General features: G+C 37.4%; 3 protein-coding genes and 3 pseudogenes across 3 annotated transcripts; 2 read left to right on the top strand and 4 right to left on the bottom strand.

The window, feature by feature from the left end:
* Positions 1–22650: 22650 nt before the first annotated feature.
* On the bottom strand, positions 22651–33882 carry LOC146888716 (uncharacterized). Its single transcript, XM_085665927.1, has 3 exons — positions 33771–33882; positions 33537–33680; positions 22651–23258 (listed from the first exon to the last, which is right to left on the bottom strand). Exons 1-3 carry the CDS (start codon positions 33880–33882, stop codon positions 22651–22653), a joined length of 864 nt encoding a protein of 287 aa, XP_085522053.1.
* Positions 33883–39081: 5199 nt separating this feature from the next.
* LOC146888715 (uncharacterized) lies at positions 39082–39885 on the bottom strand (annotated as a pseudogene).
* A 5673-nt stretch (positions 39886–45558) lies between these two features.
* Positions 45559–50402, top strand: LOC114164520 (uncharacterized). Its single transcript, XM_085667178.1, has 12 exons — positions 45559–46690; positions 47286–47389; positions 47485–48102; positions 48184–48309; positions 48395–48924; positions 49009–49090; positions 49163–49252; positions 49329–49451; positions 49533–49661; positions 49756–49859; positions 49943–50033; positions 50123–50402. The coding sequence occupies exons 5-12, from the start codon at positions 48440–48442 to the stop codon at positions 50225–50227; spliced, it is 1209 nt and encodes a 402-aa protein (XP_085523304.1). The 5' UTR covers positions 45559–46690; positions 47286–47389; positions 47485–48102; positions 48184–48309; positions 48395–48439; the 3' UTR covers positions 50228–50402.
* On the bottom strand, positions 45612–46142 carry LOC114164529 (uncharacterized; annotated as a pseudogene).
* A 1947-nt stretch (positions 50403–52349) lies between the features above and the next one.
* Positions 52350–56348, bottom strand: LOC114188399 (protein FAR1-RELATED SEQUENCE 5-like; annotated as a pseudogene).
* A 520-nt stretch (positions 56349–56868) lies between these two features.
* On the top strand, positions 56869–57680 carry LOC114188391 (uncharacterized). Its single transcript, XM_028076980.1, has 4 exons — positions 56869–57112; positions 57195–57331; positions 57411–57512; positions 57609–57680. Exons 1-4 carry the CDS (start codon positions 56869–56871, stop codon positions 57678–57680), a joined length of 555 nt encoding a protein of 184 aa, XP_027932781.1.
* Positions 57681–72089: the final 14409 nt, after the last annotated feature.

Here is a 72089-nt window from a genome sequence, read left to right as displayed (position 1 = left end):
TAATGGAAGCTCCTAAATCTAACATAGCATTATCAAACTTAGTACTTCCTATAATGCAGGGAACAGAAAAAATACCTGGATCCTTACACTTTTGCGGCATTCTGACTACAGGCTTCTTAATTAAGCTAGAGACGTTTCTTCCCATGTTCACTACCTCTTTGTCCATAATACGCCTTTTATGTGTACATAATTCTTTGAGAAACTTGGCGTATTTAGGAATTTGTCTCACAGCATCCAACAAAGGAATGTTTATCTCCACTTTCTTGAAAGTATTCAGGATTTCTTTGTCTAACTCCTCCATCTTTTTAGTTTTTGGTTTCAAAAGGTTTGGATAGGGAGGAGGAGGAGAATAAGGAGAAGGATTTTCAGAGGAAGTATTAGGGGATACCAACCTGGAGTTATCACTGGGTGCAGGTATTTCAGATGTTGCTTGTGTTGCTTCATCTGATCTTCCTCTTTCATCATTAGGTACAACTTCATTGTCCTTATCTTCATCTTCTTGGGCATCCCCAAGACCTTGTATTTGCTTACCCGATCTTAAAGTAATAGCACTTACATTTCTCGGGTTGATTACAGTTTGTGCAGGCAAATTGCTTGAGCCTTGTTGAGACTTCATCTGATTTAACTCATTTGCCATTTGTCCAATCTGGTTCTGCAAGTTTTGATTGGTTGCTTCCATCGTCTGTTTCAACTCATTGATTTGTCCTTTCATCATGTCAGCCATCATTTTCATCATTGCTTCCATGTTTGAATCACCAGAGGTTGCCGCTGGTTGTGGTTGTTGCCTCTGTTGAGGTGGAACATAGACTTGTTGGTGTTGAGGCTGTTGATTTCCCCATTTCTGGCTAGGATATTCCTTCCAATCTGGGTTGTACTTGTTGGAGGACAAATCATGGTTGTATTGCTGCCGAGGTGGTCTATTATTGCCATAGATGTTTGCAGCATATGCTTGAGGTTGTTCATTGTCTAACGTCCCTGTCTCTTTTAACATAGAACAAGCCTCTGTAGGATGATTAGTAGAAGCACAAATTCCACATAAAGTAGAAGGGATAGGCTTTTTCTGTAAGTCTGTCAAGGTCCTTACCATGGCTGCCATGTCATCCAACTTCCCTTCTAATTTCTTGTGATCTGCAACATATGAAGCTTCTACTCCATGGGTTTCCTTCAATAGAGTTATAGAATTACTCCTTGTGGAAAATTGTTGATGGTTCGACGCCATAGTTTCAATCAATTGTCTTGCATTTGTTGGCGTTTTGTCCACCAATGACCCTCCACTTGCAGCATCTATCATTTGTCTATCCATGATACTCAATCCCTCATAAAAGTATTGAATGAGGAGATGCTCGTTTATTTGGTGATGAGGACAGGAAGCACATAACTTCTTGAATCTTTCCCAATACTCGTGAAGACTTTCTCTTTCTTGTTACCTTATCCCATAAATATCTTTGCGAATAGCAGCAACTCTAGATGCTGGAAAAAACTTTTCCAGAAATAATCTTTTCAGAGTCTCCCAAGTATTGATGGATCCTGGCGGAAGGCAGTATAACCAATTCTTAGCGGCATCTTGCAGTGAGAATGGAAAAGCCTTAAGCTTGATATGTTCCTCTGTCACTGTTGTAGGTCTCATGGATGAACAAACAACATGAAATTCCTTCAAATGATGGTACGGGTCTTCTCCTGCTAATCCATGGAATTTGGGTAAAAGATGGATTAACCCAGACTTAAGCTCACATTCTCCATCTGGATATTGGATGCACATGTTTTGTGTAATTGCTCCATCCGGTGAAGCCAACTCTCTTATTGTTCTTTCTTCCATTCTATCTTCTTGAAATTCTGGTTCAGGTGATGGATCAGAAGATATGTTAATCACCGGAGGTGATTCTAGTGGTACACTTTCAGTGGTAGGTTCAGATGATGATGGTGCTCCTTCAGTAGAACACCTGAGTTCAAGTCTCCTACGTGATTTACGCAAGTTCCTTTCAAGTTCTGAATCAAGTTGATAAAATTGACCCGGATTGGCCCGAGTCATGCACTATGCAAGTCCACCTGAAAGTGTTTCCCTGTGTTTTTTTTTTCTTCCTATTCTTGTTTTGGAGAAAGATTTCAAGAAAGAAATGAGTTAAGATGTCGTTGGGTCTACTCCCAAGAAAGAGAGGTGCATCACAGTGGACAACTTAAATACCAAGTCTTTCCTAGACAGAGTTTTCCAAACTAGTCTCAAAAATTTCTTAAAAGAAATTCTTAATCAAAACAAAAATAGAACTTTGCTTGGAATATATTAACAGAAAACTAGATACTACAAAATAACAAACTATATCAAACGTATATGCGTAAAATAAATAAAAAATAAAAATAAAAAATAAAAATAAAATAAAATAAATAAATAAATAAATAAAAACAGAATCAAAATAAAAGAAATACTAACCGTATTCCCCGGCAACGGCGCCAAATTTGATATCGCTGTCGTTAGGCGATCAAATTACCACTACTTTAGCAACTTCAGTATTGCCAGTTTGTAGTGAAGAAAATAGTTAGGGTTAAGATAACCCTGAGTCGTCTCACAACGAATACGGAATTGATCTCAAATATTTGATTCTCAAAAATGCAATTAAAACTAGCAACTATAAAAATAGGGGGTTTTGATATGCAAAGAAAATGACACGGAAGATTGTAAACACAGGAATAGTAAATAGGTCAATTCCACTGCTTTTTCTAAATAAGATTCTTCATTGGTTATCTAGAGATTATTGTTAAATTAATTATTGTTGTTGATTTACAAATAAATCAATGTAAAGACTCAATTCATTTGTTGGCATCCTCACTTTTAATCAAAGTACAGTCTCAATTAAAAGTGAGAATTGTTAGATTATCCATAGTAAATTCAATCAAAGTACAGTCTCAATTAATTTTACTATGCCTAATCATGTCTATTCCTTTGTTTCTTTACCAAATAGAAAACTTAATTAATCAAAGTAAAGTCTTGACTAATTTTAGTTAAAGTAATTACCTCTAATCAAATTAAAGTCTCAATTATTGGCAAAAACTTATTTAATCAAATGAAAATTTCTAAACAAAATCAAAGTAAAGTCTTAATTTAATTTAAAAACCTTTTAACTCATATGATTAGCATGTATGTAGATTTAAAATCATTATTTTCTATTCGATTAAGAAGCAAAGGACATAGATAAACAAAAACCACAACAATAATCAAAATAACAAAACATATAAATTTATCTAACCTCAGAATCCATTTAAGAAATTACAGTGGAATCAACCCTAAAAGCTTAGCCCTCCATGGCTTTGATGGAATACATGATGATATGAAGGAAAGAAAATAAAAGAAAGAATGAGAGATGTGGTGGAGATGGTATCTGCCAAAACCAGAGAGTTCTAAGTGTCTAAGCTGTAAGCTGTAAAAATTGTAAGTCTCCTCTTCTGCTCCCTTAAGTCTCTTTATATAGGCTTCCACTGGACTTTGGGCTTTATCTGTCAGTTGCTAAAATCTTTTATTTTTATTTAATTAATTAGCAACTTAATTTCTGTCCAATTTCCAATTCTGCCTCTCTCATTTAAGCATTTTTACAAAATTGACCAGAATTTGACCAGAGTTTGACCAGTTTGACCAGAGTTTACCAAAGCTGACCAGTTTTGACCATTTCAGTGTCCATTGAGAGACTGCCACGTGTCAGCTCTTCCAAATCAGATTTCTCTCTCCTTCCTTAGGGTTTGTTCCTCCTTTGACGGCTGAAAACGTGATGGTGGCAGCGGCAAAGCTCGCGGTGGTTGCAGGTGCGTGGCTGTTGGTTCCGGCGAAGTGTTGCAGGTTTGTGGCTGCTTCGATCTGCGGCGGTGACTGCGGAAATGGAGTAGGTGCAATGGTGCTGAAGTTGGCAGCGAGAAGATGGAGATTGCAGGTGCGGTGTATCTTCTTTTCCGATCTGGTGCGCGCTGGTGTAGGGATGAAGCGCGACCGTGACTGGTGGTGACGGAACTGGTTCGCGCAGATGTAGGTGCAGGCGCTGGTGGCTCGCGGTGGTCGGACATCTTGGTTGCAGGTCTGCGGTGCTCGCGAGAAGATGGTGTTGCGCGATGGTTATGGAACGCGAGATGCGTTTCTGGCGAGTTTTAGTGGTGGCCATGGTGGTTGCGCGTCGCTGCGCAGGTTGGTAGTGGCCGGCGATGGCTGAGGCGAGATGGTGGTGTGGTGGCCGGTGAGATTGGCGGCGGCGGCTGTGTGGAGGGTGGAAGGAAAATTAGGGTTAGGATTTCATGTGTGAGATGGAGGAGATGATGACGTGGCAAGATCTGAGTGGTCAATTTGGTGAGTGAAGGATTATGACACGTGGCAGCTTATGGTTGGCTAATTTTAAAAGGTGAGGATTGCCACATGGCATGATCTGGTTGAGTGGATTTTAAGTGGTACGAGGGGTGCAACTTAGTGAAAACTGGGGGTGCAGAACAGGTTTTTGTGGTCCACTTGAGGGAGGAGTGTGCAAATAAAATCTGGGGGTGCATTTAGCTCCTGATTTATTCTTTTTCAGAATTTCTTGATTTTGGACTTATTTTGTAACTTTGAATATTTCAAAATCACATTATTAATTAACCAAAAATAAATTCCAGCTGCATTAACAAACGTTAAAATATCCAATAATATTTTATGCAACTAAAATCAATTTTTACGCCACTTTTACCAAACTTACTCAATAAATCCAATAATCACAAATCCTAATTAAATCAATCTTTAAGCACAGAAAATTCAATTAAATCCCCAAATTTAAATATTAAATGAGGGCAAAAATTTGAACTCATCAGAAGATCTAATTGATAAGCCTTATTGTTGATCTTCTTTATGATTTGGAATGAACCATCACCACAAAGACTAAGTGATGTGGCCCCAACAAGGCTCATAGCATTGGGCCAATGCTTAGGCCCATTTCTTTTAAATTTCTTTAAATTTCTTTTTTTAATTAAATAAATAATTGTTTTTGGGCCTTATACCTTTATTGGGCCATTCTTTTTGTGCTACCTTTAATTGTCTTGATTGTCTATGTGTCAGGATTATTTTCAAAACCAACATCGTTGATATGGAAGAGCATGTGTGGAGCAGACCTTCATTTGTCAACGTATTGGGCCAAAAAGCCCAATTTCTTCACGCTAGGTCTGGTGCTGGAGCATGAAGCAAGCAATTGGGCTTCAACTCAAATAAGCCCATTGCCACCAACACACGACAACGCATATACCATTTCCCAGTCTTCTAAAAATGCATCACGCGAACCCTATCATGTTTCTCTTCTTTGTTAGGGTTTCGTGTTCTTTGCAAACACCATCACATCAGCGTTGGTTTCTTTCACGCGTATCTCTTCCCAATAGCTAGGGTTACCGTCTGTTCCTTCACGTGCATAGTTCTGTTCACGCCTTCCATCTTTGCCGTTAGGATTTGTGTTAGATGTCACCCATTTTTCTTCTCCTCCATTTTCTTTTACCGGCTGCCTTCATCTATAAAAGGCAAGTCATTTCTTTGTAATGTTTAGTTGAGATGAATGTTAAAATTTGGTTGAGAACACTCCCCTTTCGGCTCTGCTGAAACTCTAAACCCTAGATTAGGTTTTTACCTCTTCAGGTTGCCCAAGCCAGTGAGAAGCCAAAGAGAACTGAGCGTAAACACCATAACTAAGTCTTCCGTTGTGTTTTCCCTTGCCTTCCGAGAGTTTCAATCGGTGGAACGTCGATTGGAGAGCCTTTCGGGCAAGTATCGCGATGGAGGAGCCTCATCAAGTGGTATTCAAAGCCACTCGGTTCTTGGAGGTCTTCAAAGCTAAGTATTCTTCGTCTTATCTCTGATTTTTCTTTATCTATTTTTTTCCGTCTTGTTCACAATATGCTTGAGTTTGGAGTTTGATTTTGTTGCTTCATTGTGATTGAATCTGTGCTAAAATTTTTCTAGTTGATATTGATTCAAAATCCTTGTTCTGATTGCCTTGGATCAATACTGATTAATGCACTATCATAAGCCCTCTAATTTTTCCATTCAATGTATGTCATAGTTAGGTTTTATTTCAATTTTTTTACCTAGCTTTCATGTTTTAAAATCCTTGTTTTGTCTTAGTTTTTGTTTAATTCGTTTTATATGTCCTTAATTCTATAGATGTTGTCCCTATTTTGTGTGTGTTCAGTGTTGCATCTCTTTCAGTCACTATTTCATTCGCATAAGTAGGTTCATGTGTTTTGTGGAGTTCCTTAATTGCTATTAGATCATTAGCAATTTTTCTACAGTGCATTTTCCACTAATTCGTGTTTGATTTGTGCTCTTCATGTTTTATTCATGCTTTCTAATGTTGTTCCAATTTCATTTATCATGTTTTTCACTGCTTCGTCTTTGATTTTGTTCAGTTTTGGTGTTTCTTTTTGCACCTGCGTCTATTAGTTTTGAATTTGCATCTATTGCTGTTCTGGAAATTTAATTTATGGCCAAGGATTGTGTTGACAAAACTGAAGTGTTCCATTGAACTAATCATATATCTGACTTTGTTCAGATTGTTCAAATGGACATTCAATATTGATTAAATTAGTGCATAGGCAGTGCTAGTCATTCCTTCTTTCAGTGTCAGTTGCCTTCAAAGTTGTTCTGCGAAATTGAATGTCAATACTTGTTCTTTGCTTTGTTGACTGCATTACATTATGTGGAGTATATCCGACTGTATACATATGTTGAATTTGCATTTTGCAGTTCCATTGCCATTTCCTGAGTCATGTTTAGTAATTGATAATTTCTTTTTGGTACTATTATTGGCCTAGTACTTTTGATTGAGTTTGAGCATTGCATCAGTCTATTTGATCATTCACAGGTTTTAATGTTTCTTTCTACAATTCTGATTTGCTCTGATAGACTTATATCCAGATTTTGCACCTATTGCTTGGTCATCGGAATCTGAATTCAACACTGCAATTCGTGTCTATTTGCTTTGAATGCCAGTACTTTGTTTTCATTTTTGTCCAGTGCTGGTTTAGTTTGTCTATATCTCTCAAATGTTGCATATCTTACTTGGCCATGTGTGTAGACTTGCTTGCCTTTGAATCTGCCTTCTTTCCATTATGTTATTACAAGTTGCATAAGTTGGCATTATTGTAATTCTCCTTGTTTTGTGACTAAATTGTGGAGTGAACATTTGATTCATAGTGAAACATTGTGTTTATGCATATCAGTTGCCTTGAAACAATCTCTTTTCATTTCTGTTTCACTAAGTTTGTATGTTATCAGATTCATAGATTGACTATTTCATTCAAATCTGTTGCTTGCGTTGTGATGCCAAGTTGTGCTGACTACAATGTCGGATAATACTCTGGTTGCTTTTGGTTGCATCACCATATTAGTTCTCATTAATTGAATTTTCCTCTGATATTTGTTCTGGACTGGCCGAGTCTCTTCTGTTGTCCTGTATGAGTCTGTTTCAAACTTTTTTTTAGTTGGATTACTTGTTCTTTGTCATATGCATTTGTTCATTGATATGGTGGTAGAAAATTAACCATTGTGTGAGATGTTCTTCAAGATTTTGAGAACTGAAAAGAAGAGTCATTGAAAAAAAAAAAAGAAAACATGATGGAAAAAAAAGCATCTAAAAGAGCATGTAGAAAAACAAAACAAAAGTCTGGATTGACTCTGCAAATATTGTTTGTTTCAGCAGCATGAAAATAATGTTGCATAATTCACACATATACTACTATCATCTTCAATTTCAATTTGCATGTGCTCTTGATTCAACTTGTTTGAGTCTTGTTTGCTTTTAGTTTTGTTCATCTTATTCTAGACCTACTCTTTAGGTTCCTTTTGTGTTCCTTCTTTATTTGTTAGCTTGTTTTCTTCCTTGTTTTTATTGGCTCTCCATTGAGTTTGTCATTAAATCCATCCTTTGATGTTGTCCTTGCCTCAAATTTGAACTTTTATTGTTTTCTGCTTTTTACTCTCAAAAGTGGCTGACTGCTCATTTGCTCTTGGTTCATTTGGCTTTAAACTCACTGTTTTTGGTAGCCTTGTAAGTGATAACCTTTCTGCAAGGTGCAACTGTGGTGAGTAAAAACAAATTAAGTGGCCACCGAGAGGAAAAATGAGTGAGCTGGGACCTTCAAGGAGGAGTGCAAACACTTGAGGGTGACACATTTTCGAGGTTGGCCTAGAGAGACATAGATTAGCCTAGTTCTTTTATTTTTCTGATTATTTCTGTTTTGTATCACGACTTGTGGGTGTATTTTTCGTTTGCAGTTTCTTTTATTTCATTTGGCTTAGGTGGGAAAATGCTTTAGAGCAATCCCATCCTTTTATTTTTGTAATAGTTTTTAAACGTGTAGCGTGAGATTCATGGGGTTCCAAAGGCCACTTGTATCGTCACTTAGGTTTCTCGTCTAGTTTATGTTTTCCTGTTTGTTCAGTTTCTGTCTTTATGTTTTCTTGTCCAGGTTTTGCTTCTGTTTGATATGCATGTTGCGTTTATGTTTTACGTCACCGTGATATCTAAGTGCAATGTGTTTAACACCTAGTTGACCTTCTTTTGGTCTTTAGGGTTTTCATCTATTCACACACTTTGTCAAATTGTTTTTCACACACTCTGTTTTCATTTGTATTTTTATTGAGAATTTTTGTGAAAGAAATTTAGAGATCTCTGGCTAGGAAAGGCTTGGTTTTTAAGCTTGTCCATGAGACTCACCTCGCTTTCCTGGGAGTATCTCTAGAAATATTTTCCATTATTTTCTCTTTAGAAAGTCATCAACTTCTTTGTGAAAAATTGTTTTACCAAAAATGTTTCAAAATGAGTTTTTCTTCTTCTAGTCGTATGCATGTAGATAGGCATAGTAGTGTGCATTTAGGTAGGCATAGTAGTCATGAGTTGCATCATACCATTCATAGTGACATTCCATTCTTTGGGGAGGATATAAAACCAATATCATTTAGAGATTGGATGTAGGATACAAAGAAATTGGTGCAACCAATGTTTAGTTAATACAGTCATATAGACATTCTTAGGCATGTTACATCTAGGTTTGTAGGATGTGCATATGAGTGGTGGCAAGAGCGGGAGTATAGAGTGAAATAGGGGAGAAAATCATGCATCAATATATTTTATGAATTAAAAACATGCATATGGAAATATTTCATTCCCCCTTCATTTAGGATCACAAAAGAGCAGTAAGCTAAGATAGAAGACTTCATTGACATAGGGGATGCATTCATCCAAAACATTGCTAAATTTTCTAGACTAGAAAAGGATTTTAAGCACAATATGGACTTGCTCTTGAGTGCACAAAGAAAGAGAGAAAAATATAAGAGAGAGCAAGCAAAACTTGAAAAGCTTCGAGAGTATGAAAAGAAGAGAGAAAAAGAATAGTTTGTGAAGCTTTGTGCTTAAAGAGAACAAGAGGAACAAGAGGAACAAGAGATAAAAGAAAGGAAGAAACGAGATGTGGAAGAAAAGGCTAGAGAGGAGAGTCTAAGAAAAGCCAAAGGAGCGAATGAGAGAAACGAATTAGAGGAAAGAGAGAAAATAAGACACAAAAGTGAGCTTATTCGTATGTGTTTTAACTTGAATCCAACTCTCGTTTTCCTTTCATGAGCTTGAGAAATGAACCTTCACATCTAGATAACTTGCTATCTTAATGTCCGGTGGGAATTTTCAAAAAGCTTTCTTAAACAACTTCACCATATTTATAACTCTAAAAGAAAACAAGATAATCCTTTATCATTTGGTATCTAGAGCCTAGGTTATCTTGAATATGGTGTTTTTCTTTTGCTAACCTTTGTTTTGGTGGCTTGTTTGGCTTGGAGACCTCTCGGCCTTGTTGTGTTCAAGATGGTGTGCACAGAATTTTTCCACTTCACTTGAGGTTAAAGTATCCAAAAACTCTCTCTCTTTATATATGTTGCTTGGTGAAGTGAAAACATGAAATTTGGTGCTTATTTTTCCTTTAGACGAGAGCTTACTAAGTTGTTACCATGCCAAAATTTTTCTTCACATGTTGAAAGTCTTCTTAAAATGTTCCTAGCTACTTTTGAGTATCTTGTCAGATGCTTCTTTGAGTTTTCTTATTCTTGTTTCTAAGTATTTGAGCTATTGCATGAGATTTATGCCTTGTGTTGTTGTATGCTCCTTGAAATTGATTTTGACCTAATTTTTAAGGAACTGAGTGTGCAAGACACCCTAAAATATCCTTCTCATCATCTTAAGTACCTAGTTTTGAAAAGAAAAAGTATTTTTCATGACAAAAATCAGTTTGGCCGAGAGCTAATGTGTTGTTTGGTAAATCCATTTGGCAATTTTTACTAGGTGTTATGCTACCAAATTTTATACTTGGATTTTTGGGTGATATTGGAAATTAGTTCCATGCTTTAACTTGGTTATGATATTTCTTGGTGTATGCATAATTTGAGGTATAATCTTGGCTTGTTCAAATGCTTTCCATAGAGTCTTTAAAAGTGTTTTTCATTGCTTAAGTCTTGTTCAAGTTTTGTCTTTAAAACAAATTTCCTTAGAAGTTAAACTTTCTTGTTTTGAGTTTTGCTTGCTTGTCTTTAGGTAATCTTATTTTGTCTTAGCTGTTTTCATTTCCTTGTTTTCCTAGAGTGTTGTGGCCGAGCCACTTGTTTTGCTTTTGAAAGGTTTTCATCAATTTTAAGGTGTTTTCACTTGTTTTGAAGGATTTTCAGTGCTAGCGTTACTTGTGTGCTTTGGGAGTGTGACCAAAAACACTTGGGTGCTTGTGAAGACCACACTTGGTCTCGGGTTTGGCTTTGTTTTCATTGTTTAACATCTTTCTTGTCTCGGTTTTTGGTGAGTTTTGGTGTAGGAACATGAATATGGATCCAATCTTGGAGGTAGAAGAGGAGGAAGAATCGACTTCTGTAACGTCCCATTTAATTAATAAACGTAATTAAAGAAACGCCACACACAAATGACACTATATAGCAGTCTTGGGGTCCTTAACCCAACCCCTACAAACTAGGCACACCACGATGTCAAAAGATTATAGTTGAAAAGTCTAATCCATACTGATAGAGAAAGTAAAGCATAACGTGATACATGGGACAAAGCCCTAAGGGAAAAACCAAGATCCAGCCCATGCAAATCGTGCAGCGGAACCATCACCTCCCTGTTGTCCGTGGTTGTTCCTCGCATCTGCTCACACCAACAAGTTGGTGATCATCGCAAAAGAGAGTACCATACGACAAAACACACAACAACAAAAGTAGGGTTAGCTAAAGCACAAGAGATTTCATTCATCAAGTCCGATATAATTTCATAGTATCCTACACTCACTTCAACCAAGCATGTTATGACTCATCAGGCAATACACTACGACTCGACTTGACTCATCCGGATACATATAACTTTGTCGGATTCAGCGGATGCTTGCACTTGTGGTGGATACCTCTGCTCACCCCCGAGCTATGTGTTGCAAGTGTTTCAATGAATAAATTTCCCTCACCACAAGGTTAGCCCTTAATGAATTTCAGACCTCCTGCTACTCTCACCACAGGAGTCAGTCCGCTCTAGGTGAGACTAACTGACCCCTTAGAATGTCAGGATGCAATCCTTACCTTGAATCCTTACCTAGTTATACATATGGGGCACTACCATGGACACCCACTAATAGGGGCCATGGAATTACGTCCCGACCACTGAAGCGCAACCCCGAAGGTCTCACCTAGAGACCCCAAGGAATTACATGCTGACACAGACCAACATTCATAAATCAACAATACGAGAACATTAAATCATGTTTATAATTTCATACCAACCCCTGGGATTAATTCCTCATACGTATCACATTTTGAATCCATACCACTGGTCGTCACCACCCCATTAGTCTAGGGCCTCATCTCATATCAATACCATGTTACTTTAGTTCCAATCCACTCATTCATTTCACATACCAAGTTCCCATAATACCCATCATTCACCATTCATGAATCATGTCACGCATACATAGCAATCCATTAGGCATATATCCATACATATGTACATGTATCTCATCATAGCAATCATACCCAAACAATTCCAATCATCCGAGAGTAAACACACAACCAAACACAGCATTGTCTTGCCCAACCCCTCACTCAGGCTGAAGGGTCTCGCTCAGGCGAGACATTCTCGCTCAAGCGAGTCCCCTTCGCTTAGGCGAGGGCTAAACAAAACACCAAGAAAGCAATGCGGGATCTCGCTTAGGTGAGACCCCTCTCGCCTGGGTGAGATGCTCGCTCACTCAAAATAAAGAGCGGCTCGCCTGGGCGACCTTTCGCATAATAGGGTTTGGGCGAGTCCCTGTTCATCTCGCCTAGGCGAGACTGGCTCGCTTGGGCGAGATTAGCAGGTCTCGCCGCTGTGTTCCTGCAATAGTGATTCACGCCAGCCCATCCCACATATATTCACACATTCACAGCTTATCACAACATCATACCAGCCCCATAACTTCGAAATGATAATTCATAACAAAACAAAAACGAAACGTGAGAGTGAGCTAGAGCTTCCCTACCTGGAAATGGGTTCGTACAGGACTTTCGGCACAGAACCAAGGAGCACAGTAGCTCTAGAACCCGACTCGCAACTGGAACAGTGGATAAAAATGAGTTGTTACAGGGTTTCCACTGCTACTGCGAAAGCTATACAATACAGAGGCGGTAATGATTAAAAGGTACTTACGTGAGCAGAACAAAGACCAAGCTAAACGTGACTCTGAACGTTGGAACCCTAGCAGAAAACGGCAGCGGCAACAGCTCTAGGAAGTGGGGAATTCTATTTTACGAAAAGTGAGTTTAGGTTAAGGTTTAGGGTGGACTAAGTCTGTTTTCCCTTTCTTGGCCAGCCCTAAGGCCCAATGGTTAAGGCAGCCCTATGAAAAAGGGGCAGAATGGAAAACGGGCCTTACAGCTTCACCTTATTCCCCTCCCATGGTGACTTCTATGGCCCAAGAAAGTGAACAAATCACCCTTGCCAACATCCTACGTGAGATGGAAGTTAGTAGAAGGGAAACTTTTGACCAATTGAGGGCGGATAGAAGACAAAGTGAGATCTTCCTTTAAGAGCACATTCAAAGACTTGAGCTTAGAGAAGATGAGAGGAGGAGGAAGAGATCTTCTTCTGAGGATTCTAGCCATGGTGGAAGAAGAAGAAAGCACGACTATGATGGTGGGGGAAGACGCAATCAACTCCCACAAAGACAACCTCCACCAATCAAAATTCCAAAGTTCAACGGGGAGAATGATCCAAACCGCTACATTGAATGAGAGCAAAAAGTGGACCAAATCTTTCATATTCATTTAGTTAGTGATCAAGAGCAAGTAGACTTAGTAGTTTTAGAATTTGAGGATTTTTCCATGACGTGGTGGCATCAATTGTGTATGGACAATATTAACCAACAGCCACCCGCGGCCTGTTGGATTGACATTAAAACTTTAATGCGCGCTAGATTTGTTCCTTCCTACTATAGAAGGGAGACTCTTTTGAAGCTCCAAAGGCTTCAACAAGGGTCTATGTGTGTGAATGAGTATTTTAAAATGATGGAGTCCATGCTTCTCAAAGTAGGACTCCAATTTGAAAGTGAAGAAGAAAAGGTAGCTAGATTTGTGAGTGGTCTTAGAAGAGAAGTTCAAGATGTAGTTGAGTTGTATGAGTACTCTACTCTTGACAAAGTTTTACACTTGGCCTTAAAAGTTGAAAGTAAATTGAAAAAGAAACAAGAGGCCAAGAAGAGTACTCCTTACAATGACTACTACTCTAGGACTTGGAAAGGAAAAGAAAGAAAAGATGAGAAACCTTCTTCCAAAGATCACCCACCTAGGTCAAATGCATCTAGAAACTCCCATGAAAGTGCAAACTCTTCCCAAGGTTCAAGAACTAGTTCCATAAAATGTTTTAAGTGTTCAGGATATAGTCACATTGCTTCAAATTGCCCAACAAAAAGGAACATGATCTTGAACCCAAAAGGAGAGGTTGAAAGTGAACATTCTTCTCCCCCCTCCCGAAAAAGTTCTTCCTCCCACACTTCTTCCCAATCTTCAAGTGAGGGTGAAATCAAACCCAATGAAGGAGGTTTGTTGGTGGTTATGCGCATGCTAGGCCAAGTGCCTAAAGAATTTGAAAATCAAAGAGAAAATATTTTTCACTCAAGGTGCCAAATCAACAACAAAACTTGCTCCCTCATAATTGATAGTGGAAGTTGTGTCAATGTGGCTAGCACAAGGATTGTGGACAAGCTTGGCTTGAAAACCATCCCTCATGCCAAGCCCTATAAGCTATCTTGGCTTAGTGAGGAAGGTGAGATCAAAGTTGACAAATAAGTCTTTATCAACTTCTCCATTGGAAATTACAAGGATGAGGTGTTGTGTGACTTAGTGCCTATGGAAGCAACTCATATTTTACTAGGAAGGCCATGGCAATTTGATAGAAAAGCTTTTCATGATGGCCATGCCAACAAGTTTTCCTTTAGCTTCCAAGGCAAAAAGATTACATTACTACCTCTTTCACCAAGAGAAGTCAATGAGGACCAAATTCAAATGTTAAAGAAAAAGAGAAAAGAGAAGGCGCAAGGGCATGGCAATGAGTCCAAGAAGAGTATGATCTCCCTCAAAGGGGTGAAAGAGGTAATGCTTACCCAAAAACCTATCTTCTTAGCTTATCCTAGTGAACCTTCCCCCTTTTTCCAAAACCCTCACTCTAGATGTCCCCAAGACTTGTCATTAGTCTTAGATGAGTTCAAAGATTTTGTTTTGAGAACCTCCAAAGGGTCTCCCACCCCTAAGAGGTATAGAACACCAAATTGATTTTATACAAGGCTCATCTTTGCCTAATAGGCCAGCCTATAGGACAAGTCCCAAGGAGGCTAAGGAAATCCAAAAACAAGTGAATGAGTTGTTAGAAAAGGGGTAGGTGCAACATAGCATGAGTCCTTGTGCAATGCCCATGATTCTTGTCCCCAAAAAGGATGGAACATGGAGAATGTGCTTAGATTGTAGGGCTATCAACAACAAAACCATCAAGTATAGGCATCCCATTCCTAGGTTAGATGATTTAATTGATGAGTTACATGGTGCAACCATATTTTCCAAAATAGACTTGAAGAGTGGGTACAATCAAATTAGAATCAAAGAAAGTGATGAATGGAAAACCTCTTTCAAGACTAAGTTTGGGTTATATGAGTGGTTAGTCATGCCTTTTGGCTTGAATAATGCACCTAGTACATTCATGAGACTCATGCACCATGTTCTTAGAGAGTTCTTAAAGAAGTTTGTTGTGGTGTACTTTGATGACATTCTCATTTATAGTATGTCTCAAGATGACCACTTGCATCATTTGAGGAGTGTGCTAGAGACCTTAAGGAAGGCATCCGTGTATGCTAACATGGAAAAATGTGTGTTTGGGATGGATCATATGATCTTCCTAGGTTTCAAAATAAATCAACATGGGGTCCATGTGGACCAAGAAAAGGTGATGGCCATCAAAGATTGGCCTCCCCCAAAGAATGTGAGTCAGCTTAGGTCCTTCCATGGGTTGTCTAGTTTTTATAGGAGATTTGTGCCAAACTTTAGCACCATAGTCGTCCCTCTCAATGAATTGGCCAAGAAAGGTGTGGTCTATAAGTGGGGCAAAGATCAAGAAAAGGCTTTTGAAACTTTAAAACAAAAATTGATCAATGCACCACTCTTATCCCTCCTTAACTTCTCCAAAACTTTTGAAATTGAGTGTGATGCATCCAATGTAGGTATTGGGGCAGTGCTTCTCCAAGAAGGACACCCCATAGCCTATTTTAGTGAGAAACTCAAAGGAAGTCACATTAACTACTCTACCTATGACAAAGAGCTTTATGCTCTTGTGAGGACTTTGCCAACTTGGCAACATTATCTTCTTTCAAAAGAGTATGTGATACATAGTGACCATGAGTCACTCAAATTTTTGAAAAGCCAAGGCAAGTTAAACAAGAGACATGCTAGGTGGGTAGAGTTCTTAGAACAATTCCCATATGTGATCAAACTAAGCAAGGAAAGGCTAATATTATGGCGGATGCGCTTTCAAGAAGGCATTCCCTCCTTTCCATTCTTAAAACTATATTTCTTAGTTTTTATGATATTAAGGAATTGTATCCAAAGGATGTTGATTTCTCCCCCATTCTTAGTGAATGCCACCAAGGAGCTTACAAAGAATTTTACCTTCTCAATCAATATCTTTTTAAGGGTAAGAGACTTTGCATTCCCCAAGATTCGTTAAGGGCATTACTCATTAGAGAGGCACATGAGGGAGGTTTAATGGGGCAGTTTGGGCCAAACAAGACTTTAGAAGTCTTAAAGGAGCATTTCTATTGGCCTCACATGAGGAAGCATGTAGATAAGCATTGCAAGAGTTGCATAGCATGCATGAAAGCCAAGTCTAGAGTCCTACCCCATGGTATTTATACCCCCTTGCCCATCCCTTTCAAGCCTTGGGTTGACATTTCTATGGATTTTGTCTTAGGCCTCCCAAGGACAAAAAAGGTAGGGATTCCATTTTTGTGGTTGTAGATAGGTTCTCTGAGATGGCCCATTTCATTCCTTGCCATAAGATTGATGATGCAACTTATATTGCAAATCTTTTCTTCAAGGAAGTTATGAGACTACATAGCCTACCTAGGTCCATTGTGAGTGATACGGACTCCAAATTCCTAAGCCATTTTTGGAGAACTTTGTGTGGTAAACTTGGCACCAAGCTTCTTTTCTCCACCACTTGCCATCCCCAAAGTGATGGCCAAACCGAGGTGGTTAATAGAACCCTAGGGCAAATGTTGAGGTGTATGATAATGCAAAATATTAGAGAGTGGGAGGAACTTCTTCCCCACATAGAGTTTGCCTACAATAGGGTTGTGCATTCCACTACTTCTCATTCCCCTTTTGAGGTTGTGTATGGGTTCAATCCCCTAACTCCTTTAGACCTCCTTCCCCTACCTACTCAAGAGGCATGGACTTGCCAAGATGGTGAGGCCAAAGCCAAGTACATCCAAGATTTGCATTCGTAAGTCAAGGAAACCATTGAAAGGAGAGTTAAGAAACAATAAGAGGATGGTAATAAGTATAGAAAGGAAGTCATCTTCCAAGAGGGGGATTGGGTATGGCTTCACTTGAGAAACGAGAGATTCCCTACTCAAAGGAAGTCTAAACTTCTCCCTAGAGGGGATGGCCCCTTTCAAGTCATTAGGAGGATTAACAACAATGCTTATGAGTTAGACTTACCCCCAAGCTACAATATAAGTAACTCATTCAATGTTTGTGATCTTTCTCCTTTTGATGTAGGGTTTAAGAACTCGTGGTCGAATTCTCTCCAAGAAGGGGTGGATGATGAAGGCGTGACCAACCATGACACCTCCCTAGAAGCTCCCTCAAGAAGGATCACTAGAAGCATGTCTAGAGGGGAGTCTTCTATTCCATTACCTTTATCTTTGTTTTGCATCACTTTAGTTTGAATTCCCTAAGTTGGTTTTTAGTTGACTTATTTTGGTTGACTTGTTGACTTTGACCAAGATTAGATTAACTTAAACCAACATGCTAATCTTTGTTAGTCTTGTTTTGTAGGTAATTAAGAGAAAGTAGAGCATGCTAGGTGGCACATGGTGATTGGAGCATATGGATGATGTGGAAGAGAGAGAAAAGCAAAAAGCATAAAGTAAAAGCAAAAGTAGACATGTACCTTGTCTCCTTTTGCCTTTTCGGTTTATTCCTTAGAAGGTTACTTGGTATCCTTCCTCTTTTGGCCTAGAATACTCATGGAAATGCATCCACCAACCACATTCCTTCACTTTGGCCGAGAATTGTCCTAGCTTAGGTTATTAGGGTTTGCTAGTTAATCCTTTTCATGTTTATGTATTTGCTAAAGGACCCCTATGAACTTCTATTTAAAGGGTGCTCCTTGTCTTGTAAAAGGGTTGATCATTTGTTGTTATAAACTTTGTGTTTCAACCATCAATTGTCGTGAGCTCTTCTTCCTTGAAGTGAACTCACCTTTGCCTTATCTTCTTCAACCATCAATCTGGATATTAGCCCAAAATGACTCAAAAAGGGGCCCAGCCCACAAGAAGGGGCAGACACACTTAATGACTCTATAAATACGTGTGGACCCCAACAATTAAAGGTACACTTTCATTAATTCCCTAATATGAGGTTTGACTTTTGAGAGCCTTTTTACTGACTTGATCGTCAGAGCCCTTTCTGTAGGTAACCCCCTAAGGGTCCAAACCGTCTATGTTAGGAGATGACATGTACAAGTCAAAAAGGAGCCAACTTGAGAGGTCAACGATTGAGGTAAGGCATTATTTATGTTCCCTAATATCTCTTATTTATTTCCACAAGAACACCTTTTAATAAGAAATGTTTGTTTTCACTAAAAAAAAATAGTTTTCTAAATTTCAGTAAAACGGTGTTCATATTTAATATTTGATGATAGATTCAGATAAAGTGGGTCGGACGTATATGCAAGGACGTGTATATATGATGTGATTTCTTTTTTCTTTTTCTAAAATAATAATAAAATATTTAAATTCCTAATTTTTGAAGTCATTTGAAAATCCAATGTACTTGTAGTGTTTATTAATTATTTCATTTACTTGATATAATATAATACTAATATGTAATATAAATATATCATATCCCCTCTATCCCCTTTTCTCTAGGTAATATTAATTTATCCTTTAAATTATAATAAATAAATGGCTCGCTGAAGCATTGTAGTTAGTTTTTTTAGGTGAAAAGTAATTGTGATCTTATAATTAATATTTAATAAATAATTTTTTAACATTGTATTTCTTTAAACTCTCTTTTAAGTACGATATTTTCAAATGTTAATTACTTAATTCTGTTATATTTAATATATATTTGTCTTTATAATGCGTATTAAATTAGAATTTTTCTTTTCAAAGTAAAATAAAGTTATTGTTATTTAAGATACATAAATCAATATATTTAAGTATGATATTGTTATTTTGAATTCAATTAAAAATGTTCATGCGGAGAACAAATAAGATATGTCAGACACAAGCATTACTTTACCTCAATCCGTAATCTCCTCACTAGGCTTCCTCTCGGCTGGCATATACTATCTGTGGGTATCTCGGTTTGGACCAGTTTGGACCCGAGAGAGGTTACCTACGGAAGAGACTCTGACTCTCAAGTCAACAAAAAACTCTTAGAAAGTCAAATCTCGTAATTAAGGGAGTAATAAATGCGTACCTTTAATTGCTATGGTCCATGCATATTTATAGATTATTAATTATGTCTGGTCACGTCATGAGCTAGGCCCCTGCTTGGACCGTAGGTGGGCCCGGGCCTTAGTCTAGGTCACTTAGTTCGATTATCGTGGGCCCTAAGGGTTTTGCTGGTAATACTAAGAATTTGTCAAGTTCTCGCTTAGTTTCCTTAAGTTACCGGCTTAGGCCGATTACTTCTTTAGCGGCTTAGGCCGGTTGCTCTTATAGTGGTTTAGGCTGGTTACTTTCATTTGCTTGGCATATGTATGGTGATTATTTGCGTCCTTGGGAGCTATGTAGACGGATTTCATGGCTATAGTCAAGTTAAGTCCCCTAGGTGTAATACACCAGTCCCCCAACCTTTAAATGTGATGAATAGTGTTAAGGCTTGAAATGTGAACAGGTTTGGGGCAGGTGAAAGGGTGGCAAATGTTAGAGGTCTTTGGTGTGCATTGTGACCCTTCATATGGCTTGTGACTTTTGGCAGGAAGGAGTTGTAGCATTTCGAATCGTCGTTTATAAATGAGGGTTGTGTGGAAAATGTGTTTCTGTTGGCTCAATTGTAAGAATTCTAAAATTAGAGATCTGAATGCGTTAGATTTGTCCGATTAGTTATTTGTGCATGTCGTCATCTTTCTTTCTTAAAAGGTATGTCTAGTACTAGTGATAGTGTGTCATTTTCATCATCGAGTAGTGGGAGTATGCGGTCTAGAGAGGATATAGGTAGACCTCCTGAGGAGGGGAGTAGTTGGCCGGTGAAGGTCGGATATGATTGGGTTGCTGCTGACGTTCGAAACCAGTCGTCGTTGTTCTGATGGTCAAGGCTGCTTAACTTATGGTTGAATTGTACTCCTATCATAGGGAGGGACGTGGACCGTGATATAGTATCGCTGGAGCAGGTGAGTGCTTTTGAGCGTGTTTGCCATGGGCAAGAAGGAGTGGTCGATAAGTTCTTCTACATGTACATGTGTCATTTTTCGCAATTGCATGTGAGGTTGTCGTTAGACGACTTCGCTATGGGGGTGCTCCGTCTATTAAATGTAGCACCTACCCAAGTGCATTCGAACAACTAGGCATATTTGCAGGCCTTCCGTGTTCTTTGTCAATCGTTATATCTACAACCTTCCACTTGCGTTTTTGTATTTCTATGACACAAGGCCACGACAAATGACAACATGGCTATCTTTGGTGAGCAGGCCGAGTATAAGCAGGCTGGATGCATTTACTCAGTCGTTAAATCACTTCAAGGATGGGTTTTTCAAAGCGGTGGTGAAGGAGGGAGGGAGGTCGTATTTCTTCAATGCGGATGGGAGTACTAAATTTCCTTTTAGTTGGACGGGTAACCCATGGCGATATAAGTACATGAATACTGATGAGTTGTCGGCGGCGGATAGGGAGGTGGTGGAAGTGCCAATGAAGTTTACGGATAGACTACCCACTAAGGGCTTAGTTAGGGTTTATAATTCGGTTCATCCGATTATTGATATTGAAGGTATCTGTTTGTAATTTCAAATGTTTCAATGTGTCTAAGTTAATTAACCAACATTTGGTGTGTACAATGTAGGACATATGCCTCAAGTTGGGAAGAAAAATCTGACCCTTTTCCAAACACTACGGAAGGAGAAGGTGACTAGGGCGAAAGTTGTCGAGAAAATTGAAGTTCCCAATTTGCAAGAGTCACTGGTGGAAGTACATGTGCATGGTGGTACAAAGAGGAAAGTCGAGTTGCCGGCCAGGCTTGGCAGAGGCAAAGATGTTAAGAAAGTGTGGGCCGCTTTGCTAGGACCAAGGTCGTCTAGTGGTGCAAAAGGACCAGAAGCTGGGTTGATTGAGCTGCCAAAGACGACTGTTCGGAAGGATATTGAGATGAATATGCCGGAGACGCTAATCAATTCAATTGATAGCATGAAGCCAAACCATCTAGTGAGGACGATGGTGGAATTTAGTAGCAAGGCGCTAATATTGGGGCGTTGAGTTGGGTTGTTGTACCAAAGAGAGTTGAAGGAAGGAAATCGGGATAAGGTGGAGGAGTTGTAGGGTAAAGTCGACAAGTTTGCGGAGGAGAAGGAGGCGTGGGAGAAGGAAAGGGAAGAATGGAAAGAAGAGAAGAAGAGGCTGGCAACTTGGAAGGTGCGTTGTCTAGACTCGGAGGAGAAATTGAAAGGCCGAATTGTAGATTTGGAGGCCGACTATGATAAGTTGAAAGAAAAGCATGAAGGCCTAGAAGTTGAGCTCGAGGACCTTAAGGGTTGCATCATTCAAGAGCATATTAATGGGTTTCAGAAAGGCTTGAGGCAGGCGGCCTTTTTCTGTAAAGATGTGGATGCGGCGGATCCGAAGTTCGACGTGAATAAGGATGTGATGGACGACCAATTTATCAATGAAGCCGAAAGCAGTCTTGAGAAGGAGGCAAAGAAGACAACAACTGATGAGGACATGAATGCGGGAGAGGCCGTGGAGGGTGGTGATGACCAAGCAGCTTAGGATGTAGTTTATTATTATTTTCTATTCGAAATTAATCCTAAGTCTGTAATAACTCGTACAATATTTTTCATTGCTTTTAATGTGATGCATCTTGTGGATATATTTATTGTGTGGTTGTTGACGATAGTATATGTGATAGGAACGCGCTTGTTGAATCATGTTGTTTTGTGTTCGGTATGTCACGTCATATGCCGTTTTACTTAGGCGATTAAAATTTAAGTAAAGGTGTTCGACCCAGGCCGCTTACTTGTGGTAAGGGTGGGGAACTTAGGCGATTACAAATTTAAGTTAAGGTGTTTGACCCAGGCCGCTTACTTGTGGTAAGGGTGGGGAACTTAAACGATTAAAATTGAAGTAAGAGTGTTCGACCCAGGCCGCTTACTTGTGGTAAGGGTGGGGAATTTAAACGATTAAAATTGAAGTAAGGGTGTTCCACCCAGGCTGCTTACTTATGGTAAGGATGGAGAACTTAAACGATTAAAATTTAAGTTAAGGGTGTTCGACCTAGGTCGCTTACTTGTGGTAAGGGTGGGGAATTTAAACGATTAAAATTGAAGTAAGAGTGTTCAATCCAGGCCGCTTACTAATGTTAAGGGTGGGGAACTTAAACGATTAAAATTTAAGTTAATGGTGTTCGACCCAAGCTGCTTACTTGTGGTAAGGGTGAGGAACATAAACGATTAAAATTGAAGTAATGGTGTTCGACCCAAGCCGCTTACTTGTGGTAAGGGTGGTGAACTTAAACGATTAAAATTGAAGTACAAGGAGTATACGTGAGGTTAATAACCCTTTGTTTTATTCATGAAATTCGAGGTGCCTCATTAAAAACTCCCTGGCCAAAACCCTCCTTAGGGAAAAAAGACCAGGTGAGGAAAAAGAGTACACCCAGGGTTAGAAGGATTCGGTATAATAGATGTCTTAACTGAAATAAAATTTAAGATGGGACACATTCCATGTATTGGGTATCTCTTCGCCTGATAACTGTTCAAGCTTATACGCTCCTCCTCCAGCATCTTTGCGTATTCGGTACGGGCCGTCCCAATTGGCAGAGAACTTGTCATCCTTCTTTCCTGTGTTGCTGGCCATTCTCCAAACTAAGTCTCCCTTTGTGAATGATCTTGGGCATAAGTTTGCATTATACTTTCTGGTCGCTCTCTGTTTGGCTGCTAAGTTGCGTATTTGGGCCTTGTCTCTTAATTCAGATAGGAGGTTGAGGTGGGTGGTCATGTTTTGGTGATTTTGAACTGGGTCATAAAGTTCTCGACACAGAGATGGTTCGCCAATTTCGACTGGTATCATGGCGTCTGCGTCGTATGCTAGGCTAAAAGGAGATTTGTTTGTTGCTAATTGAGGGGTACACCTATAGGCCCACAACACTTCCACTAATTCTTCTGGCCACCGACCTTTGGCGTTATCCAGCCATTTGCGCAATTCTACTAGTATGACTTTGTTAGCTGCTTCGGCCTGCCCATTGGTCTGTGGGTATCTCGGTTTGGACTCGAGAGGGGTTACCTGTGGAAGAGACTCTAACGCTCAAGTCAGCAAAAAACTCTCAGAAAGTCAAATCTCGTAATTAAGGGAATAATGAATGCATACATTTAATTGATTGGGTCCATGCATATTTATAGATTATTAATTATGTTTGGCCACGTCATGGGCTGGGCCCATACTTGGGAAATAGGTGGGCCCGAGCCTTAGTCCAAGTCACTTAGTTTGATTATGGTGGGCCCTAGGGGTTTTGCTGGTAATACTAAGAATTTGTCAAGTTCTCGCTTAATTTCCTTAAGTTACCAGCTTAGGTCGGTTACTTCTTTAGTGACTTAGGCCGGTTGCTCTTATAGCGGTTTAGGATGGTGACTTTCATTTGCTTGGCATATGTATGGTGATTATTTGCGTCCTTGGGAGCTATGTAGACGAATTTCATGGCTATAGTCAGGCTAAGCCGCTTAGGTGTAGTATAAAAAATATTTTAAGAAACTATAATATAATATAAAATACGAAACTATAATATTTAATACTAAATAATATAACCAAACAACTCATTTTAAAAGAAATTACGAGAGTTCATGTAAGGCCCAATTATTTTTGTCCCAATATTTTAAGGTTGTCTTTAACTAGTTGGGCCAACAAGCTGGCCCTTAGGGTGCCAACGCCCCTAATGCAGCCAAGGTCTCCCATTCAGCCCTCACTTTGCAAAACATCCCATTTCTCATACGCTCTTTGTTCCTTACATAACTCTCTGCTAGGGTTTGGTACCACCTTGGTCAAGCAAGTTTAAACTCATTTCCTTCTCCACGTAAGTTGTCTCTCACCCTATAGTTTCCTATTTCTAGCACATCTATATTGGTTCCAACTAGGGTTTCCCTGAGTAACTCTATTTTCTCCTATTCCCCTATTTTCCAGCTTCTTAGTCCGTTCTTAGAGTTGTTGTGCTCACGATTTAGCATCAAAGTATTTTTGGTAGCTATTTCCAAGTAAGGGAAGCTAGGGATTTCTTGTTTAATCTGATTCTTGGTTGTTTGGCCATTGTTTTCGTGATTGCATGGTTGATGTGCTATTGAAAATGCTTGGATGGATTGGTATTGTTATTTGGGTATGAGTGTATGGCTGTTGCAGGGAGGACAGTGGCAAGACCTAACGTTTTCACCCAAGCGACCCTGTCTCGCCTAGGCGAGACTTGCAGGAACAAGTCCAAGCTCGCGCTCGAGCTTGAGCATAGCGGGAGAGCTCACATTTTGAGTGAGGTACCATCTCGCTCAAGCGAGAGAGGCTCGCCTAAGCGAGGACGAATGGGAGCTTGAGGCACGTTGCTGCAGTTGTAGCCCAGGCGAGGAACCTCACATTTGGGTGAGGAGTGGTCTCGCTCAGGCGAGGAGGGCTCACCTAAGCGAGAGTTTGTGAGTCTTGTAGGGCTCTCTGTTGATAGTCTCGCCTAAGCGAGAACCTGTAGCTTGAGCGAAAGATCTCTTTCTCCTGAGCAAAAGATCTCTTTCTCCTGAGCGAAAGATCTCTTTCGCCTGATCGAAGGTCCTTAGCTTGAGCGAGGTTGGTTCGAGGTTTTGCTCCATGACTGTTCTTTCCATGCTTTTGGTTGTTCATTGTATGTTTGGCTTGGATTACCCTATTTTAAGTATGAAGTATATGAATTCGCATGTGAGATCTGATTGTATGGATTGAAATGTTGAATTAACATGATTTTGGCATGAATTGAGTATGGAATGGTTGGTTTTCAAAGTTGCATGGTTATGGCATGATAAAGGATTTTGTATGATTATTGGAAATATGATTTGTGTGTGGTTAGGGCGTAATTCCACGACAGTTTTGTGGTGGTGCCTCATTGGTTAGGACGTAATTCCATGAGTCTCTAGGTGAGACCTCATGGTGGTGCCTCAGTTGGTCAGGACGTAATTCCATGACCCCTGTTAGTGGGAGTTCATAGTGGTGCCCCATCTATATAATTTAGTAAGGATTCAAGGTAACGTTGCATCCTGACACTCTAAGGAGTCAGTTAGTCTCACAAAGAGCGGACTAACTCTTGTGGTGAGAGTAGTAGGAGGCCTGAAACCCATTAAGGGCTAACCTTGTGTGTGGGGGTTGAGACATTGTAACACTTAGCTCGGGAAAGCAGCTCGGTAGAGCAGGAAAGTCCACCACAAGTGCAAGCATCCGCTGAATCTAACTAATTATATGTATCCGGATGACTGGTGTCTAAAGTCGTAGTATATTGTTTGGAAGGTCATAACATGATTGGATGATGTATGTATATTTGATTGTGAAATTGTATGTAACTGTATGATGGACTATTTTCTGCTCTAGCTTACCCTTTTGTTTGTTGTATGTTCTGTTATGTGGTTTTCTCTTTTTGCGATGATCATCAACTTGTTAATGTGAGCAGATGTGAGAACTCCCTGTGATCATCAGGGTGATGGAGGTTTCGCTGCATAGTCTGCTTGGACTGGATTTCCGTTTATTTGGGCTTTTCTTTAGTGCTATAGCTCATGTATTTCTTGTCTTTGGGCTTTATTTCTAATTCCTATTGATTTATCATTATACGTTGTATCTTGTCTTGCTTTGACATCGTAATGTGTCTTGGATATTGTAAGGAGTAATGTTTATAAAGACTGCACTACTTTATTATTCTGTGTAACGATTCATTTGATTAGGATTATTAATTAAATAGCACGTTACAGTTCAAAGTTAATCAAAATTTAAACTATAAACAATTTAGAATCTACTTCTTTAACATATTAATTCATGTTATTTATATTTGGTAAATATTTATTAATACCGTAATTTAAAATAATTTGTAAGTGTGCACCAATAATTTTTTGTGTCACTATTGTGTTCACTGTTGTGGTTGATAATTGCATAGTCCTCACGTGAACCAAAAATAGATGTCCTCTCGTTGTGCCAACCTTTCTCTCACACACAAATTCCTCATTGGGTGTCTTCTATTGTTTTTGGTAAATTTATGCTTTGTCATGTCAAATTCTCAACAATTCAATTTTTTTCTTTATAAATATATAACTCTTTTTTTGTATTTTTAAACTTTTTCTTAAACTAACATGACTCAACTAAGACATAAATATAGTCTAATCAAATATGGTATCTACCAAGACGAGAATTTAAACAAGATCTTAAACAGACTAATATTACAAAAGGCATCAATTATTTATCATAGTAAATTTTAAACAGAGAAAATTTATATACATATTTATTTAGTTTCTATAATTAATATTGAGATGGTATCTTTTAGAATAAACATTTATTTGGCTTATAAGCATGTATGGCTAACTCCTCATGAGTGGTATATTTTGCTTTCTTTTCTACTAATTTTTATTTTATGGGTTATCATCTCTGTAGGGTTAATGTTATTGATTCTGTTTCAAAATGAAATTATTGGGTAATCTTAGAATGACAGCATTGCCCATTTCTAAATTTGGTGAATGTATCTGCAAAAGGTAGTAGGTAGCCCAACCATGTATAGTAGGTATATCGCCTAATTTAGATAAGAAATTTTATCAAAGTCTACCTAAAGATTTCTGACCAATATCCACCACTTGCAGTATTATTTAAAACGCAATTAATTAATATAAACGCAATTAATCCCTCTACATATTTAAGTAAGAAAATAAGAAAAACTTAAATAAACTATTTTTTATTTCGGTCTTTATGTTCATAAACATTACATTGATATTTATTCTTTGCGTTGTGATACCGTTTCGTTTGCATCATCAAGCTATACTAATTTATTAATATAAGTATAATTGTACTTTTCGTAGAAGTACTTTTTACATTATTTGTTCTTGTACTTTTTTTGAAACAAAGATTTTGAAATTTTTGAAACATGATTTATGTAAATGTCATGAATAAATGATAATTGATTTTTCATTGATATAATTGATTTTCTATTATTACTCGTATAATTAATTACTTTTACGAAATTTAATTATTTATATTTGAATTAATTATTTAAATATATCATATCTATAAATAGAACTCTTCTTATCATTAATAAGACACACAACAATTTATCTCCATTTCCTCTTTATTCTCAATTGTTCCTTTTTCTTCTCCTTTCTATTATCAACTTTATTTTATAACACGTTATGAGCATCAGGGCTCCAATCAACTAAGTCAAGTAAATGTTTTTTCAAAGAAGTACATATATATATATATATATATATATATATATATATATATATATATATATATATTGTATAGGAACAATGTATATCCAACAAAGTCTCCTAAACAAGCTTCAGAGATCCACGATCTTCACTTCAACTGATGGAGCTCCTTGGACGTGGAAGTGAGGAAGAAGCTCCATGAGAGGGCAGCGGAAAGGATTGGAGACAAGATTGAAGGCCCTTGTGGCAATGATGTGGCTTGGTGAAAGTAGAAGTCTAGGAATAGAAGAATATCCTAGAGAAAGGTGGCTAAAGGAAACTAAGAAGCATCCTAACCATGACTCTCAATAAGACAAATGTGTGCAGTGCTCTCCCCATCAAGGCATTTACGCATTAAAAATCAAGAGCAACCTTTACAAGATGCATGGAAGCACTCTTATATAGCCTAAGGAGTAAGAAAAATTCGGGTAGTTTAAAGCTCTTTGTCATAGGTTATCTCACGGATGTTCTATCTATTCTTAGGTTTATGCACTTGTGAGGGTTCTTCATACTTGGGAACATTACCTTATTTCTAAGGAGTTTATTATTTCTAAGGATCCATGATCTTCACTTCAACTGATGGAGCTCCTTGGACGTGGAAGTGAGGAAGAAGCTCCATGAGAGGGCAGCGGAAAGGATTGGAGACAAGATTAAAGGCCCTTGTGGCAATGGTATGGCTTGGTGAAAGTAGAAGTCTAGGAATAAAAGAATACCCTAGAGAAAGGTTGCTAAAGGAAACTAAGAAGAATCCTAACCATGACTCTCAATAAGACAAATGTGTGGAGTGCTCTCCCTATCAAGGCATTTACCCATTCAAAATCAAGAGCAACCTTTACAAGATGCATGGAAGCACTCTTATATAGCCTAAGGAGTAAGAAAAATTTGGCTAGCTTAAAGCTCTTGTCATAGGTTATCTTACTGTGTTCTTAGGTTTATGCACTTTTGAGGGTTCTTCATACTTGGGAACATTACCTTATTTCTAAGGAGTTTATTATTCATAGTAATCATGAATCACTCAAGTTTTTGAAAAGCCAATACAAGCTCAACAAAAGGCATGCCAAATGGATGAAATTTTTGGAGCAATTTCCATATGTTATCAAATACAAAAAGGGTAAAACCAATGTTGTGGTGGATGCACTTTCAAGAAGATATACTTTTCTAGCCACTTTAGGTTCTCAAATTTTTGGCTTTCATAATATTTTAGAGTTGTATCTTCAAGATCCTTATTTTTTATCCATTTACAATGATTGTCAACAAAAGTCCCAAGGAGGATTCTATGTGATCAATGGGTACTTTTTTTAAGGAAGGAAGAATTTGTATTCCTTGGGTTTACATAGGAAACTTCTTATTCAAGAAATGCATGAAGGGGGTTCATGGGACATTTTTGGGTAGCAAAAACTTTGATCATTCTTAAAGAAAATTCTTTTGGCCCCATATGAGGTAAAAGGTTCAAAGACATTGCACAAATCCAAACTAAATCCCCGTGGTGATGGTCCTTTTCAAATATTGAAAAAGATTAAAGACAATGTTTATCAATTAGATCTTCATTCTGAGTATGGTGTTCATTCCACTTTCAATGTATTTGATTTAATTCCTTTTTGTAGGATCTATGGATGATGATGAACATCAAGATTTTAGGACAAATCCTTTCCAAGGGGGAGGAGATGATGGGTCCAGACCAAACCCATTACATGGCCCATACTCAATTCAAGGCTCAAGCTCATCCAAAGCCCCAATTATTAGGAGTATGATGAGAAAGATACAAAAGGGCCTAGACCAGCAAGAGCCCAATAAGCTTAATGGGCTTCACATGCTATCCTCTTGGGCTAAAGAAGATATCACAACATGATGAGCTTCATATAAAATCAATAGCACAGTCTTTTCTTTTGGGCCAAATGTTAGGCCTTGCTTTACAAAATAATTGGCCAAAGTACATGAATTCTAGCTTCCAAATTGGGCCAATTCAACCCCATTTCGTAAGCTTGGTCAAGAAGCTTCTTAGAGCTTATTTTCTCATTTTGCACATGGTGGAAAGCATAGAAGGCATGATTTTCCACTTGGCACATGATCCATGACTCACGAATCTAGGAGGCATGCGTCTTGGCTAAGCCATGCATTTGCATTTCATTTCCACACCCACTTGCATTGCATTTTAGGAAAGTCTCTCTACTATAAATGAGAGCCTCCTAGGCTTGTGTAAAGGTTACTCTTAATTTGAATGGTAAATGCCTTGATGTTGAGAGCAGTCCACACATTTGCCTTATTGAGAGTTATGCTAGCTAGAAATCTCCTTAGATCTCCTCTAGCCTCATTCCTCTAGTATAGCTTCTCCTTCCTAGAACTTCATCTCCACCAAACCATTCCATTGCTCAAGGGCCTTCAACCTTGCTTCTACTCCAAGTTTAGCTCATCCTCTCCCAATCTGTGCAAGGAGCTCCATCAATAAGCAATCAACAAGAAGAAGTAGGAGAGTTTTTAATGGCCTTCCTCCTAGCTTCTTCAACTCATGCGTGAAGATGGAAGACCCCATGGATGTGGAATTAGCTTGAAGTGTTTTGGTTCAACTAAGGTTAATTTCTAGATAGAGATGATGCTAATTCCTAAGGAAGGAAGCTTATAGTAGTCTAGAAGAGAGAACTTGTCAAAGGGGAACTCAACGGAAGTAGAAAGGCTCAATTTTGGTTGCATTTCTTTACTAATTCCAAGTTAATTTTATAAGAGGTGAGACCCTTAGTTATAGGCCAAGAAACTCAAGAGTGTTCTCCAAAAAGGAAAGGCAAATTCAAATCAAATATTCAAAATTTGGAGCCAAAAGAGACATGTTTCTAGTGTGACTGGCTAAGTGGCAAGGTCATACTAATGCATGAAGTGCATAAGGAGAGCCTAACCCTACCTTAGAGTGTAAGTTAGCACATAATTAGGTTAAGGAAACCCTAATTTATGTGTAACACACAAAGTCCATCTCTTTCAGGACTAAATACACTACTAGGCTCAAGCCCAAAACAAGGCCCAAATACAAGCCTAAGAAATATCCTATACTAATTGACCTAAAACACAAGGTCCAAAAGAAACATATTCTACTATTTACAATCAATGTTGGCCTATGAGAATTAGAGCTTGGGCCCACTCAGCTCAGATGAGACCCACTCTTTTTGTATACGCTTGGTCATGGTTGGGGCATTTGCCATAAATTTTCTAAGCAAAAAGAGGAAGAAGATGAGTTTTTGCAATCTTTACATCTTTGAAAGGTTCAAGGTTGAAAGGTTGTGTATTGTCCAAGGCGAGGTCGAATTTTAAGGAATGTGATAACCAAACGAGGAACCGATATCTATGTACTTCAAAATGATTATGTAGGCATCATCTTTTCAAAACCGACCAAGTAGGTGGACTACGAAGATGTCCCACGGTCGACCTGGACATCGACCTTGAACGACCTATTGTTGCTTAAAGTGGTAGTGTTATAGTTCAATTATTTTATTGGGCTTAAGTCTTGTAAGTGGCATACTATCTTAGTCCTTCATGGTCCAACAGATAATGAGAAGGTGGAGAAAAGGCCCAAAGGTCGATCCAAACATATGTAAAGGCATCAACTTTGGATTGTTTAAAGAATATGAAGATACAACAAAGTCATTGATTAGGAATTGAGCCTAAGTATTATAAGAAGTTTTGATTTAATTAACAACTCTTGTAATTTATGAGATATTCTGAAAAAAGATAAAGGGTTTATATTTTATTCTTACCTTTAGGGTTTATATTTTATCCTTACCTTTGTATTTTGTAACTGAAATATTATCATCCTAACTAGAAGATACATCACTTATAACCACTTTATTTATTAATAGAAAGACATATCCAAGACTAAGGCTCTTGGATTTTTTAACTTAAAGAATTGTGAACTTTGAATCAGATTATTCATTATATGTATTTGTACTACAATTTAACATCCAACATTCTATCGAAATGAATTAAAAATTTTAGTAAACAAGAAACATATTATTTTTTTATTTTATGAAAATTCATGTGGATAATTTTAGTAATATTTTTACCTACTAAGCACATATCAGTGATTTATAAAGTTATAGTTTCTAGGCATTACGACTTAAGTATATATGATTAAAGTTATGAAAAATGACTCTAATAAAGAGTTTCTATAGTTGTTTGTACCTTTTTCAAGGTGCTCAATTGCACAGTTTATGGTTTCTGTAGTGTATCAGGAAGCTTTGGCAAAATTTGGATAAAAATAAACTAAGAAAACTTGTTGGGACTGTAACGTCCCATTTAATCAATAATCCGAATTAAAGGAAACGTCACACGGGATAACATAATAGCGCAGTCTTTGAGCATAAATACTACTCCTCACAATATTCGAGGCACACCACGATGCCAAAACAAAACAAGATACAAGGTTCAATAGTAAAACAATTTAAATTTAAAGGATAAGCCAATACATGGGCCTAAACCCTAAAGCCCAATATAATAGAATCCAGCCCAAGTGGGTTACGCAGCGGAACCATCACCTCCATGTTGACCATGGGTGTTTCTCGTATTTACTCACACCAATAAATTGATGATCATCGCAAAAAGAGAAAACCATACATACAAGACATACAACAAACAACAAAAGGGTAAGCTAAAGCTGAAAAATAGTTTTATCATGCAATTATATACATTTTCATAGTCAATTATACATACATCACCCAAGCATGTTATGATCTTCCAAACAATACACTAAGACTCAACACGACTCATCCGGATACGTATAATTTAGTCGGATTCAGCGGATGCTTGCACTTATGGTGGAATTCCTTGCTCACCCCCGAGCTGCTCACCCCTGAGCTGCTCACCCCTGAGCTGCTCACCCCCGAGCTGCTCACCCCTGAGCTAAGTGTTACAATTTCTCAATCCCCCACACACAAGGTTAGCCCTTAATGGATTCCAGGCCTCTTGCTACTCTCACCACAAGAGTCAGTTCGCTCTAAGTGAGACTAATTGACTCCTTAGAGTGTCAAGATACAACCTTACCTTGAATCCTTACCAAATTATATAGATGGGGCACCACCATGAACTCCCACTAACAGGGTCATGGAATTACGTCCCGACAACTGAAGCACCACCATGAGGTCTTACCTAGAGGCTCATGGAATTATGTATTGACCACATACCAAATCATACTCAATCAATAAAGTAATATTTATCATGCATATAAAGTTTTTCCTACCTTAGCCTTGGCCCCATTATAAACCGTGAAAAGTTCTCATGATTTTTGAATGCATGTTTTCTGAAAGTGTGAATATTTGATTCTTGTTAAGCATTGAGAGTGCTTACTTGCATGGGTATATTGAGTGGAAACACAAGCCAAAAACACTTGAGCAAATTTTGGTGAGAAAATATACATTTAACTTGAGTATTTCTCTTTCATATTTGATTATCTTGTAAACTCAAAATATTACTCATGTGTGAAAAACATAATCTTTTCGTTTGTATGTGCATGACAACATGAATTCTAGAAGATTAATTTGTTTCCATTTGTTCAATTTTGCCCACGAGTGCAAAAGGATAAGTGTGGGTATGTGATGAGTTCAAATTTTTGCCCTCATTTAATGTTTAAATTTGGGGATTTAGTAGAATGTTTGTGCTTAAAGATTGATTTAATTAGGATTTATGATTATTGGATTTATTGAGTACGTAAGGTAAAAATGGCGTAAAATTTGATTTTAGTTGCGTAAAATACTATTGGATATTCTAACGTTTGTTAATGCAACTGAAGTTTAATTTGGGTAATTAAAAGTATGGATTTGAAATATTCGAAGCTACAAAATAAGTCAAAAATCAAGAAAATTTGGAAAAGAATAATTCAAGAGCTAAATACACCCTAGTTTTATTTTACACACCCTCCTACAAGTGGACCACAAAAATCTGTTCTGCACCCCAGTTTTTACTAAGTTGCACCCATCCTACCACTTAAACTCCACTCAACCAGATTATGCCATGTGGCAATCCTAACCTTCTAAATTTGTCCAACCACATGATGACACGTGTCACAATCCTCCACTCACCAAATTGACCAATCAGAGCTTGCCACATGACCATCATCCAAAATGAAACCCTAACCTTAATTTTTTTCTCCTCTCCCACCATCACCATACCTACAGCCGCCATCCTTGCCAGCATCTGTCGCAAACTCTCTAGCCACCAGAGTTCTGTCATCTTTTTCACGCACCTTTTTCAGCCACTGCGACACCATCGCCAGAAAATGCGAATCCACCTCCCTGGCAGCCTCTAGACACCACCAGTAATCACCACAAATCCACGCAGTTGCACCGCACCACAATCACCATCTTCAACCTTCATCTCTAGCCATTGAATTACCATCTCTGTGCACAGTCACATCTGCACCGCAACCATCATCTTCGTGAACAAAAAGAAACACGAACGCACACTGCCAACAGTTCAAACCTGCACTATTTAAACCTCGCGCCATCGTGAGTCTCTAGTCACTAACACCTGCATCCAACACAGAGAGCAGCATACCATCATCACTACCACGCGACCGCAAAGCAAACTTGCACCTCCATTGCAGATTTGCACCGCTCCAGAGACCATCATTCGTGAACCTCCGCGCAGCCGTGAACGAACTCTGGTCACAACACCAGCGTTCAGTCACCACGTCGGAGAAAGTTCAGCCACCATGTTCTGCAACCTTCACGTCGTAGCTTCCTCCTTTCTCTTCGCAGTAGTCGTCACGAAAACACCATTATAGCCTCACTCATTCCTCCATTGTAGAAACCCTAATTTTTTAGAGAGAAAGTGCCCTCTACCACGTGGTAGTCTTTCATAGGGCAGTCAACTGGTCAACTATGGTCAAATTCTGGTCAATTTTGTAAAAATTGTTAAATAAGAGGCGCAAAATTGGAAATTGAACAGAAATTAAGTTGCTAATTAATTAAATAAAGATAACAAATTTTAGCAACCAAACAGATAAAGTCCAAGCCCAATTGAAGTCTATATAAAGAGGCCTAAGAGAGCAGAAGACGGACACTTAGCAACTCTCTAGTTTTGGCAGATATCGTCATCCACCACATCTCTCATTCTTCATTTCCTTTTATTTTCTTTCCTTCATCATATTATCATGTATTCCATCAAAGCCATGGAGAGCTAAGCTTTTAGGGTTGATTCCACTATAATTTCTTAACTTAATTCTAAGGTTAGAGTAATTTATGTATTTGTTATTTTGATTATTGTTGTGATTTTTGTTTATCTATGTCCTTTGCTTCTGAATTGAATAGAAAATAATGATTTTAAATCTACACGCATGCTAATCATATGAGTGAAAGGGATTTTAAATTCAATTGAGATTTTACTATGATTTTATTTAGAAACTTTCATTTGATTAAATAAGTTTTTGCCAAAATTAGTCAAGACTTTACTTTGATTTATTAAGTTTTCTATTTGTTGAGGAAACAAAGGAATAGACATGCTTAGACATAGTAAAATTTAATTGAGACTGTACTTCGGTTGAATTTACTATGGATAATCTAAAAATTCTCACTTTTAATTGAGACTGTACTTTGATTAAAAGTGAGAATGCCAACAAATGAATTGAGACTTTACATTGATTGAATTGTAAATCAACAATAATATTTAATTTAACAATAATCTTTAGATAACAGATGAAGAATCCTATTTTGAAAAAGCAATGGAATTGACCTATTTTCTATTACTGTGTTTACAATCTTTTATTTGTGTGACATTCATTCTTTACATATCAAAACCCCATATTTTTATAGTTACTAGTTTTAATTGCATTTAGGATAGACTTTTATAAAACTCAAATATTTGAAATCAATTCTGTATTCATTGAGAGACGACTTAGGGTAAACTTAACCCTAACTAGTTTGTTCACTACTAACTTGGCAATACTGAAGTTCCTAAAGTTAAGTAGTCGTAATTTGATCGCTTAATGACAGCGATATCAATGGCATCTATCCTTTTTACTTTGGGTTCTTATCAAAGAGGAAACTCTTTGTGGAGAATCTTCCTTTGCTTATCGATCTACTATATTGTGGCGCATTCCATTTCTGTCTTATTCCACGTTCTTTAACTGATAAAATTGTAAACTCTGATTTACCTAGTCTAAATATTTTGTTATTTTACATAAGTTATTCAAATCTAGAGAAGATGGACATCTTTCTGGTAAGGATATCATTTTTACTTTTTAAAAGATTTAAAATTACTACCGTAAATGCAATTCATCTAGTACTCTGTAAAATTTATTTTGGACACTCTTGGATTTTAATATTTTAGAAAGAAAAAAAAAACTCTCTTTTTAAATTATAGAATATAATTATTTTTTTTTTTTTGAAATTTTGGGGAGTACATTTTTAGAACATTAAAAGTGAAAATATTATTTTAAAAAGTAAAAAAATGTGTCGTAGAAAATACATTTGAGAATATAAATAGATATGTTCTGAGCAAAACGAATGTTTTGCAAGACCACCATTGAAACACCACTTATTGAATGGAGCATCTACTTATTTTTCTTTTCATTATTATCTTATAATAATTCAAAGAAATTACAAAATTTAAGGTTTTGTAGCATGAAGTGGTCATACTATGTTATTTCTTAATTGTGTAGGATTTTGTTGGTGATAAGTTGAAATTTATAATGGATTTGGTGAAGTGTTATTATTAATTTAGTATTATGACTTGTTCTACAAATAATTAAAAAAAACAAAAGAAGAAAATTACATGTAGAATATTTGATTCGATGTGAAATTGCAATGACAACATGAATTCAGATAAGAAAAAAAAAGAATATGAACCAACAAAAAATTATTGGCAACTACTTAAGGCGCTTGAGGACAACTTTTCAAGGTGCTCCACCATAAGAAAATGGGTGACCTCTTAAGATACCCAGAGTAACCTTCAAAGATGATTTTCTTCTAAGGGTGCAATTCGTCTCCTATGAACTTTATACTAAAAGAGTATTTAGTCTCCTATGGATTTTCTTCTAAGGGAGTAACTAGACTCCTATGAATTCTCTTCTAAGGGAACAATCAGTCTTCCATGAACTTTCTTCTAAGAGAGCAATTAGTCTGCTATGATTTTTCTTCTAAGGGAGCAACTAGTACCTTATGAATTTTTTTCTAAGGGAGCAACTTGTAACATCCTAGCCGAAAATTACTTAATTAAAAATAAAAATTCAGAGAATATATGAATAACCTCATTTATTAAGAACTTCTTTCCTAAAATGCGGGAAAATTTAAAATATTTATTTCAACGCGCCAAACTGAAATATATATGTGGTGTTCAACTATAACAATTATAAAGTGTTTATAAAGCCAATACAAAATAGTTTACAACTTTTATATAAGAAAACTACTAAATCTCCCATAGTTGTTCCCCACTTCATCGCTAACCATCCACACGCTCACCTGCAACAACATCTGCTCCCATGTTACATGATCATCCTCAAACACACACGGATAGGGTGAGCTCATGTAAATAAACAAATAAAAGATGATAGTAATTAAAGCATCCCAAAACTATAACCAAAGTTAGCATTTCTCATTTCTTAGTTCCTCCATTTCCAACCTTTATGTTCGGAGCCTCTTGATTTTACACATTTTGGTGAGTACACTGATCGATCTTTGCTGCATGAATGTCTACTCGCCCCTCGGACTACAGGCCACCACCTAATAGTCCACACGCGGGAATAAATTGCCACGACTACAAACCGTGATACCAAGTGGAGTTCCCCAAAACGAACCGAAGTCCGTAGTTGTCCCCAGACTACCAAAACTCTATCTGATGCACTGAAGAGGGCAATCATCCGAAACCTCGCCGTACTAGCCACGATCTCGCACACTCCATTAGACTTCCTAAACCATCAGGCTACAACCTTGAGTGGCTACGTGTTACCCCAATATAAGTTACACTCGTAACTGGGCCCCCAACCAAAGCATCACATCAAGACAAGCATCCAAAGCTATGTAGAAATCCTCCACTCAAACCAACTCTACACCCAAAACCGCCTGGCACGCATCTCACATTGCTAGGCGAAACATGGTTCCAGACCGCCCAACTAATACATATCATACCTACTAAATCATCCAACATAACACCCAATAACGCGCATCACAAGCAAAAATCAAAATATCCAGGCTGAACTAAGGTATCGTCTGGTGGTCGTTCACATGACGCCAGGCGCCGCATGCGTTTCTGGGTTCTGCCCAGATTTTTCCTGCACTTATATGAATCCTAATACCCCAATCACAATCCCAAACCCTCGTCTTGACCTCTCTTAATATACATACATCATACCGGATTCATGCTTTGATTATATTAGTATCAACTCCTTATGATACGATCCTATCCAGGAAAGAGTATGATCGTTTCTGAATTTGAATCCTCAAGAGGCACGACACGAATAAATTAGAGAAGAACGCAGAATAAGACAGAGATGAAGGACGCCACAATCTAGCAGATTGATAAGTCAAGTGAAGATTCGCCACAAAGATGTTAATCTTTGATAAGAACTAGAGGCCTAAGCCAAGAACAGAGAGAACCCTCTCTTTAATGAAAATCAAATTCAATATATGACTAAAAGTGTCTACATCAGTTTTTAGTACCTTTATTTATAGGCACATAAGTTTAAGCAAACCTGCAAACCCTACAAGAAGGCCCAAGCCCAAAACATAAAAGTATAAACTAACTATAAAAGAAAGCTCAAAACCCAAAAACATAAAACATAACTAATTTCTAAAAGAAAACCCAAAAGTTCATCTTTAAGTTCTTCTTGTATGGAATCTTGGGATAGTCCTCTATCATTCCCTCCTTCTTGAAGAGAATTTGTCCATAAATTCGTACCACTTGAAGTTTAGGAAATAGACTTCTATCGTACCCTCCTTCTTAAAGAGAATTTGTCCTCAAATTCGTCTCATTCGTCTCATTCGTCTCACTTGAAGATTCTTTATCATTCTCCCCTGTTTGGAGAGAATTCGTCCCGAATTCTGAAAGGTCCTCCCAGGTCAAATACGCAACTTATAATGATATATTTGATGGCCCTGCAGGTATTGCATATCCACCCCAATCTATCTTTCATAGGTACCGGAATGACTAGAATAGCATAGGGACTCAAACTTTCCTGAACCGATCCTTTGTCCATAAGTTGCGCCTCATGCTTCTGTATCTCTTTAGTTTCTTTTGTGTTACTCCTATAGGTTAGCCTATTAGGAAGGAATGCACCCTGAATGAGATCCATATTAGACTCAGTACCCCTTTTAGAAGGTAAACCATGAGGGATGTCTTTAGGAAAGACATTATCATACTTTTTGAGAAGTTGCTTCATACCTAAAGACAAATAAGCTTGCACAGAAGAGAGACAAATATTGTTAGGCATAAGCAAATATAAGGGTTGTTTCTTAATCAACACTCTGTTTATTTCTTTTTATCTCAATAAAAGGCTTTTATCACTCCTTATTTTTTTACCTTCCTTTTTCTTGCCTTTTTCTGGAATTTTCTCTCTTCCTTCTTTTCTGTCTTGCTCTCTTCTGACTCTCTTCTTAATTTGATCCTCACAAACTTCTCTAGGAGATAAAGGTGTTAGGGACACCTTTTGCCCCTTAAACAGGAAAGAATAATTGGTTAGACCATCATGGGTTACCTTTCTATCATATTGTCAAGGCCTCCCCAACAACAAGTGACTCGCCTCCATAGGTACCACATCACATACTACCTCATTGACATATTTACCAATAGAGAAAGCAATGTTCACCTGCTTATCTACCACCAATTCTCCATCCTCACTCAATCATTGCAAAGTATAAGGACTAGGGTGCATAGATGTCACCAAACCAAGCTTTTCCACTAGCCGTTTACTAGCTACATTTGTACAACTTCCTCCATCAATGATGAGTGAACACACCTTTCCTTTAACCATACATCTAGAATGGAAAATATTTCTTCTTTGGGTCTCATCTTCCTCCTTATTCATACTACCCTACAACCGCCTAACCATCAAGAGATCTCCCTCCACAGGGGGGACTTCACACTCCTTTTCCTCCTCATCACTACTAGATGATTTAGATGATTCACCCGCGGAATGCTCACTAATGTACTCACCATTTGCCAACAACATCATAGTTCTTCTGTTGGGACATTCAGCTGCGATATGTCCTCTACCCAAACATTTAAAACATTTTATTGCACTAGAACGTGAAGAATCATTATTACTAGCTATAGAAGTTACTTTACCATGTGAGGACTCCTTCTCCTTAGATTTAGGAATGGTAGAAGTAGCTTCCTCCTTATTATATTTCTCTGTATCTCTCCATGAGGTGGATGACTTCCTATAGGCGCTTCGTCTCTTGAGCTGTTGTTCCACTATGGTGGCTTGGTGAATAAGATCCTCCAAGGTCTCATAATGGTGCATTTCCACCACATCTTGAATCTCCCTATTTAATCCATTCAAGAATCTAGCCATTGTAGCCATTTGTGTTTCTTCCACTTCAGCTTTCATCAAGGTGACCTCCATCTCTTGAACATACTCTTCAACACTCTTATTTCCCTGTGTAAGTCTTCGTAATTTGTTGAAGATCTCTTTTTTTATAATAAGGAGGCACAAATATTTCCTTCATAGCTACCTTTAATTGCTCCCATGTAGAAATTGGCAACCGCCTTCTTCTAGCTATGTCCACGGTGATTTGATTCCACCAATTCATAGCATAGCCTTCAAACTCCAAGGAAGCCATAAACACCTTATCATCATCCTCATAATCGTAAGAGTTGAAGATTTGGTCAAGCTTCATTTCTCATGCTAGGTAAGCTTCCGGGTCATTAGCTCCATTAAATTTAGGAATTATAATCTTCTTCCACATCTTATCTCTTCGAGGTGTGTGGTTCTTGAACTCCTCTCGTCTTTGGCCTTGTCTTAGCCTAAAATCATGCTCCTCCTCATCATTATCCCTCCTAAGCATGTGGTTCCCAAATGCCTCACGTCTTTGGCCTCGCCGTGGCCTAAATACATGTGTCGCTTCATCATTATGAGAAGAATGGTCTGAATCATCATGTCTCCTTCTTCTTCTCTCCACTCCCTCTAATCTGACGCTCACATCTTCATTAAACTTTTGGAGCCTTTCGAACTGTTGTTGATTGTGTTGTTGCATTTGATTCATTTGTAATGTGAGCTTATCAAGTGCAACCATAAGTGTCGTAGTCTTAGGTGATAGAGGCTCACTATTTTGGGAAGAAGTCATGCCCTACAAGCAATGTTAGCAACAATATTTTTTTTTGGACCTCACCACTCTGCTAAGTGTTTCACTCAATTTTTCACTCGTGTATCACACTTATAGGCTTTTCTGGAATGTACTCTCTTGTCTTTTACCACTCAAATTCCCTTTAGGGCTTGACAAAGAACTCTAGTAACTTAAGCAAAGAGTGAACAAACAATGTTAAAAATGTTGCGAGATATAAATCTTGACTTGAGAGGACAAAGAAAATTCAAAACTCTAGACAAAACTTCAAGGAATTTTAAAGACACAAAATAAGAAAATTAAAATTAGAAAATAATAGGACTACCAAAGAGATCTAAATGAGATAACACGGAGACTCTAAGAGAAAGACCAAAACAAGAAAATTAAAATTAGAAAGTTAGAAAATAATAGGACTACCAAAGAGATTTAAATGAGACAACACGGAGACTCTAAGAGAAAGACTAATTGCAAGTAGATATTAATAAATCACAAATTAATTGCAATAAAAGTTGTGTTGAACTCCCACTTTTGTTTGGATCCTTCTTTTTCTACTTTTTTTTTCAATATATATTTGTTTCCTTTGGACTTGATCCACAATATTTTTTTTTTGTTTTTTTTTTCAGTTCAAAAAAAAAATAAACTTAAACAATTGATCCTTCAAAACCTCATACTCATGTAAATCAAAAGCAAGTGTACTTGCACATCCCAAACACAAAAATAAATAATTTCCACGAATCAAATGTAGAAATACACAATTTAAATAAAGAATAGAAAAAAAGGCCAAATAAAAAAAAATCAACCAAATTGGAAACAACCTTAAGGGTTTTACTCCTTACAAATGAAACAAATAAAATTTAAAACAAAACACAAAACAAGCAGACATTGACAAATTGTAGTTTTTTTTTCATATGACAGAAAAATAACATAGAAGAGGAAATTCAAACCAGAACCTTGCTCTAGATACCAGATGATACGATCCTATCCAGGAAAGAGTATGATCGTTTCTGAACTTGAATCCTCAAGAGGCACGACACGAATAAATCAGATAAGAACGCGGAATAAGACAGAGATGGAGGACGCCACAATCTAGCAGATTGATAAGTCAAGTGAAGATTCGCCACAAAGATGTTAATCTTTGATAAGAACCATAGGCCTAAGCCAAGAACAAAGAGAACCCTCTCTTTAATGAAAATCAAATTCAATATATGACTAAAAGTGTCTACATCAGTTTTTAGTACCTTTATTTATAGGCACATAAGTTTAAGCAAACCTGCAAACCCTACAAGAAGGCCCAAGCCCAAAACATAAAAGTATAAACTAACTATAAAAGAAAGCTCAAAACCCAAAAACATAAAACATAACTAATTTCTAAAAGAAAACCCAAAAGTTCATCTTCAAGTTCTTCTTGTATGGAATCTTGGGATAGTCCTCTATCACCTTATAATAGCAATCCATCATACACATAGACCTTGTTTACTAATTCCCAACACTCGAGTATACATCAAGGTTCATACAAGCAACAACAACAACAACACACACAAAAATCAAAAGGGCAGCAAACTGGAGAACCCAGTTCGCGTCGCTTGGCGAACAGCATCTCACTGACAGGCGGTTCTTCAAGAAACTCAGAATATAGGGTTCTACAGTAGGCGATTTTTGGAAAATTCCAATAACTCGATGAAACTCAAGCAAAATAGCAAGAATTGCATCGTGGTCATCAAACACAACACACAATCATATAATAATATCAACATCATAGATTGGAGCTCCCATAACCTGGATTCCTTGCTTAATTTGATCAATCCTCTTCACATTAATGCCAAAAATTGAATTTAGCAAAAAAGAGTTATTTCGCTTAAGCCAAGGTTCGAACCCACACCCTCCAATATCAAATTAAGTGCACAAGGAATTCAACCAATGCAAGTTTCATGATAATTTCTATAAATTTAGAGTTGTATACCTCCGTATCATGCTCCTATATATATATATATATATATATATATATATGGGGGTGTGTGTGTAAAAATAATACCATTAAATAACACACAATTGGCATACATAAGACTCAAACTTAAGTCCTTCCAACACAATCAACTACTCTCAACCACTTGAGCTAATACTTTTCCGCATCATGACAGTTAGCATTAATTTCCATAAAGAATTCCACTACCCGCATTTATTAAATAATTATTTATTTAATTATTTAAATTTCTCGGGTTTTACACAACTGGTCTCCTATGAATTTTCTTCTAAGGATCAATTAGTCTCCTAATAATTTTCTTCTAAGGGAGTAATTAGACTCCTATGAATTTTCCTCTAAAAGAACAACTAGAGTCCTATGAATTTTCTTCTAAAGGACCAAGCAGTCTCCTATGAATTTTCTTCTAAGGGGGCAACTAGTCTCCTATGAAATTTCTACTAAAGAAGCAATTAGTCTCCTATGAACTTTCTACTAAAGAAGCAATTAGTCACCTTTGGATTTTCTTCTAAAGGGGTAATTAGTCTCCTATGAATTTTCTTCTAAAGGAGTAATCAAACTCTTGTGAATTTTCTTCTAAGGGAGCAACTAGTCTCTTATGAATTTTCTTCTAAAGGAACAACTAGTCTCTTATGAATTTTCTTCTAAAGGAGCAATCAATCTCCTGTGAATTTTCTTCTAAGGGAGCGACTAGTCTCCTATGAACTTCTACTAAAAGAGCAATTAGTCTCCTATGTGTTTTCTTCTATGGGAGCAACTGGATTGCTATGAATTTTCTTCTAAAGGAGCAATTAGTCTCCTATGAAGCAACAAGTCTCCTATGAACTTTCTTCTAAAGGAATAATTAATCTCTTATGAATTTTTTTCTAAATGAGTAACTAGACTCCTATGAAATTATTTTTAAGGGAGAAACTAGTCCCCTATGAACTTTCTACTAAAGGAGCAATTAGTCTCCTACGAACTTTCTTCTATGGAAGTTATTTGTCTCCTAAAAAATAAGGTGCAACAATCTTCCAAAAGGCAAAAAGGAGCAATAGTCACCCTAAAAAGCAAGTGAGTAACCTCTTAATGTGCCCGAAGGTAACCTTTCGAGGCGCCTAAAGATGGTGCCTTATCAAAGTGCCCAAAAAAATAACTTACATTGTTAAACAAAGGTAAAAGAAAACTAATGATGGAATAAAGATGCAAATTTTGTAGCCTTACACTATTTTAGGCTAAGGCTAAGGGGGTTGTGTGGTGTTAGCCATTTTTCAATTGTGGTGGTGTTCGGAAAAGATCCTTTTAGCCTTACGCTCTTTTAGATTAAGGCTAAAGGGACTATGTAATGATAGGCTTAAGGCCGATTAAATCATCAAGTTAAATGTCGATGTAATAAAGGGATTTGATGTTAATTAAGTGAGTAACCTTTGAATACATGGGAAGATTGCATAATGGAAGAAGAGACACTACAAGAAAATCATCAATTAGAAACCAATTTTAGAAACCAAAAATAGTTGGTCACTATAGTGACCAATTTAGATACCAATTTACAAAATTAAAAATTATTAGTTACTAAAATAGTTCCTATTATAAAGAAAAAATTATAATTGATCACTAAAGTGGTCACTAACTAATTAGAGACTGTTACGACAAAAAACTTAGTGCTCTTACCGAAACAAAAATGAAGAATTAAAGCACTAAGGCCAGAAAATGTTTCCCCTAGCCTTGGGATTTAACCTTTTTTTATAGGCAAAGTAGTTACAAATTTAATAATCGACTGACCAAAATATCTCTCCTATACAAAATATCTTAATTATATATCAACTAATAACAAGATAAACTTAGGCCCAATTCCTGGGCCCATAGACTTTAGGTCAGCTTTGGGATGTCTTATCCATCTTTATGAATCGGGTCAGGCCCCACACGACTAGGACGGTACACAACCCCCTAGCCTTGAGCATTCGTATTTGAGGCATAAAGGCTGAAAAAAGAAGTCTTGGTTTTGTAGGGGATCGTCACTTGAATCGACTCTTCACCACCCCCAAGCCAAGCTCGAGCTTTGTCGTTTTAATGGCTCTCCATAGCTCCCGAGCCGAGCTCGAGGTTTTTCGTTTTAATGACTCTTCATTACCCGAAGCCAAGCTCAAAGTTTGTTGCTTCAACGACTCTTCATCACTCCGAAGCTGAGCACGAGGTTTGTGACTTTAACGACTCTTCAGCACCCCAAACCGAGCTCGAGGTTTGTCAAATTAATCTATAGGATGAACTTTAAATATAGCTACAAAAGTCTTTCAGAAAATATAACTCAAATTATATATAACAATTATAATATTTGTTAAAATAAATTTATTTATTAATCAAGATAAATAGTTGCTATATATAAAAAGTTCATAATATTTTAACTAGGTAAATGACTTTTATAGGTATAATACTTAAAGCTTGTAAAAATAAGAAAATAAGAAAAAGCTTTTATATATAAATATGTTTGTATTCGTAGAAAAGTATACATGCTTATTAATAATTAATAATGGACAGAAACAATATCCAATAAATATTAATGATGAAATTTGTTTTATTCGGGAAATGATTGCAAAATCTTAGTTCCTAATTCCATTTTGAAATATATTTTTTAATAGAACTATTATAGGTTGACAAAGTTTTTTGAACAAAGTTTTGACAAACTTTTTTATTTAGGTAAAAAATATTATTAAAAAAATAAAACTTTAACCTACTTTAATTCCACTTTTAGAAACTTTGTTAAGTTTGGGGGAAAAAAATTGTGAAAAGGTAATTTTTTTTTAATAAAATAATAATGCAACATTTTACCTTTCAAAATTTGGATGATTTTTTTAGTGGAAGAGCTACAACAAGACCACTTTCGCAGTTATAGTTACTGCCTTAATTGTATGGCTCCACTTTTGCAGTTATTGGTACTACCTTGATTGCAGGCACCTTGCGGAAGAGGCATAAACATGGTGAAAGAGTTGAGTTCCTCTCTCCTTACGTCAGGTTGCATGCTGCAGCCATGAGTTCTCGGGCAAAGCTAAAAAAATAAATAACCTGCGATTCCTCTTCAGCAAGCAATGGATGATTGAAACCACAACAGAGGTTCATCTACTGGTGCGATTGGCGCTGTGTGACGGCTCTGACGCTGCTGACATCGGCACCAGGAACTAGTTTTCCCTTGGTGGAGTTAAATCTGACCGGAATCTCTAGCATCTTCATCATCTCCAATTCGTCCTCGTTGCCCTCAGCTTCTCCTCTGTTCTCCTTTTGTTTTTGCTGCCACTCCTTAGTGATACCATCCACGAAGTCTGACACCGCTTGTTTCGTCTTTTTGTGCTCCTCCTCCACGAACTCTCTCTGGTGGCGCATCCTCGGAAGCTCGGGGGTGGGCGTCCGATGGTAGCTTCACGAGTGGGAGCGGTCACTTTTCTCTCGCTCGCGGTCGCGGTCGTCCTTGTCTCGTCTTCGTTATCTTTCTCTGTCCGGAGTTCAGTCACGGTCACGTTCACGCTCACGGTCCGTCATAGTGTAGAGAGGAGGTTGAGGTTCGTTGTTGGCTCTGGCAAAACCTGAACGGTGATCGTGGCCAGTTTATGGTCGGATGCGTAACAGAAGTTTATGGCAGACGCCAATTGTTACGACAAAAAACTTACTGTTGTTACCAAAACAAAAAGGATAATGATATTCCAACAAAATTTTTTGACAAGGATTTGACACATCTGACGTGGCAGGGGTTTTTTTAATTTTTAAAAACTGAAAATGTATCTTCGCACGTGCAGCCAAGAGAGAAACAACGCTTATGTTAAATGTCCTTTAGAGAGAGAAAGTTAAGAGAAAAAGGGGGGGAATTGAGGCGGTCTGTTGTGCAGTTTGAGAGTGAAGAGAGAGAAGGTCGAAAGTGAGGCAGCGGCAACCATTTCGCCGGTGAGAAAGTGGAGGGTCGTTGTCGAAGAAATTGGATACCGTCCCTACCATCCAGAAGACGTCATTTTTGAAGTGGGTAGTGTATTTGGAATTCTTAATCGACGCTGCTTGGTCGGCGACAGCCGTGTGGTGGTCGTTTGTGTTGCATTGTAAGTTTCTTTTCCTCCCATTTCACATTTGCTTAATGTGTTGGTTGATGATAAAGTTTTTCTCCTTATCGTTAATTTTTTTAATTTTTTTGGGAACAAGTTGCTATTCTACATGTTCGTTTTTGATGTTGTTGGGGAAAAGTGATTTGGTGGTGTTAGGATGAATGTTAGTGTATTTTTGAGGACCCATTTTTGTTGTTGGGTGTTGTCTGTAATAGCGGTTTAGGTACTTCAAAATTTGGAACAAACCACATGTTTTGTAAGTGCGTATGTGTGTTCTCGTTTGTTTTTGTCTGTATTGTTAAATTTTTGGCGGTTTCGTCATTTGTATTTGATTTCTAGGGTTTCCATAGTGGGAGGTTAAAAATGTGAGTCTGATCAACCATGTGATGTATTTCGTGTTGTGTAAGATATACAATCTGCTTTGTGATTACATCCCCATAATGTTGGTTTGGTTACTTTAGAGTTCTCCTTTGTGTGGCAGTTTCATTATTGTCATAAAACTTTTGCAGTAGATAACCATAATTGTTGGTGATTAGCAAAAGAAGAAGAGAAAAATATTATGTGTAACCTTTGAATATCATCTTCTTTTCAGGTTGTTTGAGGGTTAGTGAAAGATCCTTTGTCCATGAAAACGTATTGGCCGGAGTAGTTTGTCATCACAAAGTTATGGCTGGTGAATGTGGATTGAATGAGAAGGTATTTTTATGTTGTACTTTGTAGACTGGATTGACAGGATTTTTTTGTAAAAATGTTAATAAAGTATTAATTTTTTAAAATTTTTTGAATGTTAGGCTCGATTGCGTACTTTTTGTCAGACAAAGTGGATTGGCCAAATGAATGGGATAATCTTAGATAGGCATCGCGAAAGGATTCAGGGTACACCATTCAAATGGTGTTTGGACATGCAAGAACCATTAAAGATATGTAACCCTCTTTTGCTTGAGTTATTGAAGCGTTGACTACCTGCTCAGGAATCTTTTCGTGTCATGCAACGGTCAATCCCGTTTACTTGTGCGGACATTTGCATGTCTTTAGAATTGTCTGTTGTTGGGTTAGATGTAGATTTTGATAAAACTGTTTGTGGGGTAGTGGGTGGACTTTTGCAAGACAAAATAGTAACTGTTAAAACCATTATTGAAATAATTCAGAGTTTGGTAGGTAGTGATTCTAATGAAGTTGATAACGTTTGTCGTTTGTACATATTTGTTTGTTTTGTTGTGTTTTACTTTCCTAGAAATTCAAAAACAATTAGTAACATACCTTGTAGTGTTTTAGATGATATAGATGGGCTGTCCAATTACAATTGGGGTAAGACAGTTCATAGTTTTTTAGTTAAAAGTTTAAGTCGGGCGTTTCTGGCACTTGGGCAGGCAGAGCTTTGCTTAAGTGGTGCATCACCAGTTTTGCAGGTACAGTAAAGTTCATTTACTAAATTATGTTGATCTGTAGAATGTTTAAAATGAAATAATGCATCATGTTGTTTTTTGTAGATTTGGGCTGTAGAAAGACTTTCATTGGGTGGCCCAGAATTGCAGTTAATTTTTCCGAGAATATTGGCGTGGCCGGAAGTTCACTTCAAGTCAAGACGGATTGAGAAGTTGTTCCAGAAGAGCAAAGTATTTTTCCTGTTCAGCGATTTGTTTTTCATACCATTTTTTTTCTGTTGTGAAACAGTAATTTTATTGTGTGCATGTTCATTAGATATGTTAGGAATGAAGGCTAAGAGAAGAAGACAAGCAAAATATTATGATTCGTGAAGCGTTGCAACTTGGTGACGAAGCAAAGTTTGAAAAATCGCATGTGGATATAAAGTTGGCTTCGACAAAAGTTCTGCTGCAGAGGCTGAGAACCCATAGAACACGGCTACGGATGATGAAGGACGAAATGACTTTGATGCGCGAAGAGATATCATTGCGATGTCATGGTGGAATTGACAAGGGTGTGCAACATGGGGAGGGCAACGACAGTTATGAGGTGGAGGTGGAGGTTGGAGAGCGTGACACTGATGAACAACTTCCTGCTGATGATGGAAATGTCGTTGAAGGAAGTAGTCGTGTTGATGTGGGGAAAGGCCTTGATGTCAACCGTGCATCCCATGGAGGCATTTTTGGTGAAGTTGAACCGCTTCAAGCCATAGTTCCCTATGTTCCACAACAGCCACGAATGACTCAATTTAAAGTTGATTACATGAAGTTGTATAGCAGTATAACGGTTTTTGGTGTACCAAACAGGTATTAGTTATATTTTAGTGTATTACAGTTCTTATTTGGTTATTTTTAAAAGTTAGACATTTAATTACGGAACTCTTATTGCAGGGTGGTTTGCAACATCAATGGTCAAATTCTAGGTACGAATGAGTGTTGGGGTTTTGGTCCTGGAAAGAAGGTGGACAATATGGTAAGAAGATTGTTTATAACATTTCAATCCGACAATTAAACGTCAGGATTAGTAATACATACTATTCTTTAGGCTGTTCTATTTGCTGCGAGCACAATGATGTTCTTTGAACGACGTCGATATAGTCATGTCAAGAGAATACATTTCAATCCTTTATATACGGTAAACAAAATGTTTGTTTAATTTGCTATGTTGGTTCAGATTATTTATAATCTAATCATGTATGTTATTATTGTAGACGCATGTACTGACTGACTCACGGAGGATGATTGTTAAGAGACGTCAATGGACATTGAGAGACTACGGTGCCTACTTTCGTGCAGGACTGATTGTGTTAGATGACATTTTGTCTGCTGATTTTGTGAGATTTAATATTTAGGATGTTTTTAATTTTTTGGTCAATGTTTGTAGCTTAATTGATGGTAGTCATATTTTGTTGTAGTTGTTTGCTCCAATTGTGAATGACGATCATTGGTGGTGTTATGTCGTCAATTGTAAAGAGAAGAAGTTGTACGTGCTTGATTCGATAGGCCACTCCAACAAAAGTCGTAGAAAAATAGACAACGCAGTTGTAAGATTACAATATTGTGATATTGGTTTTGTTTAGGTTATCACATATTACTAGTTTGTTAACTTAATGGGTCGTTATTATTCTGACACTGTAGGCTCATAATATGGGATTACTTTTTGGGATGTTGATGAAGTGTTCGGAACATGACTGCCCAAAATTTGAAGTTCACTGCGACATAACTCCCATTCAACCGAACTTGTGAGTTTATCATTTGTTGTTTAATTGCACTGCAGTTTGGTGATGAAGTGTGTTTATTTACATATATTTGTGGTGTTGTTTAGATACGATTGTGGCATTATTGTTCTTCAAATGATGGAGTTGTGGGATGGTCAGAAGCAATTTGATGGCAATAGCATGCCTAATTACACTAATGTAAGTTGTGGTTAGTCCACGAATTTTTATTATAAATGTTGTTCAATATTGATGTATTTTCATTGACATAATTGTGAGTTGTTCTGCAGGAACAACTTCAACTGATTAGACAGCAATACATTTGGCGTTGGATCCTAGATGTTGACAATATCTACAGGCAAGAAGTCCTACAGTACTACAACGCGCTTTTATAGAACATAGGTGTGCATTGAAAAGGATGGGTGGTATAATGTACGCTATGAACTTTTTTAACATTTTTTGGGAAGGCCATTAACTTGTTGTACAAATCAACTTGTAGAGTTAATGACAACACAATCCTACCTTGTTGATTGATAGTTGTATAGTTGTTTTAAAACATTAAGGTCTAGTGTTAACAGTCTTTTTCAATTAATGAATGTTGTGTAGTTGAATGAATAGTGTAAATGAGTATTTAAATTTTGTAATATGTTGTTTATATTGTGGGATGACCACAAGGACCCACGTCAGTCCATTTATATGCTGCAGCTACCAATAATTTTATACTGTGGAATGTGTTGATGAGAATTTTATGTCAGCTTACAACAGCGGGTTCAAATGGTTATGAGTTATTGCACAACAAATAGGAAAAACCGCTGGTTTAGTCTCTAGTTAATGAATGCAATATATATGTGAGGACATTGAATATTATTAACATTAAAAAAGTTTGCCATTACTCCCCACATATGTATGTATAGGTGGCCATATATGCTTCAAATGTTTTTTACCCGTTTCTGCTGTTGACAATGCACAAAATTAATCCAATGCAATGGTTATTACTGTACTGGACTTTGTGATTGACGTTGTGATTGACTTACATGATGGCCATTGCTCGACTAACGCGATTGATGAATACTTTTGATTCAACGTGGAAGTACTATAGAAAAATTTCAACTATACTCCCCACATAGGGGCAAGTTACTCCCCCTTTTTTGTTACAACTTTGTACTTGGGGTCCATCGAGGCTACACACCAATCAGAGATGGGTGATGAGAAATAATTAATTTGTTAACGCATGACAAATGAATAAGGTCTTCAGAATAGTGTTTAGTGAATATTGAAGCAGTATTGGAAAAGGTCAGTTGTACTCCCCATTTAGGTACGGCTAACTCCCCGCTGTTGTATCAGGTTTATCTTTAACCTTCTCTGGGGGTCGAGTCATATGAAATTAAATTATTTTAAAATGTATAACGCTTGTTTGTTAACCAATGAAATAGGAAAAACGGTTGACCAAATTTTTTTTTCGTTGTTGTCCACGTCCTGCACTTCTGTTCAGAAAACTCTGCTTGAACTCCCCAGGTACAGCTTCCTTGCTCCCCACATAGGCGTCTGGTGTTATTGAAATTGTGTGGTCATATTAAGTCCACCCAGTTGCGGACATTGAATTGTGATTGGTGTATTAGACGTCGTGAGTGCGCAAGAACATTGTCAAAGGTCGAAAGAGATTACTTAAGAATAATTTATGTTGAATGTTGAAGCAGTGTTGAAAAAGTTATACTGTACCCCCTAGTTACCCACGGCTAACTCCCCGCTTTTGTACCCGGTTTAAGTTTGGGGTCTTCTGTGGGTCTATTATATGAAATAAATTTATTAGAAAAATTGTAACGCTTTATTGACGCAAAGGAATTTATTTGTTAACCAATGAAATAGGAATAACGGTTGACCAAATTTTTTTTTCGTTGTTGTCCACGTCCTGCACTTCTGTTCAGAAAACTCTGCTTGAACTCCCCAGGTACAGCTTCCTTGCTCCCCACATAGGCGTCTGGTGTTATTGAAATTGTGTGGTCATATTAAGTCCACCCAGTTGCGGACATTGAATTTTGATTGGTGTATTAGACGTCGTGAGTGCGCAAGAACATTGTTAAAGGTCGAAAGAGATTACTTAAGAATAATTTATGTTGAATGTTGAAGCAGTGTTCAAAAAGTTAAACTATACTCCCCACTTACCTACGGCCAACTTCCCGGTTTTGTACCAGGCATAAATTTGGGGTCTTCTGTGGGTCTATTTACATGAAATAAATTTATTTGAAAAATGGTAACGCTTTATTGACGCAAAGGAATTTATTTGTTAACCAATGAAATACGAATAATGCTTAAGTAACAACGACTCCCATCTATCGACTTCAATCACAAATAGGTAACTCTAATAAATCAGTGTCTAAGTGAATGACTTAGGAATGAGGTTTGTAACATAAAGCCAATAACAAAAACAAACAGATCCAATAGGTGGGAACAAATAATTAACTTTCTTGGATAACATAATTGTTCAAACAACATAGTGATAGATGCGACATTATGAAATTAGTCTAAATTGATGGACTTGGCGACATCACAATTGCATCCATTGATGAAAACCTCAATTATGCAATGTTTCTGAACATGGTCAACCTCAAACACAAGTCTGTCTCCTTCCTTCAATTGATTGTCTACACAGAACTGCCTCCACCCTTGTCCAAACTTGGTTGATCTCTTATTCCGGGAAACTAGCAGTTTGCACTCTACTCCGCTTCTTGATGCCAAAAGGTAAACCACATCCATTTGTAGGCTTCTTATGATGTCACCAAAACGAACATTGAGGTCCTGCAAACAATGAAATAACACAAGTACACATGGAGTCAGATGAGGTCACATCCAAATTGCAGTCCCAGTTTTGAAAGCAACAGATAAGAAGTTAAGGAATAGATACTACCAGATGGCTAGCTTGTGCCTGAGATTTCGTCAACTTGACAGCATATAGGGCTGTCCCAGGGTGCGTTGCAGCACCTAACAAAAATGACTCCTTATTCTGTGGTTCGCATAGGCCCACAAAACATGTTATTTGAAAGCGATTGCCTCCAACGTAACGAAGCTGAACATATGAGTCGACTAATTGGTCAGTGTATATGTTCTCTAGGTCTTTCCATCCATTGGTTAATTTTGGGTTCAACGTATCCATGTTGTAGGTGACCACAAAGGTGTTCCCAAAAGTATCAACTAAAGTCCATTGGTCCTGCAGTTCGTTTTCAAATGCCGCAGAAAAATGTCGATCGACATACGCGAAGTTCTACATGCACAAATAAAACTTCGAACCCCATTAGAAAAGAATTTAGAACCCTACAAAGATTGAAGACATGGGCGAATATAACTGAAAGGCATACCTGCCCATGAATGTTGATGGTGGTGAAAGTCCACAATACCGTCGTCTCTGGAAAGGCTTGTGTTCGAACATTGTTTTCCCCCATACTTTCACTCAAATTTGCGGCCATGATCTGGTGGTGCTTAAATTGTCCTTAACTATGAAACGAAATCTCAACTTTGTTGCCATTAGGGTTCGGGTGTCACAATAAATAATGGTGGGTAGGGGGTTATCAAAAGTCGTGTCCGTTTAATGGGAAGACCTGAGGGGTTGGAAACGGATACACATATTCCTTTCAACGGTCAATTATGGATGAGTCATAAATGTATTCAAATCACAATTGTGACCGTGCTGCCCTTGTGTTAAACTATGAACTGCTCTGTTTTTGTGTTTAACATGTAATTAAGGTCAATAATTTAAATTTTCAAATGGGATTTATGAACAACTAAACAATGATACCAACCACTAACTTCATAATCATTTATAATTATGCAATTAATATATTGGTAACATCAAAACCCCAACACAATGAAAATTTTAATGTGGGCACTGTCGGATACCAATTAAGCACATGTAATACCCAAACACAATGAATCCACTGTCATCATGTTTGTGTAGTTCATGCGCATCAAATTGGAAAACAAAAAGGACGCACAAAAAAGAGTTATCCTACCAAAAAACAATTCATCACCACACTTACTAATCCACGGAAACCGAATGACGTCTTCCTTGTCAAATGAGTCTCGTGGTAGATACTTGACTGTTAACAATCTCTGCCTCCATACATGTCAGCAGCGACATGAAACCACTGTTCGGAATGTATGGTCCAATCCTGGCTTCGTCTGTCATTTGGGTACATTGTGAGTCTAAGGGCACATCCACGTCAATAGGTTCCTGGTAATCATCCCAAACACGATTCTTGAATACATAACCAACCAATTTAAAATAAAGTATAATCATACACCTACATGAATACAAACCTGTGAAGTTCTTTGTGACTTGTTTTTGGCCGCACTCGTTTTCCTTTTCTTTGATAGCTTTTCAACTGTTGATTGTAATCTGTTACTTCTCAGTCTCCCCTTCCTCTTAACATGTACTGGGCTGCGAACATTACTACAGTTCGTGACACCTGCATGTTGACCGCTATTGTCTTCAATGTGACCTTGTTGGGTAAGTAAAAAAGGATTAGATTTGGTAGGGACACCTAATCCTTCTGCAATAGAATTCAGCTCATTCCACAACATCGTTGATGAAGCGTCAGAGTCACATGCCACCTCCGCTAAATCGTAAAACCTCTTGCATAAGATTTTATATCTTTGCATCCGTGGGTCGTCATTACTTCTATTGTATCCCGCTATTATCACACTATGCCTCCTCCTAACATTTTTGGACCACCGATGGAGAACATATTTTTTTGGCACGCACTCCATGTCTTCTTGTCCAAGAGTCAACAAGCTGTGACGACACATGATGCCCCTAAACTCAAACAACATACAACTACATTGGATATTTGTTGTTAGTGTGTCAAGCACAACATCATGCATTCTGTGGTATTTTTTTCCCTCCCACAACCACTCTTCCTTTACGGTATACTTCAGCAGACATCCGTCTTCGAACACCCTTTTCACGAAACAATTAATCTTTCCCCTAAATTCGTTTTGGACCTCCGCAAATTTGGCGTGCGTGTACTCTAGTTGAAATTGCCTCTCAATAAGAGATTGTGATCCACATGCAACTGTGGTATTGGATGAAGCAAAGTCAGCTTCAAATTCTTTTTCTGCTTTTTGCCGTAGTGCATTGTCGTATTGCACAACAAATTGTTACAAAGTAGTTCCCGAATTAATGAACCCATCAAAAAAAGCATTCAGGCCTTCACTCCTTTGGGTGGTTGACATGCCAGCCCAAAACTGACTTTTTAGATAGCAAGGAACCCAATGATGTCTCTCGTCAAACAATGTAGTGAGCCAGTCGTTTGTGGTCAAATCATATTGTCCAATAAATGCATGCCATCCCAACTCAAACTCACCCATCGTGATTGAATCATACACTAGTCTTTTCAATTCAGTCTTGATAGATTTGTAATTTGTGTAACCTTGCAATTTTTCCGGCACTTTTTTCATTATGTGCCATAGACACCATCGATGTTTGGTATTTGGGAAAACTTCTCTAATTGCATTAAGCATTGCCTTACATTGGTCGGTAACAATTCCTTCCGGTGGTTTGTTATACATGCACCGAAGCCACAATTCAAAAATCCACACGAACGACCTTGTGTCTTCAGCTGATACTAGACCACAACCTAACAAAATGGAGTGTCCATGGTGATTAACACCTACAAAAGGAGCGAAAGGCATGTCATATTTGTTGGTCAAATATGTGGTGTCAAAAGACACAACATCACCAAAATCCTCAGATGCCGCTCTACTGCGCGCATCGGCCCAAAAAACATTGCATATACGGTTGTCTTCGTCCATGTCAATTTCAAAGAAGAAGTCGTTGTTTAATTCCCGCATTTTTGAAAAATGTCGTAGAAGGGCCTGCCCATCCACATCCTTACACAATGATCGCCTTTGTTGACCAATGTAGTTGCGAACATCACGTTCAATGAAGTTAACGTGTTCATATCCACCTGCTTCAGACACAAGAGACCGGAAACTTTTGTTAATTCGGACACCAGCGTCATCGTTAGTCTCAACAGTTTGCCTTGAATGCATATCAACTTTACGGTTGCCCCGTATTAGCCTTGACTTCTTCGGACTAATGTCATGACTGTGATCAGTTACAATGCTCCTTATGAACCATTGTCCGTCTTTCTTTGCTGCGGTGATTGAAGCTTTACACTGTTTTGCTTTAGTGGGGACGGTCTTCAATTCTGGAGGAATAGCGGACATATAATTCCCCTCGCGTGAACAGACCAACTTGATGTAGTTGATTTCATTATCTTCGCCCCGTGCTGAAGTACTGGTGCGAATACCAAAGCCGCTTCTAATACTGTAATTTTTATAAAATTGTTTTACATCATCTAAGCTATCAAAACACATGTGTACTTTGGGTGGAATATCATCTCCGGAGTCATTGTGAGGCAGACCACTTTTGACGTGTACTTGTTCAGGCTGCTGATTTGGTATATGGATTTCGAAATGTTCCTCCAAGGCGATGTCATCTGCTGAGTGAAATGGCTCCATCACCTGAATGTTGTGGTAAATTAAATGCCTACAAATGACAGACATTAATATTTCCACCAACTTCACCTCCGAATGTTAGGGCTGTATATATTTTATGTTCCTTCAAAATAAACGTTTTGTAAACTTGAACCCTAAAAACCAAATGACACACGGATGCCATCTTCTACTTATTGTGATACTGCACACATTGTGCTTCATTAATGAGGATATGGAACAGGTCTGAAGGACAAAAAAATTAATTTTTCAACATAATGGTGAATGACTTACTTGCACTGAAGATTGCCACCAATATAGCTTTATGGTGATGTCCGCAGTAATGGCTCATCCGTCTTTAAGTAGCTGGGCTCACCATTATGAGACATCAACACAAAGCACCACTATATTCATTCGTTGCAATTCTAAAGGATCGACGAAATAAGGTTTCGAAATTTCTTTTCCTGTAAGCGTACAAGTGCTTTTTCTCGACCTTGTATTAGTGGGTTCAATATATTTTTTGAATTTGGTCGTACGTTGTTAGGTAATGGAACCCTGGCAAGGACTTGATGTTGAAGAGCAGGATTTGGAGTCATTCGTGAAAAGAGGCAACTCATCAAGAACACTGATTCCAGGACCTGCGGGAAATGTCCAAGCAGCAATGATTAATCAGGACAGTGAACAACCTGAAAGCACTCAAAAATTTGCTCTGGACATTGCCTCCGCAACTTACGAACGAGATTTCAAATCGAATCCATGGTTATGGGCAGAGCAGTTCATAAAATTCCATGGTATTCCGTTACTGATAATTTTAGATTTGTCAAATTTATTAGTTAACGAATGACATTTGGGTGAAAAACCTGATTTCTGCAGGGCTACTGAAGGAAGGCAAAATTGAAAATGCAACCCAGTTAGGAAGTTGCAAATGCACAACCATTCTTCCGTTTGTGGCATGCATTGTCAAACAATGTAAGCCTAATGGGCTAGGAGATATGCAAATATATATAAAGGTAAGCATACAAAACACAAATTTGGTATTTTTGGTTGACGACATACTTCAAATAATATTTTAACTTAACACAACAATAGGATACCAGTGCGACGGTGTGGGCTAGTGTCCATAGGAAGGTGCTGCTCAATCCAGAATTCGGACAAGACCTCACAGTGGGGGCTGTTTTGCTGTTGCACACAGTAAGAACATATGTTGTGAACCTAAAACAGTGAATCATATTGGTGTTTCAACATTCTATAACAACATTTGTGTAAGTTTAATACTTGTTGTAATAGGTTGCCGCATTCAGTCCCCGTCCGCGACTTTGCTATGTCAACATTACAGTACGCAACATTGTGAAGGTGTGAATCACAATCTAAAACATTGTCAACGAGATACTGTCATTTGTTACGCACACCTTGACTTTATATACATTTTTTTACTCTGTGGTACTAGATCTTCAAGGCAGATATATGTTAACCAACGGATGAGCTTATCCATGCCACTAAAAGGCCTGACATTGTCCTCCCCCCATGCATGGATCCCAATATTGATGAGTTATTGCGAAAACTTGTAAAACCCTCCATAGTGACCAAGAAGACTGACCATGGCCAAGGTTCCTCTGGCATTGATGGTACCTCCTCAAGCACTAACGCTGCGCAAACAAATGATTCGTGAAAATATGTGACAAATAACATGGTTGTGGTGCTTAGTATCTAATTTGCTTTATTTCCAGTACGATTTTCTTTGTTTCGTAGTCTGTGCGTTATATTTTGTGTGTGTAATTTTGCTGCTTAGTATTCATCGTATTGTAGGTCGTTTCAAGAGTTGAAGTGATTTATTCAGAACTATGTTAATCATCATTCTACATAGTAGCGCAAACGTATGTGGGGATATGCAATACACTTAATGTATTAAAAGTTCCAGTCAACTATTTTCTTCTATTGAACACTCATTTTCTACTTTCGAATATAATTAGGTGTTCATCCCTGATTCAAGTGAAGTTAATTTATAAACTCAATTCCAATGATTTTTTCACTCAATAAAGGCAATCCAGAGTTCTCTCCTATTGACGCAATGGGATGTTTCGCAAACACAAACGAGATATCACATGTCACTACTAAGTGGGGAGTAAGGAAAGGATATGTGGGGAGTTACGTGTACTTTTTTGTGTACACATCCCTGATTCAAGTGAAGTTCATTTGTATAATAATTTTCCATAAATATTTCAGTCAATAAAGGCAATCCCAAGTTTTGTCCAGTGACGCAATGGGATGTTTCGTAAACAAAAACGAAATATCACATATCACAACTAAGTGGGGAGTAAGGACAACATATGTGGGGAGTCAGGTGTACATTTTTTTCTGTTCATCCCTGATTCAAGTGAAGTTAATTTGTAAACTCAATTCCAATGAATTTTTCACTCAATAAAGGCAATCCAGAGTTCTCTCCCATTGACGTAATGGGATGTTTCGCAAACCCAAACGAAATATCACGTGTCACTACTAAGTGGGGAGTAAGGACAACATATATGGGGAGTCAGGTGTACATTTTTTTCTGTTCATCCCTGATTCAAGTCAAGTTAATTTATAAACTCAATTCCAATGAATTTTTCACTCAATAAAGGCAATCCAGAGTTCTCTCCCATTGACGCAATGGGATGTTTCGCAAACCAAAACGAAATATCACATGTCACTACTAAGTGGGGAGTAAGGACAACATATGTGGGGAGTCACGTGTATATTTTTTTCTGTTCATCTCTGATTCAAGTGAAGTTAATTTATAAACTCAATTCCAATGAATTTTTCACTCAATAAAGGCAATCTAGAGTTCTCTCCCATTGACGCAATGTGATGTTTCGCAAACCCAAACGAAACATCACATGTCACAACTAAGTGGGGAGTAAGGAAATGATATGTGGGGAGTTACGTGTACTTTTTTGTGTACACATCCCTGATTCAAGTGTTCATTTGTATAATAATTTTCCATAAATATTTCAGTCAATAAAGGCAATCCCAAGTTTTCTCCATGGACGCAATGGGATGTTTCGCAAACACAAACGAAATATCACATATCACAACTCAGTGGGGAGTAAGGAAATGATATGTGCGGAGTTACGTGTACTTTTTTGTGTACACATCCCTGATTCAAGTGAAGTTCATTTGTATAATAATTTTCCATAAATATTTCAGTCAATAAAGGCAATCCCAAGTTTTGTCCAGTGACGCAATGGGATGTTTCGCAAACAAAAACGAAATATCACACATATCACAACTAAGTAGGGAGTAAGGAAAACCTATGTGGCGAGTGACGTGTATATTTTAATCTATTCATCACTGAATCAAGTGAAGTTAATTTATAAACTCAATTCCCATAAATTTTTAAATCATTAAATGCAATCCAAAGTATTGTCCATGCACGCAACCACCATGAACTGGATTGTGATGTTTTTCAAACAACACACAAAAAATATCACATCAAACAACCAATTGGGGAGTAACGACAACCTATGTGGGGAGTTACGTTTATTTTTTCGTCTGTACATGGCTGACTTAAGTGAAGTTCATGTATATACTGAATTTCAAAAGTTTTTTTCAATCAGTAAAAGCAAGACAAAGTATTCTCCATGCACGCAACCTCCATGAACTGGATTATGTTGTTAAACAACACAAATTTTCAATTTTCACAAATAAATGGGGAGTAAGGAAAACGTATGTGGGGACTTATACTAACTTTTTTCTATAGGCAGTGCAGACCTCATGGAAAGGTCGTTTATAATGATATATGGATTACTGCACTATAATCATTATCCTTAATTCAATGAATCACAAATTCTGCATCGTAACCCAATCTCCAGGAATAAATCAAAAAAATAACTGGGCAGTGAAGACCAACTAAGTGGGGAGTTACATGGAAACTATACTCCGAAAATGCAGACTAAATGAAACAACTAACTTACAAATAACATACATTGCGGATTGTTCAAACCTAATAAATAAACAAAATACAAGTCACACATCCTATTGCATTAATAACTTTGTCACCAACTTTGTCATTCATCCAATGCAAAAGTCGAGGAAACTTGTTCATCCGAGATGTGAACTTTGTGTTGCACACAAGTAAATGATCAAATGACCATAACTGCAACAAAGTAAATAAATTACAACGGCATGTTCACCACAATCGACATCAGTATTTCAGCACAACAAAAAACAATATTGTAATTACCTGAAACAAATAAACACAGCCCACAACATCAAAATGCTTTGCGGCTGACTCGTTCTTCAATCCCAATGAAGCAATGCACAAGCTACTAACCAAATACTCATACACTAATGTTCCCCAATTATATTTGCCGATGTTGTCAATATCATCAACTAGCTTAAAAATTATGGGGACAACACTACCCTTTTTATTGGGCAATAAGAATTCTGAAATCCCTAACAAAATGTAAATCCTGCAAAAGAGTTCTACACCACCAACATCATCATCGTATTTCAAAAGATAGTCGTATATCAACTCCACAGTAACTGTTTGACCACCAAAAATATTGAAAGTGTCACTATCCGAAATGGTCTCATTTAAATCAATTCTTTCACCCAAAACCCTCAAACCTAACCCTAAACAAACATCTAATAGATTAAATTCTACGACTTGCCCACCAATACGAAAACCGCCCCTTCTCTCAACCCAGTTGTAACATAACAGACTCAAAAGTTTCCTACTAATCTTCACCGAATCGGTTAGCATGGGAAACCACCAAAATGGAGTGCCTTCAATATAGTTCTTCTGTTGCACACTTAGTCTATTGTTTATAACACCTACAAACTTCGTCTTGCAGAAATGACAAAATAAAATCTGGATAACATAACAAACAACTCAATGTCATTCATTATAATTGCACAAGTATAACAACATCAATCCAGATTAACAAAATGTAAATCCTGCAAAAGAGTTCTACACCACCAACATCATCATCGTATTTCAAAAGATAGTCGTATATCAACTCCACAGTAACTGTTTGACCACCAAAAATATTGAAAGTGTCACTATCCGAAATGGTCTCATTTAAATCAATTCTTTCACCCAAAACCCTCAAACCTAACCCTAAACAAACATCTAATAGATTAAATTCTACGACTTGCCCACCAATACGAAAACCGCCCCTTCTCTCAACCCAGTTGTAACATAACAGACTCAAAAGTTTCCTACTAATCTTCACCGAATCGGTTAGCATGGGAAACCACCAAAATGGAGTGCCTTCAATATAGTTCTTCTGTTGCACACTTAGTCTATTGTTTATAACACCTACAAACTTCGTCTTGCAGAAATGACAAAATAAAATCTGGATAACATAACAAACAACTCAATGTCATTCATTATAATTGCACAAGTATAACAACATCAATCCAGATTAACAAAATGTAAATCCTGCAAAAGAGTTCTACACCACCAACATCATCATCGTATTTCAAAAGATAGTCGTATATCAACTCCACAGTAACTGTTTGACCACCAAAAATATTGAAAGTGTCACTATCCGAAATGGTCTCATTTAAATCAATTCTTTCACCCAAAACCCTCAAACCTAACCCTAAACAAACATCTAATAGATTAAATTCTACGACTTGCCCACCAATACGAAAACCGCCCCTTCTCTCAACCCAGTTGTAACATAACAGACTCAAAAGTTTCCTACTAATCTTCACCGAATCGGTTAGCATGGGAAACCACCAAAATGGAGTGCCTTCAATATAGTTCTTCTGTTGCACACTTAGTCTATTGTTTATAACACCTACAAACTTCGTCTTGCAGAAATGACAAAATAAAATCTGGATAACATAATAAACAACTCAATGTCATTCATTATAATTGCACAAGTATAACAACATCAATCCAGATTAACAAAATGTAAATCCTGCAAAAGAGTTCTACACCACCAACATCATCATCGTATTTCAAAAGATAGTCGTATATCAACTCCACAGTAACTGTTTGACCACCAAAAATATTCAAAGTGTCACTATCCGAAATGGTCTCATTTAAATCAATTCTTTCACCCAAAACCCTCAAACCTAACCCTAAACAAACATCTAATAGATTAAATTCTACGACTTGCCCACCAATACGAAAACCGCCCCTTCTCTCAACCCAGTTGTAACATAACAGACTCAAAAGTTTCCTACTAATCTTCACCGAATCGGTTAGCATGGGAAACCACCAAAATGGAGTGCCTTCAATATAGTTCTTCTGTTGCACACTTAGTCTATTGTTTATAACACCTACAAACTTCGTCTTGCAGAAATGACAAAATAAAATCTGGATAACATAACAAACAACTCAATGTCATTCATTATAATTGCACAAGTATAACAACATCAATCCAGATTAACAAAATGTAAATCCTGCAAAAGAGTTCTACACCACCAACATCATCATCGTATTTCAAAAGATAGTCGTATATCAACTCCACAGTAACTCTTTGACCACCAAAAATATTCAAAGTGTCACTATCCGAAATGGTCTCATTTAAATCAATTCTTTCACCCAAAACCCTCAAACCTAACCCTAAACAAACATCTAATAGATTAAATTCTACGACTTGCCCACCAATACGAAAACCGCCCCTTCTCTCAACCCAGTTGTAACATAACAGACTCAAAAGTTTCCTACTAATCTTCACCGAATCGGTTAGCATGGGAAACCACCAAAATGGAGTGCCTTCAATATAGTTCTTCTGTTGCACACTTAGTCTATTGTTTATAGCACCTACAAACTTCGTCTTGCAGAAATGACCAAATAAAATCTGGATAACATAACAAACAACTCAATGTCATTCATTATAATTGCACAAGTATAACAACATCAATCCAGATTAACATACCTTGTTCTCCTCCGACAAATAAACATGTCCATCACGATTGTCGTCCATCTTGTAATCCTACAACGCCATACACATTACACAGACCACATGCATCACAAAATATTAAATGTCAACGCAACAATAAATTTACCAAACTTGAACACCGTATACACAAATCGGACAACCAAACACAAACATAAAATGCTCATTAACCAACCATATCTCTGAAAAGAACAAAAATCACCAACAACCACATGCACAACCAACTATACACATCCTCTGGGTAATACGACCGAAAAACGTTACCTTTCGCTTAAGTAAATTAAATGGGGTCCGACAAAGGTTCGATTGTACGCTTGGACTGACGATTTCCTTGTCGTCGACGACTTCTTCTACGACCTCTCTCCGGTAGCCCACCACTGATTTGCAGAACTATGCCTCATCTCCCTGTCGCATTACCTGATAATGACCCACCACCCCCACCAACCCAAATGGTTGCCGGAATCTCACTTTCCCCCTTCTCTTTCTTGACTTTCTCACTTCGAAACCACCCCGGCCTCAGTGTCCCCCTATTGTCTCTTCACTTTCTGACTTCGTCGGCCTCAATTTCCCCTTCTCTTTCTCTCTCTAAAGTTCAGTTTCTCACCGACGAAATGGTTGCCGGAATCTCTGTCCCACTGCACCAAGAACACCACCGCCTCACTTTCGACCTTCTCTCTCTTCACTCTCAAACTGCACAACGGACCGCCTCAATTCCCCCCGTTTTTCTCTTAACTTTCTCTCTCTAAAGGACATTTAACATAAGCGTTGTTTCTCTCTCGGCTGCACGTGCGAAGATACATTTTCAGTTTTTAAAAATTAAAAAAACCCCTGCCACGTCAGCTGTGTCAAATCCTTGTCAAAAAATTTTGTTGGAATATCATTATCCAAACAAAAATAAGCACTAAAGCCCGAAAATAGTTTCTCTAAACGTGAGAGTTAACCTTTATTGTATAGGCAAAGTAGTTACAAATTTAATAACCAACACCAAAATATCTCTTATACAAAATATCTTAATAAAATATCAACTAGTAATAAGATAAATTTAGGCCCAATTACTGACCCATATTCTTTAGCTCAGCTTTGGAACGTCTTATCCACCTTGATGAATCAGGTTAGGTTCCAGACGAACAGATGGTACAGAGACTAATTTAGAAACTAAATCATTTTGGTAGCTAAAACCTACATAGCTAATTTCTAGTGACCAATTTTCCTTTGTAGTCAAAATCACGGTAGCTAATTTTAAAGACCAATTTAATGACCAATTATAATTTTTTATTCATAATAGTAACTATTTTAGAAATAGTTCCCGCTAGCTCGTCCATTGGGAGAGCTTCCCATAACTAGACAAACTGGTCAATTGGGGGAGTAGAAGATAAATTCTGACTTTCATAATTAAGTGGGATCTTAGCCCCGAAAAAGTCTATCCTCCCTTTTGGGAGATACCTTCGTATTTATAAGCAGGAAAAAGGTCGTTCACATCCCGAATTCCCACCTCTCCTTAAAACTCGGGGGTGGGTGGATTCTTGTTGCAATTGATAGTATGACTAGCTAGTGGGTAGAAAATTAACGATTTAGACACTTAAAGATCTGTAGAATAAATAAACAGAATGTCATCACCCTATATCCTTTTGATATCGTTGTTGTTAGGCGATCAAATTACCACTACTTAACTTTAGCAACTTCAATATTGCCAAGTTAGTAGTGAACAAACTAGTTAGGGTTAAGATAACCCTGAGTCGTCTCACAACAAATACGGAATTGATCTCAAATATTTGATTCTTATAAAAATGCAATTAAAACTAGTAAAAATAAAAATATGGGGGTTTCGATATCCAAAGAATGAATGTCACACAAATAAAAGATTGTAAACACAATAATAGAAAATAGGTCAATTCCACTACTTTTTCAAAATAGGATTCTTCATCTGTTATCTAGAGATTATTGTTACATTAATTATTGTTGTTGATTTACAAATCAATCAATGTAAAGTCTCAATTCATTTGTTGGCATTCTCACTTTTAATCAAAGTACAGTCTCAATTAAAAGGGAGAATTATTAGATTATCCATAGTAAATTCAACCAAAGTACAGTCTCAATTAAATTTTACTATGCCTAATCATGTCTATTCCTTTGTTTCCTCACCAAATAGAAAACTTAATTAATCAAAGTAAAGTCTTGACTAATTTTAGTTAAAGTGATTACATTTAATCAAAGTAAAGTCTCAATTATTGGCAAAAACTTATTTAATCAAATGAAAGTTTCTAAATAAAATCAAAGTAAAGTCTCAATTGAATTTAAAAACCCTTTCACTCATACGATTAGCATGCGTGTAGATTTAAAATCATTATTTTTTATTCAATTAAGAAGCAAAGGACATAGATAAATAAAAAACCACAACAATAATCAAAATAACAAATAAATTAATTCATCTAACCTCAGAATCCAATTAAGAAATTACAATGGAATCAACTCTAAAAGCTTAGCCTTCCATGGCTTTGATGGAATACTTGATAATATATGATGAAGGAAAGAAATATAAAAAGAAAGGAAGAATGAGAGATGTGGTGGATGACGGCCAAAATCAGAGAGTTGCTAAGTGTCTTTCTTCTGCTCCCCTAGGTCTCTTTATTTAGGCTTCGACTGGGCTTGGACTTTATTTGTCGGTTGCTATAATAATTTATCTTTATTTAATTAATTAGCAACTTAATTTCTATCAAATTTCCAATTTTGAACCCTCTTATTTGATCGTTTGTGCACTTTTGACCAGAGTTGACTGCTTCATTGACTAGTTGACCAGATTTGACAAGCTTTGACCCGTTGAATGCCTATCAGATACTGACACGTGACAGTGCATTTTCTATCTCCAGAATTAAGGTTTCTGCCTCCGTGGTTTCTGTCTCCCTTGGCTGCTGCGGCAAATCTGGTGGTGGCCGAAATTTCTCTGGCATGATGGCTGAATGTTACTACTGGTTCTTCTCTGGCGAGCGCGGTGGTGATGGTCTACGTTCGAATCTGGCTTGCAGGTGGCGACGGTTGCGGCACTACAAGTGGTGCGTGAAGGAAGATGACTGAACTGTGGTGGTTCGTTCATGGTGAAACGCAGCTGCAATGGTTATCCACTTTTGCTCAGGCGCGGTGGTGATGGTGGCTGGTGCAAGTTCCATGCCTGAATGCGTTGCAGGTTCACGAGCTTGGTGTAGGAACGGTGTGGTGAAAGTGGTACTGCCATGGCTTCCTGATTTGATGTGCGAGGTTCTGTTGCGTTTTCGTGGTTGAACACTATGCGATGTTGATGGGTGCGAACTGGTGCAGGTTCCATGGTGGTGCGGTGGTGCTCACGCTGATAGAGGTGCTTCCATTGCCGTGGGGGTTGAAACCTACAGTTGTTGTGCGGACAGGTGCGTAGAGGCTGCCATGGAGGTACGCGAAGATGGTGGTGCTTGACGCAGTGGTGCAGAAGGTTGAAGATGGTGGTTGTTTCGAGGTGCTGTACTAGCTCGCGGGGGTCGAAAAGTTTGTTGCCGGCAAGGATGGCGGCTGCCATGGTGATGGAAAGAGATGATGAAAATTAGGGTTAAGGTTTCATTTTGGAAGATGGTGACGTGTCAAGCTTTGATTGGTTTACATGCAAGTGCAAGAATTATGCCCACGTGGCTTCTTCTGGTTGGTCAACTCAATTAGTGGAGGATTGCCACATGGCAACATCTAAGTGAATCGAGTTTAAGTGGTAAGAGGGGTGTAACTTAGTAAAAATTGAGGGTGCAGAATAGGTTTTTGTGGTCCACTTGCAAGATGAGTGTGTAAATAAAAACAGGGGGTGCATTTAGCTCTTGAATTATTCTTTTCCAAAATTTCTTGATTTTGAACTTATTTTGTAATCTTTGAATATTTCAAATCCACACTTTTAATGACCCAAATTAAACTTCAGCTGCATTAACAAACGTTAGAATATCCAATAATATTTTATGCAATTAAAATAATTTTTTATGCCATTTTTACCTTACGTACTCAATAAATCCAATAATCACAAATCCTAATTAAATCAATTATTAAGCACAAAAATTGTATTAAATCCCCAAATTTAAATATTAAATGAGGGCAAAATTTTGAACTTATCACACACCCACACTTATCCTTTTGCACTCCTAGGCAAAATTGAACAATTTCAAAACTTTATTCTGAGGTATTTTGTTCCATATATTCACTGGATTAAAGGAATGAATACAAATGGAAACAAATCAATCTTCTAGAATTCATGTTGTCATGCACATACAAATGGAAAGATTCTGTTTTTCACACATGAGTTAATCTTTTGAATTTACAAGATAATCAAATATGAAAGAGAAACACTCAAGTTAAATGTATATTTTCTCACCAAAATTCACTCAAGTGTTTTGGCTTGTGTTTCCACTCAAAATACCCATGCAAGTAAACACTCTCAATGCTTAGCAAGACTCTAATATTCACAGCTTTCAGAAAACATGCATTCAAAAATCATGAGGACTTTTCATAGGTTATAACGGGGCCAAGGCAAAGGTAGGAATTTTTTTTTAGGATTTTAGTGTTTTTGAAATAGTGAGGTAGAAAGAATTATGGAGCATAGTTTAAAAACAATCCCTTTTTGTCTTTTTTTTTTCTCTTTTATCCTTTGCTCTTGTTTAGAAAGCAATCATTTTTCATCTCAACACTCTGTCATCAACAATTTTTTCCTTTGGCCAATTTTATAATTTTGTGGGGGAAATACTCACCCCCACAATTTATTTCTCAATCAATCTTAACATATTCCACTAGCTCCTTCTTTCTTCCTAAGGTAAGGAAAAACTTGGTCTTTCTCTTTTTAAGGTTTAGCAATATGCTCAAAATAAGAAAAAGAGGTTTAAACCTCAAAGGGTCTACCAATGGATCAATGTCATGGTTAAATTATTTGGCCAAGTAGATAAAAACAAGAAATTCCTTAATCATATCAAATCATGCATATTCACTTAAGATGCAAAACAAAAGAATCAACCTAAACATTCGAGTATAAACAAGAGATGAACAAGTCACACAAGAAAAATAGGAATGACACATGGTAGTCCATCCTTTACAATAAAGCTCAAAACTCTTTCATAAAAGATTTATTGCAGAAACTCACAAATCAACTCAATTAGTAAATCATAAACAACAATCCACTCATAGCACATGACTCTTATTTTCTCGGAATTATGATCATTCCAATTAGTGAATCAAATCCCCAAATCCCAAAATCCAATGTCAATATGTTTTATTGAAAAAGTCCTTTCTTTTTCAAAAGAAAACAAACAGAAAGAAAATTAGAAAAGAAAAAACAAAACAAATAGAAAACAAAATCAGAAAAGGGGGAAAATAAATTTTCTCCCCACACCCCCACACTTTATCCATGCATTGTCCTCAATGTATTCAATATATAATGCAAAGAAAAAGTATGAAGTGTACTAACCTCATCAAGGCGGAAGGTATGCGGGAGAAGTCAAGTTCATCCCATCCATGGTCTTATTCACCATATCTTGATTTTCATTAAATATTCGAAGACGATGCCTATTAACTTTAAAAGTTCTTTCTGAGGATTCTTCCTTGATCTCCACTGCTCCATAAGGGAAGACTTCTTTCACAATAGTCAACGCTAGGATGACTTCATCAGGAAAGTCATCTTGAATAGGAATGTTATCTTCTCCCTTTTCAATCCTGCTAAGATGGTCAACTACTAAGTTATGTGCCCCACTTCTGTCTAAAATCTCAATGTCAAACTCTTGGAGCAGTAACATCCATATCATCAACCTTGGCTTGTAATCTACTTTCTTCAGAAGGAATTTTAATGCTACATGATCAGTGTAAACAATTACCTTGGAACCAAGTATATACGGTCTGAATTTGTCCAAGGCAAACACAATAGCCAATAATTCCTTCTCAGTTGTGGTGTAGTTAGCCTGCGTTGTGTCCAATGTTCTGGAAGCATAATATATCACATGTGGTAGCTTCCCATCTCTTTGTGCAAGCACCGCTCCTACTGCAAAGTTTGATGCATCACACATCAAGTCGAATGGTAATGTCCAGTCAAGTGGCTGGATGATAGGAGTGGTGGTAAGCGCCTTTTTCAAAGTATCAAAAGCATCTTTGCACCTTTCTCCAAAGTCAAATGGTATATCCTTTTACAGCAAGTTGGAGAAAGGGTTGTCTATCTTGCTGAAGTCCTTGATAAACCTTCTGTAATCCTGCATGTCCAAGAAAAGATCGAACCTCTTTCACAGAAGAGGGGTAAGGTAATTATGAAATAATATTAATTTTAGTAGGATCTACAAATATACCATTCTTGGAAACAACGTGACCTAAAACTATACCTTGTTCCACCATAAAATGACATTTTTCAAAATTTAAAACAAGGTTAGTTTCTTTACATCTCTCCAAGACTCTAGCAAGATTAGACAAGCAATGATCAAAAGATGAACCATATACACTAAAATCATCCATAAAAACCTCAATACAATGCTCCAACAAATCTGTAAAAATACTCATCATACATCACTGAAATGTTCCAAAAGCATTGCAAAGGCCAAATGGCATCTTTCAATAAGCATATGTACCGAATGAACAAGTAAAGGTAGTCTTATGTTGATCCTCAAGGGCAATACAAATCTGAAAATACCCAGAGAATCCATCAAGAAAACAGTAATGAGACTTACCTGCCAGTCGGTCTAACATCTGGTCCATGAATGGTAAAGGAAAGTGGTCCTTTCTGGTGGCCTGGTTTAGCCTTCTATAATCAATACAAACCCTCCATATATCCTAAATATGAGTAGGAATCAACTCGTTCTTCTCATTCTTGACCACGGTGATCCCAAATTTCTTGGGGACCACATGTACAGGGCTCCAACTGCTGTCAGAAATAGGATATATAATACCTTCTTGTAGCAACTTGGTGACTTCCTTCTTCACAACCTCCATCAGCTGAGGATTCAGTCTCCTCTGAGGTTGTCTTGCTGGCTTAACATCCTCCTCCAAGAGTATTATGTGCATGCAGAAAGAAGGACTAATACCAGGAATATCTGCCAAACTACAGCCTATTGCTCTCTTGTGATCTTTGATAACGTGCAATAGCTTTTGTTCCTGCTCATCAGTAAGCAAGGTTGTCGCAACTGAGATCACGGAAGGACGGCGAGAATAATTTAAAAAATATAGAGGATTCGCCACCATAGTTTATTATGGAAAACTATAGAAAAACCTTAAAAAAATGGTCTTCGAACCCAAATTTGGATTCGGGAGTCGGTTACGTGTGGGGACGGTATTAGCACCCCACAACGTCCGTCTTAAGACGGTTCCCTCTTTAATTAAGCGTGCAAAGTAAAATGTGATGCTTAAAATATTTGTTATTCCCCCAAAAATCAAACAAAATAAAAAACACATACAAAATATTAAAGATTAAAACAAAATTATTTTTTTATTTTTCGGGCCCGACGAGGATTGTTCCTCGCTCCTACGAAGAAGTGTTTTGATTATCAAGCAAGTCCGAGACTTGACTTGGTATGCAATACTTATATCAAAGAAATAATATAATTTTTTTATTTTTTATTTTTTTGTTTAGAGAGAATTAAAACCTTTTGTATTTATCAAGATTAAAATAGAGGGAAAGAGAAAGGTTGAGCACATCAACGACAAACCCAAAATTATCTAACATGAGAACCCCAAACACATTTAAACATACAATAGTTCAAAACGATCATACATTTGATATTATAAGAGAATCATACATAACATTAGGAGCAAAGAGAATTTACCTTAAGGTGACCCCTTTTGCGTGTGCTCTGGTAATAAAAATGGAGAGGGGTTTTTTCGTGTCTTGCATTGAAGAAATTTTGTGCTTATATGGACCCCTTGGGGTACCATTGAGATCCTAGTCTTTAATTATAATAAAATATATGGGGAAGGAATTGGTCTTATTAAATCGTTGCATAATATCCACGATATTGATGATAATTATTAACGAAATATTGCCTATAATTACTAGAATCATATTTTCTGTCACATAAAGATCGACCATGATCAAATCATAACATATTATTCATATAATTGATTCTAATTATTAGCAGGAATATTTTCTTCTAAATATTAAAATCGTACCATTCTCTAAAAGCATTATTATCGAGAATATTTGCTTCTAATTAAAATAATACCTTCCTAGATTAACAACACAAAAAGACACATAAGTGTAAATGCCAGATATTTATTCAAATTATTATAAAAAAAATATTGCTCCTAATATTATACCCTTCTCTAAAAACAAACATTATGAAGCGTCCTTTTCTGACATATCATGTGGAAAGTGTAAATAGCAAACAGTGGGGGTGAAAATATGTAAAACATTTGGGCTCATGAAAGGAGTGTGATAATTAAAAATAAATTAGATTCTCCATCTCTTGGTTTTTTCTTTTTTTTTTCTTTTTTCCCATGGTAGAATTAAAGTTAAAAAAACCTACCATCAATCAAAATATATTTTTTTATTTTATTTATTTATTTATTATTATTATTATATTATATATTATTTTTATTATTATTATTATTTTACCAAACAAATGCATTTACCTGGACGAAATTGGGTGTTTATAAAGGAAGATATAATAATAGGGAGTTTCCTATCCCTCTCAAGATAAGCATATTTCAAATGAGATGGTAAAGGTTTCAACTCCAAATTGGGTGGTTGTTCCACAGATGACAATATTTTACTGTCTAAGGTAATTTCACCCACCTCAACATCACACTCGGACGCCACAGAGGTATCAAATGGTGACACCGCGTCCTCAATATCACCTGTTTTATACTTTTCCATTTCGTCTAAAATCGAGCCCAAAATATTCGAAAA

This window comes from Vigna unguiculata, chromosome 1 (genome assembly GCF_037176805.1).
Source record: "Vigna unguiculata cultivar grain cowpea cultivar isolate G323 ecotype 2 chromosome 1, ASM3717680v1, whole genome shotgun sequence".
In the NCBI taxonomy this organism is placed as follows: Eukaryota; Viridiplantae; Streptophyta; class Magnoliopsida; order Fabales; family Fabaceae; genus Vigna; species Vigna unguiculata.
The sequence above is the reverse complement of the archived record's forward strand: the minus strand, read 5'-3'. Positions and strand labels throughout refer to the sequence as shown.

Coding starts and splice junctions, on each gene's coding strand:
- LOC146888716 (XM_085665927.1), bottom strand. CDS start 33,882: ATGGCGCGAGGTTTAAATAGTGCAGGTTTGAACTGTTGGCAGTGTGCG. Junction 33,681..33,770: donor TGTGACTGTGCACAGAGATG/GTAATTCAATGG, acceptor GGTGGTGTCTAG/AGGCTGCCAGGGAGGTGGAT. Junction 23,259..33,536: donor CGGCTGTAGGTATGGTGATG/GTGGGAGAGGAG, acceptor CTTGAGCGTTAG/AGTCTCTTCCACAGGTAACC.
- LOC114164520 (XM_085667178.1), top strand. CDS start 48,440: ATGATTCGTGAAGCGTTGCAACTTGGTGACGAAGCAAAGTTTGAAAAA. Junction 49,452..49,532: donor ACATTTTGTCTGCTGATTTT/GTGAGATTTAAT, acceptor ATTTTGTTGTAG/TTGTTTGCTCCAATTGTGAA. Junction 49,860..49,942: donor ACTCCCATTCAACCGAACTT/GTGAGTTTATCA, acceptor GGTGTTGTTTAG/ATACGATTGTGGCATTATTG.
- LOC114188391 (XM_028076980.1), top strand. CDS start 56,869: ATGGAACCCTGGCAAGGACTTGATGTTGAAGAGCAGGATTTGGAGTCA. Junction 57,113..57,194: donor GCAGTTCATAAAATTCCATG/GTATTCCGTTAC, acceptor TGATTTCTGCAG/GGCTACTGAAGGAAGGCAAA. Junction 57,332..57,410: donor ATATGCAAATATATATAAAG/GTAAGCATACAA, acceptor ACACAACAATAG/GATACCAGTGCGACGGTGTG.